The sequence below is a fragment of the Cryptomeria japonica genome, chromosome 11 (assembly GCF_030272615.1).
Source record: "Cryptomeria japonica chromosome 11, Sugi_1.0, whole genome shotgun sequence".
NCBI classification, from domain to species: Eukaryota; Viridiplantae; Streptophyta; class Pinopsida; order Cupressales; family Cupressaceae; genus Cryptomeria; species Cryptomeria japonica.
The window spans coordinates 99993575-100065663 of record NC_081415.1 but is presented as its reverse complement, the minus strand read 5'-3'; the positions used below and the strand labels follow the sequence as shown (position 1 = coordinate 100065663).

The window sequence follows — 72089 nt, the reverse complement described above, 5'->3', positions numbered from 1 at the left end:
TGCTTTTGTAACCTGAAACAGTTAAATCTAAAATCGGTAAAATAAATTATGATGCACTTGTTCAATCAGAACATATAAATTCAGAAGAAAAAGATGATGAAGAAGATGAACCTGAAGATAATAATCATGTTATTCCTAGATGTGTGAGACTGAATCACAGTCCTAAATAGATTACTGGGGATAAGGATGCTGGAGTACTAATTAGAAGGAGAATAAGAGAGAACTCTTGCATGATCTCCACTATTGAACCAAGAAATGCTAAGGAGGCATTTTGTGATGATCATTGGGTTAAAGCTATGGAGGACGAATTGGATCAAATTGAGAAGAACAACACTTGGACTCTGGTAACCCAATCGGTAAATAAGAATGTTATAGGTAGTAAATGGGTATTCAGAAACAAGTTGAATGAAGATGGTGTTGTAATTCGCAATAAGGCTAGGTTGGTTTGCAAGGGTTATGCACAAGAAGGAGAAGATTATGGTGAAACTTTTGCACCTGTAGCAAGATGGGAAGGTGTCAGAATTTTGCTTGCATTTGCAGCCCATAAGAAGTTCAAGGTATACCAAATGGATGTTAAGTTTGCATTTTTGAATGGGATATTGGAAGAAGAGGTATACATAGAGCAACCAGATGATTATGTTTTGATTGATAAGAAAGATATGGTATGCAAATTGCATAAGGCTTTATATGGATTAAAGCAGGCACCTAGAGCATGGTATGAAAGGATTCATACATATTTGATGAAGATAGGCTTTGTAAGAACCAATGATGATAGTAAAATTTATCTCAAGTCTGAAGGAGATGAAATACTGGTTAGTGAAGTATTTCTTGATGACATTATATTCGGAGGCAATGATGTCATGAGCAACAGTTTTGCAGAAGAAATGAAAAATGAATTTGAAATGTCTTTAGTAGGGGAAATAACAAATTTCATAGGCTTGCAGATATAGCAAATGAAGAATGGAATTTTCATTACACAATCTAAGTATGTGAAGGAGGTTTTGAAGACATTTGGCATAAGTGACTGTAAACTAGTTGGAACACCAATGGTTACAGGTTGTAAATTGTCCAAGAAAGATGAATCTAAGTCTATTGATGAAAAGGAATGCAGGTCAATGATTGGTAAATTACACTATGTTGTTCACAGTAGACTGCATATAGCCCATGCAGTTGGCATAGTTGTTAGATTCCAAAAGAATCCAAAGAAAACAAATCTGACAGCAACCAAGAGAATTTTTAGGTATCTGAAAGGTACAGTTGACTATAGATTATGGTATCCATATGGAGGAAATTTTGATTTAAAGGTGTACACAGATGCTGATTGGGCAGGAAATGTTGATGACCGGAAAAACACTACCGATGGGGCATTCTTTCTAGGACGAAAGCTTGTTTCATGGAGTAGTAAGAAGCAAAGTTGTACTTCACAATCTACTACTGAAGATGAGTATGTTGCAACTTATATGAATTACACACAGTCTATTTGGATAAGGCACATTTTGGAAGGTTTTAAGATGAAGATCTTAGAACCTATAAAGATCTTATGTGATAATACAAGTGCCATAAATATTTATAAGAATCTTGTTTTACATGCACGAACCAAGCACATTGAATTGAAGTATCATTTCTTGAGGGAAAAAGTTCAAAGCAAAAATGTTATCTTAGAGCATGTTTCTACCAAGGAGCATCTGGCAGATATTTTTACCAAACCTCTACCTAAGACTACATTTGAGTGTCTTAGAAGTCAACTGGGGGTTGTATCCCTTCATGAGGTCAGTTGAACAGGATGTTGATTGCATCAGTCCCTAAATTACTTACATAATTTCACATGGATTGATGTAGAAGTGGATGTATTCCACAGGGGGAGCATCAAGTTGCAGTATGTTGTTGATGCACAATGAAAATTTGACACTACATGTTTTACTTTCAATTTGGCATTGTTGTCAAAGGGGGAGAAGAATTATGTGATTAGTAAAGGGGAACCAGTATCAAGATATTGACAGATAGAGCATGGTGAATACTTGGTATGTAAACCAGGATTTCTATTCACTAATCACAGCAGCAATCAGAAGCAATGATATTTGTATTGCCATCAATGCCAAAGGGGGAGATTGTTGGCATTTTCATTTGGATTTCATTAATGATATGTTATGTTGTCATTGATGTCAATTGAACCAGTAATGGTATTTGTGATAATGTTGATATTATTGTTGTTATTGATATTGTCTTGTAACCGGTAGGAAGAAGTTTGTGGAAGATGTTGTAAACCGGTATGTTAGTATGTGAGTTGAACTGGTAACCGGTGTATGAAGATAAACCCTATCTAACCGGTAAACCCTACCAATTGTTTTTGTCAAACCCTAACTGATTAAGTATGTTGAGCGGTAATGATGGTGACATGTGTGGTCATTGTATGAAGACAAGTTCAAATTGTTTTGGCGCATTTTGTTGTTTCTTTGATTGTCTAGGGAATGAGAATAGTGGATTGCATCTAATGCAAAATGTGTGATGAGTTACAAAGACCAATGAAGCGGTGATCAAGGAGCGGTTGGAATTTTCTTGAATAATGTGTACAAATTGCTATGTAAATCCAACAGTCACTCTTGAACCAATTTATTTGTAATCTCTATGAGAGAATTAGGTTTTTGTTGTGTTACCGACGTAATTGATTTGTATTTAAGATCGATGAAGTTGTTTTATAAAGAGTGTTGGCAGAAATCTGGTTGAGTGTGTGGTTGTTAATCTGGAGAATGAATCTGCAGTTTGTGTAAAGGCAAATTGAAGCTTGAAAGGATCTGATCAAACAAATGTAGTGCTATTCAGACAGATAAAAAAAAACCTATTGTCTTCTAACAATTATAGCAGAATTGAAATCCCCTAACCGGGTAAGCTCTAACAAGCCTGTTACTTCTTAAATCTTCTAACAAGGTGGTCCATTAGCTTGGATTCTTAAATCCTCTACCGAGGTTACTCCTAACAGGTTATTTTCTTATTATCAAGGCATTTTGTAAATCCCTTAACCGGGTGATTCCAAATAGGATCAGTTCTTAACATGACTTATTGTAAAAGCTTTAACAAGCTTGGCTCCTAATAGGGTGAACTTCAGAAGAGTTCAGATAGCTATCTTATGAGTCTCATCTCACCATGGTTTTTACCTATTTGGGTTTTCCACGTATAAATATTTGTGTCATATGGTGAATTTTTTTGTGGTTATGATCTTATTTGTTGATTTGATTAACTACTTAATTATTCTGATAAGGCATGATAACTACTTAACTATCGTACTTTTTCATATTCACAAACTTACTCTTATCACCTATCATGTGATGAAAGTAACCACTGTCAATTACCCATTCATGTTTCTCTTCAACTTTAGCAGCTAAGGCTTTCTCCTCATTAATGCAGCTTGTAGAATTTGTAATTATCGGATCATCTTCCTTGATAGCAATGAACACAATTTCATCTCTTGAATTTCCTTTATCAGATTCATCGTCTATCACACCTTCATTAAAAACATAGTAACAATTCTTCTGATATATAGGTTTATAAGGCATAAATGGCTTCTTAGGATTTTTATCTCTTTCCAGACACCTTGATGCAAAATGTCCTATCTTATTACATGAAAAAAAATTATGGGACAACTTTTTTTTCTTATTGACACCTTTAGGAAATATTCTGGCAATAAGTGTTTCATGCTTCCCAAGCTCTCTTTCTTCATCTTCCATCTCTTTCATCTCTTTCTCATATCTAGATATTCTGGTAGAACTTTCTCCTCAATCATATCTCTATTTCCCAAATACAGTAGCTTTGAATGCAGATTCAATTTTAAGAAGAGAACTTCACCAAACTCACTCAACTCAAAAGTAGCAAGTTTACCAACCAACGTATCTCTTCTCACATTTATCATAGTTTGCATCTCATTAATAGCAGTAGCTTTATGTTTGTAAGAAGGAGAAAAGGATCTCAACACTCTAGTAATAATCTTAGAATCTTCAAGAACTCCACCGGCACATCCGATTCATCATACAAGCTCATTCACTTTTTATATAAAATAAGTAATGTTCTCATCTTCACTCATCTTTAGGTTCTCATATTTACCCTTCAATCTTTGCAACTTAGCAACTTTCACATGACTATCACCTTCATACAAGATCTCCCATTTATTCCAAATTTTATGAGAAATCTCTAAATCCATCACATTAGTCATCTTAGAATTAGTCAAGGCACTCAACAATGCTTCCTCGGCTCTAATATTGTATTTTACTTCCTTATCTCATTCGGAGTAGTAGGACCATTTTGAGGAACATCATATAAATTCTTAGTAATATTTTGGTACTCTTCTCCAATGTATTTCAAATGACATTGCATCTGGCTCTTCCAGAGAGTGTAGTTCATTCCATCAAATCTTGAACTATCCTTCTTGAAAGAAAAGGTTGCCACCCCAAATCTCCTCAAGTGGTCAAGCTTCTTCTGGAGGATCTAGCTCTGATATCAAATATTGTTAGCAACGCAACAAACTTAGAGGGGGGAGGGGGCCTGAATCAATTTGCACACAAACTTTGTGCAACTTAAACCACAAATCAAATTTGATAATTAACCATTAAAGCATGAAACAAATCCACATAAATAACACACATAGCACCAATATTTTTGATGTGGAAAACCCAATTAAGGGGAAAACCATGGTGGGAACCCACCTAGAATGAGATAATACCCTGTTAGGAGTAAATGAAATATTACAATGGGGAATGCACATGCATTCAAGTACACTGCCTAGAACTTGCTGCTCAAAATACAGAACCCAGAAAGGCTACAACCTTTACAGAAGGTTCACTACCTTAGAAGAAGTCTCATTGACTTACAAAAGCATTCAGATTACATCCGGAGAATCATGAACTGATGAAATATCATCTTCACATGCCTGAGTACAGTTCTGGTTAAGCTCACTATCAAATCTACTCCACAACACTTTTCACAAATTCGCACAACTTCTCATAATATCTGTGCTACTAAATGATTAGTCCAATATTCGCACATAGCATTTTCTCTTTCAATGATTATTACATACATTTATACAAGTCATCAACCTCTATTTCAAGGTCGGCTCACCACATGTTATATATTACAAAAATATAATCTCACACACTACAATAATGCATGTGGACGAAAACAATGTCGACTAAGAAATAGTTTGGACCTAAACAACCATCGCAAATATTCAAAACACCTCCAAGGATTTTTCCTTGATCATCCGCAACACATTATATCATCGTGAATGTCGCATAACACGAAGAACATCACCGAACAAGGAAAATATTCAATAATGCGCACAATAATCAATGAGGACCACCAATATGCATAGCACATGATCCAAGAACATCCATATGTTGGCAACAACAATGAAGAAAAATTAGAGGGGGGTGAATCAGTTTTCACCGGATTAACAAACTTAACCACAAATACAATTCTGATAAATTACAACAACAACAAAGATAAGAAAATTAATGGCACAACACACAGCACCAATATTTTGATGTGGAAAATCCACTTAAGAGAAAAACCACGAACCTACCCATAATAAGACAATACTCTGCAGTAGTATGTGAAAATAATTACAATGGGGAGTACGTGAAAGTTAATGGGTCACAAATTGGCTGAAGTCCATGCGTTGGAAAACACGCTCTTAGAAACGGGGGCCCATTTTTGCTTCGGTCCCCCGAGGCAAAAAGTAACAGGGGCCCGAGGGAAAACTAAACAGACCCCTGTTTTGTTCTCAAATAGGGGCCCGCTTGAAAATGAAACGGGGTCCCGTTTTTAAATCCCATTTTACTCAAAAAAATTTGGGCGCATTTGTCATTTTTGGACAATAACAGTAATTTTAGGAACGGGCCCCCGTTTCATAAATGAGACCCCGTTTTCAAAACGAGGGCCCGTTCTGTGGAAGTTGATTTCACAATCCGCCACTTGCCTTGAGATTAGGTCCGAGATAGGCCTAGGATGACAACACCTGAGACATGGACCTGCAAATTCAAATCTTCATGAATGAAAGCATAAATATGAACTTCTGAAATAATTTACGTGCCTCTAATTAGAGAATTTTTATACGAAATTAAAACTCATTTCAGATTATACTGTCTAGATTCTAAATATGTAAATTTTATTAAAAATGATTATTTTAACTATTTTTCATTTAATTTATACTAAATCGGGTCCGTAAACTTGAAGTATTAACTAATTTTGTTAATTTAATAACTTTTTATTTTAATGAATTTTCCAAAAAAAATTATGTCATCAGTCTACCAAAATTCTTTTCTCTGTACAAAAAAATAAAAAAAAATGTTAAGTTTACATCAAATTATGTGGGTCGTACACGTCAAATTTTTAAAAAGATAATTACAATCATTAAAAAATTAATTAAAAAAATCAAAAAAATATGCTCATCAATCTTTCGTGTTACAAATCATTTTCCAAAACGGTTTGAGATAGTAATTTTAATTGTGTCAAAAAGTGTGGGTCGTACACATGCATGGTATGGTCCTAAAACAATTATTTTTAAAACATAGTCTTTAGAACTCCATTCAAAAAGTTATTTTTTATTATGTGGGTATTAAAATAAATTACATATTTGGAAAATAGACTCGGAGGGCTATCTTTTATATTACTGACTTTTTCCAAGATTCAATATCCAAGTGTTTCAAAATTTAAGCTCAAATGAGACAAAACCTGAAAATCAGGGAAAACACTTCCACTTTTTGGCAAAAAAGTGGACTCATCTTCTTGCATTAACCTTGGGGAATGCACCAGCATTCAAGCACACTGCCTCAAGATACAATAACCCAAAAGGCTACAACCGTCAGGGAAATATTGCTGACTTACAACAACATTCAGACTACAATCTGAATGGAATGATTTGCAATAATAACATCTGCTAATGCCTGATGACAGTTTCGGTTAAGCACATTTGTCTGCGCTATACGAATCTCTGCTCAATACACCACACCAAAAGATGAATCATTTTATTTGCACATAAACCACTCTCTGATAATGAAAACACAACAACAACACATAAATTACATGTTTATATCACCTATTTATACAATTCATCGACCTTGATAACAACATTGGCCAAACTCTCAACTCACAATTACAAAATTACATCACACGATACAAAGATTGACCATCGGACCAATATAATGTTATACATGATATAACATGGAGCTAAATCAAATGCTCAAACACACAACACCACCAAAAATCATGCCAAGGTCAACCGCAACACGCTACACCACCAAGAATAGTGCATAACACAAAGAATATCACTAGTTTGATAAAATCACCAAAAAATTGCACAACAATCAATTCAGATCATAAAAAAATAGAAAACGGTTAGGAAACACCTACAAGCACGTTAGAATCATCTACAAAAGTTGCATCAACACCACTTATTAAATCTTCATCGATCAACATCTAATCCTCAAGAACACTCAAATAGCAACAACTATCATGAAGAAAGATAACTTGCGGAGCACCAAATCACAAACAATTTGAAATGAAGATACAACAGACCATCCTAAAATATATCCCAAAATCTTATCTCAAGACCCAATCACACCAAAATATACCAAAGGAAATACCGAACTCTGCAAAACACTGATGAGAAAAAACCAAACTGCAAACCGGATCATACGATATGATCAATTAAGCTTCATGGATCATTGAAACCAATATAGAAAGATATAATTGTGAGATTTTGCCAAGATCAAGAGCTCAATGAAATGTACAAAATAGAGAGACAAAATATAGGACAAGAATAAACTGTATTCTCATCAATAGATAAATGATCAATAGTTGTTCATACAATGAAATGAGCTTGCATATATAGGCAAGGCAATATGGATATGTGAGCACACAAACATGACATGTGGCTCAATAAGAAACAACCGTAGGTAAGAAATAGGTGTGGTAGGTAGGAGAAACAATAAATATTCCATATGAGGTGGATCACCCACCGAAGGTGGAATTATCACTCCACAATAAGTGGATATGATAGAGTAGTAACAAGATCAACACCATAAAATGTGAAAATTCTCTTACACACACTATCCCAATGTAGCACAAACACCCAAGTGTCTCATATCCAAACTACTATGAAATGCATGTAACTAAATAAACTTAAGTAAGGTGTAAAAATATCCAACATGAATAATTATTTAGACCAACAATAATGATACTAGAAATACTCCACACACCAAACCATTAAGGGAAAAGGTAGAGGTGAGAGAGTTAGAGGGGGGAGAGAGGTTGTTAATGAGATGGGAAGGGAGAGACCTGGAGATGAGGAGAGAGAGGGTGGGAGGGATAGGTGATCAAGAGAATGGAGATAGAGGGGAGATAAATAATAATAGAGAGAGAAGAAGAAGAGAGAGGGATGGAGCCAAGGATAGAGATGGGTGTAAGGAGGGAAGGCAAGGCAGAGAGGGTGGGCTAGACATGGAGAGAGAGAGAGAGAGAGAGAGAGAGAGAGAGAGAGAGATCGATCTAAGGTTTGTGGCAAATAAAGAGAGTGAGAGAAAGCTTCTAGAAGCATATTGGTTACTAAAATTTAACTTAGTTTGAAAATGTATATGATTTTGTAAAACCTAGAAGCTACATTATAATTTCTATAGAGTTGAAACCACTCCCAAGAATCATGCCAGTATATACATGAAATATAACAAATTATACTTAAACGTCATATTTCATTTATATATTCTTGTTGGGATATTGAGTTTGACTTGAGTCTTAAACATTTAATTGGAGTGGGAAAGAGAGAATTTTCTAATGCAAAATACTTGGCAAGCACCAAATGATTTTTGAATTGGGAAATACCAACCCTTTTGGTTGTATTTACCTTGTGCATCTAACACAAAGAGTTAGATGACCATTTCATGCCAAATATTTTTTTGGGAAAGAAAAACAAATTCACATATTTTTGGTCATGCTCTTGATTAGGTTTGCAGGTGTTTCAATAAAAAATAAAAAACACCATGATCACATTAATCTCTCTCTTAGCTATCTAACCATATTTTTTTTCACAGTGTGATTATGTTAAGGATTTAATCTTCAATTTATTTTTTATTGTGTCATTTTTTTGTCAAAAAACAACTTGTGCTATTTTAGATATAGTATTTTACTCATTCATCAAATTTTGAAACAAATTACGTTTTTAGAAACTATATTTTAATTCTAAAAGTTGAATTTTTTCTTTATTTTTTATTAGATTTCTAAAAAAATAGGTTGGAGCATGCTCAAATTTTATTTTTTTTAGACGTGCCCACTTCAAAAATCAGTAAAAAATTATATATTCATTAAAAAATATGGCATAATCTACATGGTGTTAGCTAATTTCCCATTAAAGTGAGTTTTTAAATATAAAAAGAGTTAGCATTTTAGGGGAGCCAAAACAAAAACTATATTATGTTTTTTTGATAAAAAAAAAAAGGATCACTTTGTGTGGCCCCACCTTTTGAAACTCATAAACTCCACTTTTTCAAAAATTGATATTAGTTTAAAAAGTAAACTTAGAGAACTATAACTCTTGTTTTCATTGCAAAATTCAAATTTTGAGTGTAACTATCTTTAATTTTTTGTCAAAGTTAAGACTTCCTTAATTTTAAAAAAAAGGCGGCATCTTAAAATCCTCTTTTGGTCCCCCATGTTGGTGCACTTAACCATTACCTTAGTACCTTATACGTTGGTGCATAATGTCAAATATAATATGAAATCAAAATATTGTTTATACCACTATAATATACCTATCATGAATCTTATCTATCCATCTATCCATCATCCTTATCTCCTTCCATCTATCTTCTCTCATGTCTTTTTACCCTTCGTTCTTCAATCCTCCCATTCATTTTCAGAGCACATTTATTTTCTTTAAACCCACTTATCCTCCTAATGGGGCATTCCAAACTCCCTCCACATTATCATTTCTCACCCTTATAGTGACTAGGGCATCATGCCATTAATACTCATTCTTTTACATCTACTATATTTTATTCTTCTTTGATACAATAGCATATTTTATATAGTCATCATGCATATCATAGAGAAGCAAAATGTAGACACCTAAATTTTTACATGTCTGACAACAATTCACTTCATCTAGTCCTAGTCAATTAAATAAATTATTATTATTATTTATTGAATTAATTGACTCATTCATTACCTTTACCCCCCTTAAATAAATCTATATTTATTTAATTAACATCTGGCCTTATCTCATCAAATCTTGGACAACTAAATCAATTAACTAATACCCTGTTAATTAATGATTTAGGCTAATTAATCCATAATCATGTGCATATGTGATAAGAATTCCCTTTTCAATAATCTTAATTTCACATTCTCCACCTCCTTGGGAATGTGCAACAAGATTTTTTTTAAATCTTGTCTCCCAAGATTTTAAACATCTCACCAAATATTATCGATCCACTATTTCCTATGTCCATTCCCCATCATTGATCTTGTAACCACCCTTTCTAATTAATCCCCTTTTGACATTTGTCCAATCCATTGCTTTAGAGTTTTCAACAAATATAAGCCCTCCATTCCTTAAATCTATCTCTTACACCTTATAGGACACTTGTCACATGACCACAAGTTCAATCCATGTTTTCATCTTTCTCAAATCCTAACCATCCACAAACCAACACATCTTGGTCCTTGATTACCCTCTTCAAAATTTTATTAATGGAGGTCTCTCACCCCATTTGACCACCACTTTATCATACCCTAGTTTTATCTCATTTTCTATTTAATCTACCTTCATCATGCCTTTGTGCTATCTATTTTTTTAGTCAATCATCCTTTTCCTATCACCATGTTGTTGGTTTACTAAGCAACCATACTCCACCCATGATCACACATCAAAAGAGAACATCAAGAGAGTATTGGGTGTAAGTCTCTCTATCTCAATCAAAGAAGGAAGAGAAAAAACGTAAAAGGTTCTTCATTTATTTGAATCTTTATGTTATTACCTTTGTTCATTTTTTTGCCTTCAAAATTTTGATTGGATTTACACAATAGGATTCATTTGTTAGCTCATTGGCCTTGACATCAGTTTGATTCATACTTATGACAATTATGACTAACATAATTGAAATTTATTTTATTCCTTAAATAAAATATTTGTTGAATATTGATGAACAAAAGATTAAATTATTTAGTTAAATTGGAATTTTTGAGTTTTTAATAATTTAAACTTTTTCTTGACTAATATATTAATTTAATTAAATATATAGTATAGTTATAAATAATAGTAAAATAAAAGAACCAAATAAATTAAATTAAGAAAAAATAAATCTTATAATTTACTTGATAGTACAAAACTCAAGTACGAATAAATAGGTTTTGTTGTCATAATATTTGCATATGGTTATTACATTCATAATCAAATCAAGGATTAATGCAATATCTCAAAGAAAGTTAATGGCAATCATAATTAAACCAATAATCAATGTCAAGAATCATATTGTGTTGATAAAGAAGGTTATATCATTCATAATTAAACTGATAATGGAAATTTAAGACTTGTGTAATGGCCATCATCTTCAAAGATCAGCTTCTTCGAACAAAAAATGCAATCTTTGACCAATAAATGTATTTCGTCTCTATTAAATAATTGATACAACTAGCAAGAAAGTCTTTATACAAGATGAAACAAACTTGTTTTAGACACACAAACTTGCATATTTATTATCAATGTCAACACACCCTTCATACCTATATGTAGACTCATATGTGCATATTAAATAATTGATAAACCTAGTGGTGAAGCTTCTATGCAAGACTAAACAAAACTAACTTGTTTTGATTATGTATATCAACTTACATATTTATTATTAATGTCAACATACCCCTCGTGTGTATATGTAGACTCATATTTATGTGTATATGTTCTCTCGACTTGCAACTTTTTTTTCAATTCCAATATTCTTCAACTATCAAAGTGAATGGATACAATGACCTTTAAAAGGAGATTTTGAATAATAACAAAAGAATCAAAATTATTTCATTTTATTTTTATAATAAAAAAATCCAATGTCTCAAAGAATTATACGTTACAATAGAAACTAGATTATTGTTTCAACCCATCCACAAGGCAATAATCTAATTGTTTAATTATATTATTTATTTGATTTACATATAAATATGATTACAATTGTTATAGTTGATCTTGATTTCTAATATATTTCATATCTTCTAGAATTGTGACTAACATAATTGAAATTAAATTTGAGTTTACTTTTTAAAATAAATATTTGTTGAATATTGATGAATGGATAATTTAATTGTTTAATTAAATAGAAATTATAATAAATTTAGTTTTTTATTAATTAATGTATATGATTTTAAATAAGCATAAAATCAAAAAATAACAAAATGAAATAAGTAAAAAACAAAACTTTTAATTCATTTGAAAATACAATTTTTTTTAAGCAAAAGTGGCAAGCCACTATAATTTTATATATTTAATAGTAGATAAAACAAAAACCTGGTTCCGACAAGCATAGCGACAAGAAAGAACAGAAAGAAAACTTCTGGTTATAACTCGATGAAGTACAAAAGTTCTTACAAAATACCCCTAACTGACTCACTAGATCCCATTACATTTACAATAGATAGACCCCTTTTACAATTTCAATAGATAGAATCCATTTCCAATTGGATAGAAAGATCCCCTTTACAATTTCAAGAGACAGACCCCGTTTACATTTTCAATATACAAATCCCTACACATTTGAACTATAGCCCTTAAGCCATTATCAGGACGAAAGGAATATTATACATAATTACACCAATAATTAATGTCAACACCCATATAATGGTCATCTCTCAAGGACCTTTGTTTCCATCGAAAATATATCCTTCGACCTATATATGCAACTAAACCCACTATTACCCATATTATGGCTCTTCCATAGTAATTAAAAGTGTTACTGAAGCATGGAAACAAAAGGTGATTTGTTAATGTATGCACTTTATGGTAAACAAGAAGGCCCCCTTCTCCTTGATACCTCTCTCACTGCATTATGGATAGCTTTAATATCTTTGTTGGTAGCATTTGGAGGAGGCATTTGTGTGGCGATGGCACCAACCAGACAACAACCATTGTTTTGAATATGGTGATAGTTGTTCTAATTTGGATAAAAATAATGATTCTTCCAAGAAATACATCTTCAAAGAAGACAAAAACTACCTTTGGACTTTCGTAATGCTTGTCATTGAAATCACAGTTTTATTTTATTGCACGACTACTGCATTTTTTATAATTTTAATAGTGGTGATAGTGCAGCTTGGATTCCTCATTGGGCGGAATAGATATTTGCATTAAAAAAAAAATTTCAAAGGTGATGGGCATTACATATACACCAAACCATACATATGTAATGCCATCATGGAGATTTTTTTTGAATGCAAGTATCTCCTCCGCCTAATGAAGAATCATAAGTTGCACTATCACCACTATCAGAACCATCAAAAATGTAATATCGTCCAATAAAATAAAAGTGTGATTTCAACTACAACAAGTATTACGAGAGTCTAAAGGTAATTTTCGTCTTCTTTTCAAGATGTATTTCTTGGAACAAAGAGTCATTATTCTTATCCAGATTAGAACAATTATCACCATATTCAAAACAATGGTTGTTGCAACTATCAGGTCTGGTGCCACAGCCACAAAGATTCCTCCTCCAAATGCTAACAACAAAGATATTAAAGAGCTACATAATGTTAATGCATCACAAATAGTTGTAAATTGCACGAAAACAACATAATATTCTTTGTGTTCCTTTGGGAAAGTGAAAGTTGCATGAAAAGGTGTCGCTACAATCAACACTGCATTTATTGAAATAATTTGGGCTTTCCACGTTGATTTTTCAAGTCATCAATGAGTCCTTACTTATGTCATGTGTCTCTTTTGAAGTCCTCCGTGCACCATTTATTTCTAGCAACCATATAATCTACCCAAAAAAAAAGCCACATCTTTTAAATCAAAAAGAATTTATTTCCATTCAAGATCTCTATATAAATGAGGAAGACTGTAAAATTGTTTTTTAAATGTAAATCATTTTATGTTTAAATTAAAGTAAATGCTTGGAAATTGATATTTTCTACACATAATTTTTAAAGGAAATGAACTTTTATAATCGCAATATAAGATGTTAACAATATTTGAATCTCTCAATTAAATTAAATTTAAATCCGAAACATTCATATGGAATCATTGGCAGTTTAATTTAGTGTCTAGTTCATTGCATGAGATTGGTGAAGTAGGTTAAGGTTTAAGAAGAGCAATTTATGAATGTGAACTTTTATGTTTCAAATAATTATTAGTCTATGTATAGGTGGAGACTTACGTTTTCCCCTCAACAAAATGCAATTTAACTGATCTCGAAAACCCACGAAATTTTCTATAAAAAAAAAAATCAGTCTTAATGTTTTCTGTTAATGACATCTATATTAGTTTGCTTTCAAACTCACATTACAAAATATAGCCAGTTTTCAAGAGAACGAAATTACTGGAATGTAGTTACAACAGTCAAAAACATGCACTTTGATGTGGCTTTCTACAGAATAGCTCTTATGCCCTGTCTGTGCGTCTGCATCTGAATACATGCATTAAAATTGAGGGTTTTGAATCTAATCTCCATCTTTTATGCTTTTGAAGATGACCATTCCTAGTTGAAAGAAAAAAACAAATTTTAACATGAAGGACAAAGGAGCAGAGAGAAAGGACGTTGTTCTATTTGAGGAAAATGATAGTTATATACTAGTTTTCATTGTTTTCTACAACCCTGCTCCACGTGTCTCCAAACTCACTAGAGGCTCAAATCTTTAACAACACTGATACTTCTTTTATGCTTGTGAAATTTTGATGTCTTTAAATTCTAACTTCTGGTAAGATCTAGTTTCAAAATACAATTGGCTAACACTACAAGAAATCTTGTGTCCTATCACATGAAGTTCATCCTTAGTAACCTAAACAAATTTCAATATAACCACCACATACTTGTTCTCCTTGACATGTGTGTGAGAAAAGTGGTACATTGAATGGCTAAAGCTGTAGTAAATTCTACAACAAAGCCAAATAAGTAATACTGTGTCAAAGTGACCCTAACAAATATTAGTATCAATATTTATTTATTTATTTCAATAAAAGTAGATTATTCCACTAAACCTTTTTATTAATATTTTTTATTTTTTACACGAGATTCAAAGAGCATACCAGAGGAAAGAACCCTAGAAGAAAACCTCCAATCGCAACTCATAAAATAAACCTATAGTATCTAATTGATCAGTTTATACACCCTGCCCAAAACCACATACAAAGTGCGGTCACAACACATATAATATCAGTTTTACATAGACCCAATATGACAATTTGTCAAAAAAACCCATCGGATAATTTTCAAATGTAGACTCCACAGCTGCTATCAATGGAAGAAGACAAAATTTTCCAAAGCCCTGTGCCAAATCCCATGAGCCAAAAACCTTCCTGCCAAAAAAGAAAGTATCAAAAAACCTTTGGAAAAACACTATTGTACAAAATACCATGAGCTCGAACTCTCCTCCAGACAACGAACGTGAATACTTGAAATGAAAGGGGAAAGCGGGAATAATTATCATCATAAAATTTTACATCAATATTACTCAAGAAAATCACATAACTATTGTTGCAAACCTTCCCATACCCTAGAAAGAATTTCCTCAAAACCCACCTCTCGCTGATTAGCATTGCTATCAATGGCTAAATTTGCCAAATAATCTGCAATCTTATTAACTTCTCTATAACAATGGGATAATAAAAAAGGTTCAAACAATTCTAATTTTTGTAAAATGAGATCAAGTATACACTGCAAATTCCAACAATTCGATTTCTTTTTCATAACACATTGAATAATCACCATAGAATCACCTTCAATTATTAAGTTCTTAATTCCCAAAGAGATTGTCATATCCAATCCAAAAGACAAAGCATGAAATTTCGCATAATTGATAGTTTTAAAACTAATAGCATGACACTTAGCTCGAATAAAATGTGCATTGTGATCATAAATTACCATGCCTACCCCAGCCGGCCCAAGGTTACCACGAGAGGCCCCATCAAAATTCAGTTTAAAGTGGGCCTGTGGAGGAGGTTTCCATCCAGAAGAGCATCTCTTACCTATTGCATCATTCTTTTTTAAAATTGAACCATGAGAGGGTAAAACTGACAGAATCTTCCAAACTCTAGTAACTCTACTATCCCAATGCGAAAAATAAGTAAGATTTTCCAAATTCTTATAAATAAACGACAAAGAAACCTCGGAGATTGAAGACTCGATTTTTAATAGAACCTCAGACACAAGAGAACTTGTTTTTTTAAATATCATGTTGTTTCTCTCTAGCCAAATATTCCAAATCATAATAGATGGAGATATGATCCAAAGGCATGCATAAAAAGATGAGGCAAACATAAAGGGCCAAGATCTAAAATGGGAAATCAGATCCTTACCAATAACAAAGGATATATTTAACTTCTCAAACAACCACTGCCAACATTCATAAGCATAATCACAAGAAAATTCCAAATTTTTGTTACAAAGGACACAAGGGAAAACAACAGTAATACCGAGCCTGTCTAGTCTCATACCTGTAAGGACTCTGTCTTGAACTGCCAACCAAGCAAAGGCTCTAGCTTTAGGAAGACAAGACGATGCCAAAACAACTTATAAGGCCAAGATGATAAATCTTTAGCAACCATAAGAGAGTTATAACCATCTTTAACAGTGTACTTACCAGAAATATTCTTTGTCCAAATAAGTTCATCCTTAGAATCATAAAGCAATACAATTCTATCCCCAAAAAATTTCTCAAAATCTAATTTCATACTTGGATCAACAACTAAGAAATCAATCGACTTCCATCTAGCTAGCTTAAGGGGTCCACTAGTCACAATTTCAAAATAATCTGCTACAAAAACACCCCAAAGGGCAGAAAGAACAGTAATCAGAGGAGACCAATCCCTAATGTTCACCAAAGGTGTGTGTCCATTCCATACTTCATCCCAGAATCTGACCTTTCTACCACTATGAACAATCCATGAGAGATGAGGCAAAATAACTGATCTACATTTACAAAGGAAATTCCAAATAGTAGAACCCGAAGGCAAATTTGAGACTTTAAAAAAGTACTTTCTCGGTCCATTATTTAAATATTTGGCAAACATAATCTATGCTCATAAGGAGCTAGGTTTGTCATATAATTTACAAACCAACTTAGCACCTAAGGCTAAATTCTGATTCTCCAGACTCCGAATTCATGTTCCCCCAAGTTCCTTAGGCAAACATACCTTATCCCATGCAACTAAAGGGAGTTTCTTTTTGCCATCTTTATTATTGTTCCAAAGAAAATTGCTAAGAGTATCCTGTAAACTAACAATAACTGCTTTTGGAGACTTCAAGACAGAAATGGGATATATGGGAACAACATTCAAAATAGACTTGATGAGAACAATTTTACCCGCCAAAGTTAACCATCTATGATTCCATGAGAGAATTCTTTTAGAAATGACCAAAATCATCTTATCCCATTTAACAAAGAAAGGAATCCCAAGGTAAGGACATGGAAGATTTCCAGTTTCAAATCCCCAAAGGGATTGCAACCTATGTTGAACCAGTTGTGATGTATTAAGGAAAAAAATCTTTGATTTATCACCATTCATTTTCTGACCAGAAAACGATGCATAATTTTGTATTATTCCTTTAATCACTTTTGCCTCAACTAACAAAGCATGTCCAAATAATAGAGTATCATTTGCAAAGAGACAATGAGAAATACTTTGGGGAATATTCTGAATCCTTATACCTTTCCAAAGCCCCCCAACTTTAGCAGCCCTAATAGCCCAACTAAAGGTTTTAGCTAGGAGAATAAACAAAAAGGGAGAAAGGGGATCTCCTTGTCTCAAACCCCTAGAGGAAGTGAAAAAACCACAAGAAGAACCATTAATTAAAACCAAGAATCTTGCAGAAGAAATTTATGCACAAATCCATTTGACCCAGGCCTTAGAAAAACCTAACTTTTCAAGAACAACACATAAAACCCCCCACTCTACTCTATCATAAGCCTTCATCATGTCTAGTTTAAGTATCATGGTTGGGGTTCTTTGGGTGGAAATAGAATGCAACACCTCATGTGCTACAATTGCACCCTCTGTCGTCTCCCTTCCGGGAACAAAACCATCTTGTTCCAATGAAATGATCCTAAGTAGAATTTTTGCCAACCTCAGGGAAATTGCCTTCGTAAATATCTTATAAAAAGTGTCACATAAAGCAATGGGACGAAAGTCAACAAAAGTCTTAGTATCCTCTTTTTTAGGAATAATTGCAATCATTGTAGTATTAAATTCTTTTAAAATAGTCCTATTTCTCCTAGCTTCCTCAAGAGCCAATAAAACATCATTTCCCACAAAATCCCAACATTTCTGAAAAAATAAAGGAGTAAAACCATCTGGTCCCGGAGCTTTATCCGAATTCATGGCAAAGACAACACTCTTAACTTTTTCTGAGGAAAAGGGAGACAACATCTTATTGTCTTCCAAAGATACTAAAGGAGGAATATTAGATATAATATCATTGCTGAGATTTCCATTTTCCGAAGATAATAATGACTTAAAAAACCTAACTACCTTTGAAGCAATGTTCTCTAGCTCTGTCAATAAATTCTCATTCTAACACTGAATACGGGATATCCTATTCTTACATCTTTTAATCTTAGTTGAAGAATGAAAAAATTTTGTGTTCCTGTCACCATCTGAAAGCCATAACTCTCTAGAATTTTGTCTCCAATAGATTTCCTTTCTAGCTAACACCTCTTCAAGTTGTAATTTTAGTCACTTCAGTTCATCAAAAACTTGTGTCACCATACCATGTTGAAGCACATGAGTATTAAGACACTCAATCATATCTTGAATCCTTTGTTTCTCCTGAAAAATGTTCTTAAAATGCGAAATATTCCATTCCCTAATATTCAATTTCAAATAACTTAACTTCTTAGCAATCTGAAACATACGAGACCCATAACAAAATGGAGCAAAATATATTAGTATCCATATTATTACTATGAACTTTTAAGCATTGTAACATAAATTTGAAAATCAATTAAAAGGGATCTAGAAGTTACTTTGAACATTGGAACCGGTGACAATCCAGTGAAATCCATATATATTATGCAGATTATAACCTAGGTCATGTAATATTAGAATAACATACTGTAGCGTCGTAAATTGTACACACTTGCTAGGGTGGTACAATTTCACACCTAGTTTAGCACCCGCCTTGGTGCATTTTATATTTTGCATTGCATTTCTCCTTTAGCACTTAATTAATCAGATTAATTAGGTCTAAGGTCCTATTTCATCGTCCTCTATATCATAAAATTGGGCCCTTTCGTTAAAGTGTGCCCTTTTCATTTTATTCCTCCAATACATCATTCAATCAAAAACCCTAATTAAGTCCTATTTTGAACTTGGGGGCTTGGTTTCGGGGGTCAAAACATCTCGAAATCACCTGTAACTTCGGAATTCTCTCTAAAATCATCATATTCGACGGCCCTGAAAATTTGGTGAAAAGTTGTCGGGACCGTGGCGCTCGGAGTGCACATGGTCCCGGACATTTTTCCCTAAATTTTAGGAGCACAATCCAATCATAAAATAAAGATTAACCCCAAAAAATTGGCGGGAAATTCAATCTCTAGGTCGGCCAAAAGACGGAATTACGACCTAGGGTTTCATACATAAGAGCTCTCTTTCTTCATTTGAAGGGATCCGATTTTTGTTTTCAGGAGCCTCATATGCAGAGAAAGAGCAGATCTTTGAAGACTTCAACAACATTCAACATCCCTCTATCAAACATTTATCAATTTCATTCAATCATTTAGGGCTTGGAAGACATTGAAGAACAATAGGAGATTACCGACTGAGGATTGGCTTGTACCCCTCCCTTGGGGGTTGGGTATGATTTCATGTTGTTTTCATGTCTTTGCATAAGCTTCAATACATTACTTATTCATGTTTTAGATCACTTTGCATCTTGATTTAGAGCATTTACATTATCATTTACAAGCAATTAGGGTTTACTTTCTAGGTTGCTCAAGTTTGCTTACTTGCATTTTAGGATCTTGCACACACACAAGGTCTGCACACACAATACATTTTACAATACAACTTGGCTATTCGTGGAGGTGGAAATCACCGAAGTGGGGGTTTGACTAAGGCAAAACCCTATATAGCCGCCCACACCCTTTTCAGATATAAGTGCAGGTTTCAGGACTCGGACGACGCCGCAGGTTATAGATCCGGGAAAAGCAGGTCGAGACAGCACTCCACACCAAATTGCAAAGCAAAAGACCTGGACAGGGGCGTGGGGCGCCCTGGTCCTGCCAGGACAGGGGCGCTGGGCGCCCTGGTCCCTGGGACAGAGGCGTTGGGCGCCCTGGTCCTCCTGACAGACAGCATTTCCGACAATTTTCCAGAGTGCAAGACAGCAGTTTCAGGTGCAGTTTCCGGCACAGTATCAAGACAGTGGCTCCCGCGCCCCCGTCCCGAACATTTTCAATCAAATTTTGACTCCGGGTACGCATCTGCATTCTTGTTTTATCCTTGTGTTTACAGTTGTTCATTGTTTAATCTCAATTCTGCAATCTTGTTATTAGTTCATACATGCATTTTGGGATTAGGACTTGAACTTGTATCATTTTATCTTTCAATTTCAACAAAGGAATAGAAATCCTAATAGGTAGCCCGTGGCTCTCTCTTTCACAAAAAGAAGTAGCCAATTGTGTGATACCTCTAGGCTCTTTCGTATTCCGTAATGTGTGTCAAAAGGTAGGATTAGGGCATGTTAACCTAGTCTCGCTTTTTCCCCTACACATTTTGGTGAACGCGACGTGAATCTATCATTGCTTCCTCTTGCATTGCATTTGTTAGATCTAGATCTAGATTTAGTGTGTTTTCATTTCATTTTCATTAAAAAGAAAAGAAAAAAAAAAGAGTGTGTTTCTTTGCATTGTGTGTTTAAATTTTATGCAACCTTTATTTCAAAATGTCAGATTTTTATTTGCAAAATGTTCGTGCTTATGATGATTATTATGAGTATAGCCAAGATGAATTAGATGAAGCTTTAGATGAGTTTTTGAACCCTAAAGATGCCAAACCTTCATTTTACCAAAGACTCATAAACCTTGTTACAATGCCATTTAGGTGTGATGAGAAAGATAAGTCGAATGGTTCCTCTCAAGGGTACATTCCTATCAACTCTTCCACTAAATCTAGTAACATGGTTGTTTTCAATAATCCCCTCTATGAGGAGATGTCTCCTTTTGAATCAAAAGATAAACCTTTTAATCGATATGATCATGCTTTGTTGGATGATGCTCTTGATGACTTTGTGGCTTTATCGAAATCTTTAAACAAGAACAAGACTTCTAAATTGGTTAACATGATAAACTTGAATGAGCATAACAAGCCTCTCTTTGAAGTCCAAGGTGCTTATCCTTCTCCCACCTTTCAAGTTCCTAAATCACCTCTCCTTACTGTCCAGGGAGGGTATGATCATGATTCCTTTCGTACTCCGAATAAACCAATCATCACTGTGCAAGGAAGAAAACCTATAAGTCCTTATAGTTATGCCAAGCAATTAACTAGAGAGAGTTATCATGCGGTTGCCCATACTTATCACACCAGAAATAATAGGCAGCCTAATCCTCCTCCTGTTATTCCAGTTTCTCTTCCTAATCCTCAACCAATTCTTCCACAAGCTCCCCGTATTTCGCAAGTTATGGGTAAGGAATATGATCTCATAGAACAACTTAAAGCTACCCCTGCTAAGATATCCCTCTGGGATTTGATTCAAACTTCTTCCGCTCATCATGGAATGTTACAAGATGCCTTGAAAGATTTGAATGTTCCTCCACCGAATACATCTAGTAATATAGCATCTTTGGTTAACTTTGTGATGAATCCTAAGGCTCAAATCGTGTTTACCCAAGATGAGTTGCCTACTAGTGAAATTCAACATCAATATGATCCCTTGATGATTGTGGTTATCATGAAAGACACTGCTATAAGACGAACACTAGTAGATAATGGCTCTGGCCTTAATGTGTGTAGCATTAATCTATTGCATAAAATGAATGTGGATACATCCCTCATTGAGCCTGACTCTCGTCCCATTCGAGGCTTTGACAATGTGGCTAAGACTTCATTAGGTATTATCACCTTACCTCTCACAGTGGGACCTGTTACTTTGCCTACTCCTATCCATGTTATGTCGCGAAATTTAACATACAACTTGTTATTAGGGAGACCTTGGATTCACAGTATGCAAGCTGTCCCCTCTACATTGCATAGACAAGTTAAATTTATTTATAACAATAAGACATATACCTTGATAGGTGATACTAATTTCCAAGCTTGTCTACAAACATCTACTTCCAAAGGGGGTTCTTCTAAGCCATCCTCGTCTAGTGATGACTCTTTAAACAAGATACCTATCGATGAATCCTCGCTCTCTGATGATCAAAATTCTTTGGATGAGTCTGGAGCTCCTGAAGAAGATTCTTCTCGACTTGAATCTACACATAAGAAGGATTTTGATCCTGAGAAGGTTCTCGCAGAAGACGATTGGGGATCTCTTGATTTCAATCCCACCTTTGTAGGTGAATATAAGGTTCCTTCTAGAGAGCTTAAAGTTGAAAAGAAGGAAGAAGCTAAAAATAAGTCAATCTTACCTGAACCTATGAGTAATAATTTTGTGGCCGCTTCTCAAACTTCTTCTCCTCACACCTCTAATTCTGAAGAGTTTGATTCTTTGTCTTATGAAAAACCACCTTCTCTTTCTGAAATGGCTGATCATTATGGTCATGGTTTTCGCATTTTTGCTAAGCATGAGTATCATGGAAATGGTTGTGGCGCTCACGAACAAGGGATAAAGGTTCCTCTAAAGAATAATTTTCACAATTATGCCTTTGGACTTGGCTATAATCCCTGCAAACGCACTAAAGCTTCTAAAAGACCATGCATTAGTGTTAATGCTATTTCTACATCTCTATCAATGCAACACCCCGAGTATATTGATGGGGATCCTTCGTGTGCCTATGCTTTGGATGTCTTCCCTACCGATGATGCTTTAGCTGAATTCTTGGGAGCCTATGACACTCTTCCTCGTTATCATCACAATAGGGGACTTCCTTATTGTTTGAACACTGAAGCCTATTTTGGAAAAGAGATCGATAATGATGAGATTGTGAAAGAATTCCCTCAGTTAAAAGATACTCCTCAACAAAGTAATCTTCTTATAAGTGACACCACTGATGTTAAGATGGATCCTTGCAATAAAGAAAAAGTCATTAAAATTGGAAAATGTTTGGATGAAGAGGAACAAAAACAATATGAAGATTTATTGCACGAATTCCCTGAGATCTTTGCTTGGACATACTCTGACATGCCTGGTATAGATCCTAAGATTGTCACTCATAATATTGTCTTAGTTCCTGATGCTAAGCCCGTGAAACAAAAGATTCGAAAAATGAATCCTAAGGTGGCTCTGCTTGTTAAGGCTGAGATTGAAAAGTTATTGGAGGCTGGATTTATCCGCCCTATTGACTATTCCCCATGGATTTCAAATATTGTAGTTGTGGCTAAACCAGATAATAAAATAAGAATGTGTACCGATTTTCGAGATTTAAATAGGGCTTCTTTAAAAGATGATTTCCCTCTTCCAAACATTGACATGATAGTTGATCCTACGGCAGGACATGCCTTGTTATCCTTCATGGATGGTTTTTCAGCATACAATCAAATTTTCATTAACCCTCAAGATCAATTCAAAACCGCTTTCACCACTCCTTGGGGTACGTTTTGTTGGATAATGATGCCGTTTGGACTTAAAAATGCTGGTGCAACTTATCAACGAGCGATGACCCTTATCTTTCATGATTATATGCATAAGATTTTAGAGGACTATGTTGATGATATTTTAGCCAAATCCATTCTTCGCATAGATCATATTAAAATCCTTCGTCAAATCTTTGAAAGAGTTCGTAAATATCACATGCGCTTGAATCCCCGAAAATGTGTTTTTGGTGTGGATAGTGGAAAACTATTAGGGTTCATAGTTTCGCATCGTGGGATTGAGGTGGACACTAAGAAAATAGATGTTATTGTCAACATGCCACCTCCTAGAAATGTGTCTCAACTTAAAAGCTTACAAGGAAAGATTCAAGCTATTCGTAGGTTTGTATCTCAACTTGCGGATTGTACCTTTCCTTTTACTCAACTTCTCAAAAAGAATATCACTTTTCAATGGAATGAAGATTGTCAGCAAGCATTTGAAGATTTAAAAGTGTATTTGGCTAGTCCTCCTATTCTTCAACCTGTCGAACCTTCTAAACCCCTCCTTCTGTATACAACTGCTTCCTCTCATGCTCTTGCAGCATTGTTGGCACAACATGATAAAGATGGTAAGGAATGTCCGGTTTATTACATAAGTCGTACCTTACTCGATTATGAGACCCAATATTCTGCGATAGAAAGACAATGCTTGGCCTTGGTGTTTGCGACTCAGAAATTGAGACATTATCTTTTAAATTCAGAAGTCCACGTCATGGTAAAGTTTGATCTTTTGAAGCATCTTTTCTCTAAAACTGATTTATCAAGACGCCTAGCTAAGTGGGTTATGATGTTAACTGAATTTGACCTTAAATTTGTTTCACAAAAAGCAATTAAAGGGCAAGCATTGACCGACCACTTAGTTGAGGCCCCTTCACCTTTCTCCTTCCCTAATTCTGAGTCTTTCCCCGATGACTTCATTTTTTCTATAGAAAAATATGAAACTTGGGAATTATATTTTGATGGTTTTAAGTGTCGTACGGGATCGGGGGCAGGTGTTGTTCTGATTTCTCCTACAAGGAAATCTATTCCCTTATCCTATCGTCTAAATTTCCTGTGTACCAATAACATTGCTGAGTATGAGGCTCTTATAGCGGAAATAAAAGCAGCCTTAGCTCTGAATATAAAGCACATACATATTTATGGAGATTCTCAATTGATTATAAGACAAGTAACAGGACTGTATCAAGCAAAACAAGACAAATTATCACAATAGAAAGATCTTGCTATCTTTTTATTACAAAAATTCGATTCTTATACCATGGAACCTGTTCCTCGAAAAGATAATCGACATGCGGACGCAATGGCATGTGTGGCTTCTCTTGTATCTTTACAGGACGCCTGTGGTTGATCTTAAATTTGTTATTCACAACCTTATTTCTCCAGCTATCGTAGATGATTCTAGCTTGGTAACATGTTGTGACTTTATAGACTCAGATGAATGGTATTCACATATCGTAAGATATTTGACCGATGGTACCTTTCCTGATTCCGCCAATAGGAACACTAGGGCTAGAATCTGCAAGTTGTCTGCTAGATATATCATTCTTTCTAATGTCCTTTACCGAAGGGGTTATGATAGTCTTCTCCTTCGCTGTCTTAACAAATCGGAAATCCCCGTTGCTCTTGAAGAGGCACATTCAGGTGCCTGTGGGGGGCATTTCGAAGGCAAATCCTTGGTTCAAAGATTGTTTCGTATGGGATACTATTGGCAAACTATGCAGAAGAATTCTTTTTCATTTGTTAAGAAATGTCATCAATGTCAACAACACAATAATCTGATTCATGCTCCTGCCCAAGAACTTCGTTCTCAAGTAGCTTCTTGGCCTTTCTCCGCATGGGGTTTGGATCTCATTGGTAAAATCTCTCCTCCTTCATCTCAAGGACACACCTTCATTATAACTGCAACAGATTACTTTACGAAGTAGGTAGAAGCTATTCCCCTTCGCTCTACTACTGCTGAAGTGATTTGTCAATTTCTTCTAGAAAACATCATTTCTCGATTCGGGATACCTTCCACTATAATCTCAGATAATGGGACATCATTTAAGAACAAGGACGTGAAGAAATTCCTCGAGAAGTATCATATCAAACATCGATTTTCTACACCATACTATCCTCAATCAAATGGTCAAGCCGAATCATCCAATAAGATAATTGAACAAATTCTTCGCAAAACCATGAATAAGCATGGTAAGGATTGGAGTAATCAGCTAATCTATGCTCTTTGGGCCTACCGAACGAGTGTACGAATTGCTACAGGAACTACTCCTTATAATCTTGTTTACGGTGCTTACGCTATTATGCCTTTAGAGTTAGAGATTCCATCACTTAGGGTTTCTCTCAAAGGTATAGTAGATGGTGACTCTTATAGAGAACGACGACTTCAACAGCTTGAGATGCTTGATGAACAGCGTATAAACGCTCTTGAGCATATTCAAGTGTATCACAAAACTCTACAACGAAGCTATAATGATAAGGTTATTCAACGTTCCTTCTCAGTAGGTGACTTAGTCTTCTCTGAGAATCAGCGCAATGTGAATGCCTTACCTGCAGAAAAGGGAAAATTTAGTCCTAATTGACTTGGACCATATATCGTTATTGAAGATTATGGATCAGGTGCTTACAAAATAGCGGATGTAGACGGTACACCTCTTAAAGAACCTATCAATGCTATGCACTTGCGTAGATATTATGCTTAATTCTTCATTCCTTATTTATCTTCTTTTCAGTTCTTCAACATTGGATAATATGTTAGTATCTCCTAATTAGAGCAAAATAGAATTAAATGTTATGGTGTTTAATCTATATTGCTTCGTTCTTGACAAGCGTGTTTCTTTACTATATAGTTTGTCTTGAATTCATTTATGTAAATTGTAAAAGATTTACATTTCCATTATGCTAGCATATTTCGCAATTTCTTATGCGTTAAGTAGAATCGTATCATGTTGTGTTTAAGTTCAAAATTAAATCACATTAGTTATATGATTCTTAGACTTAATGCATATTTCTTCCCTATCATCAATGTAGTACTTGATTAAATATTTTAATTAAGTCACACATGTATCAATTTAATCATGGAGCATTAAGAAATCAATCACATGGAAATTAAATCCTGAACATACATGTACACCTACCAAATGTATTAGATTTAATCAAAGCAAAATATACATTGTTTTAAGCATTAAAGATAACACATTTGAGACAAAAGAGAAGCATATATATATATATATATGTGGATCGTATACAAATATAGGTCACTGTACATCCAAAATATGACCCATCCTACATCATAAAATCATCTCCTATCCCTAGGGCTGGTGGCTGGAGAGTGACGACTAGATGCTCCCTCCTGATCCGGCCGTGCAGGTGGACCCATAGGTGTGTAGCGCGATATAGATCACGAGTGACTCCGAGAGGAACTCCTACGATCCCTATCCATAAGGATTGCGCGATAGGAGGTAGCCTCAGCCTGAGCTGCTGCTAGATCTCGCTGTGTCGGCTGAAGGTTCTCTGATAGAACTCTCTCTCTCTCCCTCCATATATCCACCTGTACTCGGAATGGGGAAAACAAGTCCTCATGCCGATCCGCGTTCCCCTGAGGCCTATAAGCAATCTGTGAGGAACTAGGGATCTATGCCATCGTGGAAATGTCTGTCACTGCTTGCTGAATCAGGGAACGCCACTCCTGCACATTAGCTGTAGCAGTTGAACAGATTTTTGTATTAGTACCATTCTATATCATCAAAACATTAATCAATCAATATAAACCTACTATACCTGGATCTCCCTCACGCCAGTAGAGATCATGATATGGTAGCATCTGTGACTGGGAACTACTAGACTCTCCACGCTCAAATAATCTATGCACGATGGGTGTAGGCTGGCCCGTACTAGAAACAGGTCTCTGTATCGCCTCGTGTTCCCCCTTTTGGGGAATAAGAGGAGGATCCAAGGCTATGGTATCATCTCCTGAATGGTGGGGAGCTGCATCTAACCCCTCCTCATCATCTCTATTCTCCTCCTCGTCCTCGTCCTCATCCTCGTCCTCGTCCGCATCCTCACCTGCATCCTCATTCTCCTCATCCCTATCTGTGTCATCCTCCTCTCTCTCCTCCTCCTCGGCACTAGGCTAATCTCCTGTGGGTGGATCAAGATCTCCTGCCTCCTCATGACCCTCTCCCTCCTCTGGCTCCTCCGACCTGGATCCCTGGTCCTCATCTCGGTCTCCATGGGTCTGGATGGTCTGTCAGATGTTCTGGTGGAAAGATAGGCCCTGGGTATGATCTCATAAACCATGAGACATACCTGCACTGTGCTCCAGGCTCTGCAGAATAATCAGTAACCACATCCTGATCGGATCCCTCTATATCTGTAGTCTCGATGTCATCTATCGTTGATCTCGCTACTGCTCTAGGTCTAGGAAGGACTCGTGAGTGTCGAGTATAGATGGGTACATCGGCTGGAACGCATTGCTCTAGCCCAAACTGCCTCCGTACTCAGTCGAAGTAGAATGGGACTATGATATGTGAATATCGTCCCCGCAATAGGCGGTTCCTCTGTAAGCATGCTAACTATCTCTCCATCCCATCCCATCTGTGCATCCGCAAATAGGGTCTCCATACGATCACCTCGGCTGTCAATCTATCAAAAATTACTCTCCAATATAGCAGATCTCCAAATCTCCACTCGCTGGTAAGTGGATTTGGATAAGCAAACACCCTAGGTCGCTCGCTAGCTGTACTCATCGGAAAGTCGACAGGCCTGGTGCATGTGAAGTGCTCAAATATCCACACCTGCAGAAGTGTGCATGTCATCAAGCTGCAACCCTGTCCAAACACATACTCCTCAAAGTCGTGATAGAGATGTGCAAGCATACTCCGACCCCAAGCATATACTTTCTTGTGTCTCTCCATAGCTCTGATGCACCATGTGAGACCCCCATGCATGTGCATACCTCGCCCATTAAGGCAGACGGCTAGTGCTATGATGGTGATCATAAGACGTCTCATAAGGGGCACCTCTCCTGTAGGATGTAAGAGCCAGCTGACCATGATGCGACCTCATGTCTCGCTCAGCATGACTCTCCCTATGCAATATACCTGCTCCCTCTGATGGTCCTCCGCAGACCGATCGGTCGCGTATGTCACAGTAGCTCCTCTGATAGGAAGACGAAGTATGCGGTACACATCCTCAAGTGTAACCGTCAGCTCTCCTATTGGGAGATGGAATGTGCATGTGTCAGGATCCCATCGCTCCATCAGTGCCATCAGCATCGCAGGATGGAACCGAATGGCTGGCATGAGGATCGCATACCATAAACCCACGATCGACAATGTGTCTCTCTCTGCCTGAGTCAGCCGGGGATTCTGATCTCGCAAACTGCGAAGAATCTGTCCCGTCGTATGCTCTCTCATGTATGGGAGACCCTGCAACACAAAAACATAACTATAATCAGTACTCAATCATCAAAATCATTCATGCAAACTGTCGAACATCGTATGCTAACCCTGACATCTCTTGCCAAGTCCTGATTGGGACCATGGCACCCCACAAGGACCATGGTGCCCTGGGTGGGACCCAGGGTCAGATTCCAGGGCCCGCAAACGATCACAGAAAGTCAAATGCAGAAAATCAAAAGTCAATGCTCAGTCAACTCAGCTCGTCTAATGGCTCGTCGTCGATCACGGCCTGTCGCAGGATCTCAATCCTCGTGGAACGCTCCGGTCGTCGTGAAAGCATGATGATGGCTATGTGGGCTCCGCTGCAATGAATAGTATTCCGAAATCAACAAAGTGACAAATACAAATGTCACTTTCAAGGTATATACTTTCATTCCTTTACCTTTACTTTCAAAACCCTAATTTTCCTCTATCACTCATTTCATCATAACTTGAGTTTGGGAGATGCGATTTTCGAACTGTTTGTTGCGTAGGAATCGTATTTTCATTCCCCTACTCTCGGGATGTTCCAAAAAGTGCTCTGATGAAGCCTATTCAGTGAACATCCCTCATCAATACTCTCTTACACAATTTGTCGTAAGTAAACATGCTACCCTGTTTCACCTCCCTAATAAGCAAGTCGAATCAGGGGGGCATATAGCTACTCACAAATTTCATCACTTTCCTTAGTAAGCATTAGGTGATTTTGTGATCTAACGTGTGTTTTGTAGGGTGCGGTTCCTAACTGTGTACTGCAGATACCGTTGGGGGCTTCGTCCGACAACTTATGGATATATCATTTTTCAAATAATGTTTACTTTTCTGTACTTTAACTTGCATATGCACGTAATACTCATATGACCGCTAAAGTGGGGGCTAAATGTAGCGTCGTAAATTGTACGCACTTGCTAGGGTGGTACAATTTCACACCTAGTTTAGCACCCGCCTTGGTGCATTTTACATTTTGCATTGTATTTCTCCTTTAGCACTTAATTAATCAAATTAATTAGGTCTAAGGTCCTATTTCATCGTCCTCTACATCATAAAGTTGGGCCCTTTCGTTAAAGTGTGCCCTTTTCATTTTATTCCTCCAATACATCATTCAATCAAAAACCCTAATTAAGTCCTATTTTGAACTTGGGGGCTTGGTTTCGGGGGTCAAAACATCTCGAAATCACCTGTAACTTCGGGATTCTCTCTAAAATCATCATATCCGACGGCCTTGAAAATTTGGTGAAAAGTTGTCGGGACCGTGGCGCCCGGAGTGCACATGGTCCCGAACATTTTTCCCTAAATTTTAGGAGCACAATCCAATTATAAAATAAAGCTTAACCCCAAGAAATTGGCGGGAAATTCAATCTCTAGGTCGGCCAAAAGACGAAATTATGACCTAGGGTTTCATACATAAGAGCTCTCTTTCTTCATTTGAAGGGATCCGATTTTTGTTTTCAGGAACCTCATATGCAGCGAAAGAGCAGATCTTTGAAGACTTCAACAACATTCAACATCCCTCTATCAAGCATTTATCAATTTCATTCATCCATTTAGGACTTGGAAGACATTGAAGAACAATAGGAGATTACCGACTGAGGATTGGCTTGAACCCCTCCCTTGGGGGTTGGGTATGATTTCATGTTGTTTTCATGTCTTTGCATAAGCTTCAATACATTACTTATTCATGCTTTAGATCACTTTGCATCTTGATTTAGAGCATTTACATTATCATTTACAAGCAATTAGGGTTTACTTTCTAGGTTGCTCTAGTTTGCTTACTTGCATTTTAGGATCTTGCACACACACAAGGTTTGCACACACAATACATTTTACAATACAACTTGGCTATTCGTGGAGGTGGAAATCATTGAAGCGGGGGTTTGACTAAGGCAAAACCCTATATAGCTGCCCACACCCTTTTCAGATATAAGTGCAGGTTTTGGGACTCGGACGACACCGCAGGTTACAGATCCGGGAAAAGCAGGTCGAGACAGCACTCCACACCAAATTGCAAAGCAAAAGACCAGGACAGGGGCGTGGGGCGCCCTGGTCCTGCCAGGACAGGGGCGTTGGGCGCCCTGGTCCCTGGGACAGAGGCGGTGGGCGCCCTGGTCCTCCTAACAGACAGCATTTCCGACAGTTTTTCAGAGTGCAAGACAACAGTTTCAGGTGCAGTTTCCGGCACAATATCGGAACAATGGCGCCCGCGCCCCCGTCCCGAACATTTTCAATCAGATTTTGACTCCGGGTACGCATCTGTATTCTTGTTTTATCCTTGTGTTTATAGTTGTTCATTGTTTAATCTCAATTATGCAATCTTGTTATTAGTTCATACATGCATTTTGGGATTAGGACTTGAACTTGTATCATTTTATCTTTCAATTTCAAAAAAGGAATAGAAATCCTAATAGATAGCCTGTGGCTCTCTCTTTCACAAAAAGAAGTAGCCAATTGTGTGATACCTCTAGGCTCTTTCGTATTCCGTAATGTGTGTCAAAAGGTAGGATTAGGGCATGTTAACCTAGTCTCGCTTTTTCCCCTACACACATACAAACATATTAAAGTTCACAAGATTTCAGTCAATGAAATATATGTAAAGTCTTTGGAATAAAACAGTACAGAAAATTTTTCATCAATCTTTTGGATTAAAGTTTCTGATTCATCATAAAATGGATTGTGATTCACAAATTATAAACTTTTTAACATAATTCCTTTCAAAATTTGTAACATATATAAATATGTTATTTTGTCACTTACATATAATATCTTTACTTGTTCTATCTGAAAATTTTGTTGGCTCTATCACTGTGTCTAGTATATTTTTTTCGATTTTTTATTTCAACTATTTCTATCCGTAGTCCTAAATAGTTGTTGTTGAATATTAAAATCTAAATTAGCTTGGATGACTAAAGGGTAATATTTTGGTATTCTTCAAGTTCTGCTCTTCTGCCTGTAAGATCAAAGAGCAGTTTAATCAGAAGTGTTAACAAAATATATCAACCAAGATATATCAGCATGGGGTCTGCGCAGGAAGAAGCTAATGGCTTTGCACAGAGTTACAAAATGATCATTTAAAGATTCAGAAGCAAAAGGTGCAGTAAATTTGGTTTTGTGCAATCCAAATCTTTCAGATTTTAAAAGTGCTCTGCATGGACAAATCTTGGGTTATTAGCGCGTGGGCTGATGTGGGCTAGGAAGATTAGCCGCATGCCCCACAGCTAGTCTTCATGAAGGGCAAATGGGTAGATATGGCAGCGCAGAATTGGTTGAAGGCAGACTTACGAAATTTCAGACCGGTCTCTAAGTATTTTCGAGGTTTTTTAAGAGGTCCAAGCAGTGGAAATTGGCGAAGTATGGACAAATCTGGTGAAGGGAATCAACGCTTTTTGGATCGTAGGTATTTTGGTCAGGGTCCGCGGCAAAATTTTATCCCAAATCATTTAAAGGGGCTTTCGGGTAAACGATCTACAGAGATGGGAGGAAAACCATCCTATGCGAAAGTTGTGAAATTTTCATCTGTAAATGAGACAATTAGGGCTTCTCGGCTGAATACTGGTGAAAAGATGATGGACAAACAATCTAACAGTAACCGGCTTGAGTTATCTTTGTCACATCAAAGGGGGAATAAGGTAAGAGAAACTTCGACATCAGAAAAAGATGATAAGGTAAGTGAAAATCAAACTGGCTCTGATTTAGGAGGTGGGTCTTCATAGGTATGGGCTCCTGTTCCATGCATTGATTTACTTGATTCTGTTGTGGATTTGAAAGCTCGTTGTTTGCATACACATGCTATTTTTGGAGAAATATGGGGGGATGCAACTAGTTTATCTAAATTTCATCATAAATTGCAGAAAAAGTGGTCTGATTGCGTTATTTTCAATTACTCTCTGCAAATGCATTTATTATTGTTTTCAACTCTTCTTCTGTTAGGGATGAAGTTTTAAAATCTTCACATTACTGGTTTGGTAAAAATTTAGTGTTTGTTTCAGCTTGGAAACCATTTTATGTCCCTGCTTGGTCAAGTTTTAAATTAGTTTCTTTCTGGTTTGGCTTGCCCAAATTACCGTTTGAATTTATGGACCCAGAGGTTTTGGAACAAATTGGTAATACTTGTGGTTCTTTCTTATCATCAAGATTTGATTTTGTGGAGGGGGAGGTTTTGGTAAAAATTTGTGTCTTGACTAACCCTAATATTGTTTGCCCTCGATCTTGTATCATTAAATCTCATGAGGGTATCTGGAAACAACCAATTAATAAGTTGGAGAAAGAATTTGGTAAAACTTCCTTGCAATTGGATGCTCCTTTGCTTATGGATTTTTTGAAATCCTCTGTTTTGAATAAGGCAGAAAATTGCTTGTGTAGTAACGATAATCCATTTCTGGATAAACTATTAGTTAATGGTTCCACTTGGAAACCTCCCGCTACTTTTAAGGTTAACCAGGCTATGAGGGATGTTGGGAAGCGAGAGGTTTATGTTGTGTCTCACGATCCGAAGTTTGTAGGGTTTTTTACAAGTAAGGATAAGACAGTAGCTCACCAGAATATTATGGTTTCGGGGGACAACAATGTGGATGATCTGCTTCCAAATCTCACTACCTCGAATTCCTTAGATAAGTCACTAAATGATGGTGGTGGGAATCCTATCTGCCCTGTGAAGTCAAAAGAATACTTAGAAAGTTGTCAGGGGATTGGTCAGATTTTTGTGAAGAATGATGGGGTTGTTTCAGAGTCTAATGTTGGGGTTTCTTCTCTAGGGTTTCCTGATGATGCTATCCTTGCTCAACAAGTCAAAGAATTGGTGTATAATTCTTCGTAGCATGTTGATGTGGATGTGGATAATAATGCCACCTTAGGAAATAATATTCAGTTGGGGGACATTCCTATTATTGTGCCAGATGAAAATCTGGTTCACCAGGTAAATGATCTTTTTAAAGATCATGAGCATCTGATGGATGAGGACATTACGAATAGGGTTATTTGTTCCATTGAGAATGACTTGGGGGGAATTAAATCGAACCTTCCTATTTCTGCATCTGCTAACCCTTTTGAGATTTTGGCCTCATCACAAGTGGGCATCATAGATAATTTAGCCATGACTTCTCCTAAGTCAAGTAAGAGTTTACCAATTGTTCAAACTACTCTAATTAGGGCTTCATCTGTGGTTTCTCCTGGTAGGGGTAGGCCTCCAAAGAATTGAAAGACTCAATTGGAAATTGATGTTGGGATTCAGCAGACTTTGTCTCTTTCTCCTGGTGTTGGGAAAGGGAAGCATTTGGTTTCTCTTGGTGATGCTATGAAAGGAAGCGGTACTCCTAAGGGCAAGAGGAGTAAGAGGAATATTATAAGTCCTTCTGTGACTAGGTTGGGGGCTGTGAATCGTAATCTTCAAAGTAGTTTTGGAGAAGGAAAGTCTTCTCCATATAAAGGAAAGAGGGAAGCCTCAAGGGAGCCTCGGTCTCCCCTCGAGAACAATGAGAATTATATCTTGGAATGTTAGGGGCTTAAATGCCCCTAACAAGAGGCGCTTAATTAAGTCCCAGATGGACTTAGTTAAGTGTGATATTTTCATGTTGCAAGAGACTCTTAGTTAAGTGTGATATTTTCATGTTGCAAGAGACAAAATTGTCAAAGGAGTTTGCTGATTTGGTTTTTTCTTCTTGAAGAAAGTGGGAATTCCTCTCCTCTCCGGCTTGTGGTGCGTCAAGGGGTTTGGCATTGCTTTGGAATAACTTTAACATTGAGGTTGAGCTAGTTGCTTCTACTGTAAACTGGATGTTGGCCTTAGTTAAAAGCAAGCTTTCGAAGGTTAAGTTTTGGCTTTTTAATATTTATGCTCCTTGTCGTATTCAAAGGAAGATTAAATTATGGGGAGAACTTAAGAGGATTTCCTCCCCTTTGAGGCATGGTCCCTTTATAATCTTTGGGGGGGATTTTAATGCTATCACTGACTTGGGAGAAAAGAAAGGAGGTATTCTTCCTAATAAAAAAATTATGGAAGACTTTGGGATGTTCATTAAGAACATGCGTCTTTTTGATTGTCAGTTTCAGAATGGGATTTTCACATGGACAAATATGCAAAGAGATTCTTCTCAGATTGCGGAAAGGTTAGACTAGTTTTTGTTATCAGATGTATGGATTAATTCAGAGTTCGAATTTTTTTCTTCTATTCTTCCAGTTTCGGGGTCAGATCATTTTCCAATTTCCCTATCAATTCTGGAAGATAAAGCTCCTTTTAAGTCACCTTTTAAATTTGAACCTATGTGGTTTAGAGATTCTTCCTTTTTGCCTTTGCTCAAAAAATGGTGGAATTTTGCTCCTTATTTCTCTGGATCTCGAATGTTTCAGATTGCTAAGAAGTTGAGATTTTTGAAATTTAATATTAGAGAATGGAATATCTTGCATTTTAAGAACATCTTTCAGGAAAAACAGAGGATTCAAGATATGATTGAATGTCTTAATTCACATGTGATTCAACATGGTATGGTGCCTCTTGTTTTTGATGAACTAAAATTGCTAAAAGCAAAGCTTGAAGAAGTTTTGTCCAAAGAAGAAATCTATTGGAGACAGAAATCGAGGGAGATCTGGCTTTCAGATGGTGATAGAAATACAAAAAAATTTCACTCTTCAACAAAAATTAAGAGAAGTAGAAATAGGATATCTTGTATTGAGTGTCCAAATGGCAAACTTTTAACAGAACATGAGGATATTGCTTTAGAGGCAGTTAGGTTTTTTAAGTCACTATTGTTTTCGGAGCATGGAGATCTTCATAATAACATTTCTTCTAATATTCCTTCTTTGGTATCTTCAGAAAATAATAAAATGTTGATGTCTCTTTTTTCTTTTGATGAAGTTAAGAATGTTGTTTTTGCAATGAACCCTAATAAGGCTCTGGGACCGGATGGATTTACTCCTTTATTTTTTCAGAAATGTTGGGATTTTGTGGGGAATGATGTTTTATTGGCCCTTGAGGAAGCTAGAAGGAACAGGTCTGTTTTGAAAGAGCTTAATACTACAATGATTGCAATTATTCCTAAAAAAGAGGTTACCAAGACATTTGCTGATTTTCGCCCTATTGCTTTATGTAATACTTTGTATAAGATTTTTACCAAGACTATTTCTTTAAGGTTGGCTAAAATTCTGCCTAAGATCATTTCTTTAGAACAAGGAGGTTTTGTTCCAGGAAGAGAGACAACAAAGGGAGCTATAGTGGCGCATGAGGTTTTGCATTCTATTTCTACTCAGAGAATCTCGACCATGATCCTCAAATTAGATATGATGAAAGCATATGATAGAGTAGAATGGGGGGCATTGTGTGTTTTTTACTTAAATTGGGTTTTTCCAAGGCATGGATCAAATGGATTCGTGCTTGTATTTCTTCTGCAAGGTTCTCGGTTCTAATTAATGGCTCCCCTTGTGGTTTTTTCTCCTCTTCTAGGGGTTTGAGGCAGGGATAGCCCCTGTCTCCTTTCTTGTTCATTCTTCTAGCTGAAACGTTCAGTTGGGCTATAAGAGCCGCTAAGCTGGGAGGGCTTTGGAAGGGAATTAAGATTCATAATGTTCCACAAAGCATTCGCATTGCTTATTTGTAGATGATACCTTGTTATTTGGTTAGGCCTCTTTGGGTGAGGCAAGAGTGATAAAGGGGATAATACAAAATTATGCATCCTTTTCTGGTCAGAGAGTCAATGTTGATAAGTCAAAGATTTTTTTCCTTCATGCTTCACAATTGGTTCAGGATAGATTGAAGATTTTTTGGGGATTTGCATCTGGAAATCTTCCTTGTTCTTATCTTGGTATACCTTTCTTCATTAAGAAGGATAGAGTTGAGTTTTGGGATAAGATCATTTCAGTTATCTCTAGAAGGATCCTATCTTGGAATCATAGATGGTTATCTTTGGTTGATAAGATTGTTCTTATTAAGTCTATCCTAAATGTATCTTTGGCTAATAAGATTGTTATTATTAAGTCTATCCTAAATGTTGTTCCTATTTATCTCATGTCTATTTTGCAGTCTCCGAAAGCGATTCTTGTTAGTTTGCAAGATACTCTTAGGTCCTTCCTTTGGAGTAATAATAAAGAACGTAAGAAGAAACTCCCTCTAGTAGCATGGGATAAAGTTTGTTTGCCTAAAAACCTTGGGAGCATAGGTATTAGGAGTCTGGAAAGTCAGAATTTAGCCTTAGGTGCTAAGTTGGTTTGAAAATTGTATGAGAGACCATTCTCCTTTTGGGCACAAATTATGTTTGCTAAATATTTAAATAACGGACCAAAAGAGTATGTTTTTCAAGTTTCTAATTTATCGTCTGGTTCAGCTATTTGGAATTTTCTATGTAAATGTAGATCAGTGATTTTGCCTCATCTCTCATTGATTGTTCATAATGGTAGAAAGGTCAGGTTTTGGAAGGAAGTTTGGAATGGACATCCCCCTTTGGTGAACTCGAGGGATTGGTCTCCTTTAATTTCCACTCTTTCTTCCCTTTGGGGTGTCTTTGTGGCTGATTATTTTGAAATTGAGTATAGTGGGAATCTTAAGGTGGCAAAATGGAAATGAATTGAATTTTTAGATATTGATCAAAATGTGAAATTGGAATATGAAAAGATGTTGGGGGAGAGAGTAATAATTCTTTCCAATGCTGACGATGAGCTTATCTAAACAAGGAATATCTCTGGTAAGTACACAGTTAAGGATGGCTATAATTCTCTCTTGGTTGCTAAAGATTTATCTACTTGGCCATACAAGTTGTTTTGGCATATGGCTTGCCTCCCAAAGGCGGGTGCTTTTTCTTGGTTAGCAGTGCAGGACAGGGTCCTTCCAAGAATGAGGTTGGACAGGTTGGGTATTACTGCAGTATTTTCTTGTGTCTTTTGTAATAAAAATTTAGAATCCTCTGCACACTTGTTTCTTCACTGTGATTTTGCCTATGCTTACTGGCAGTGGTTGTTTGAAAAGCTTAATCTATCCTTTTTTATTGGTAAGGATCTCCTTTCCCACTTTAGAGCATGGCCTCTCCAGTTTGCCTCATCTTTCTATGCATGTCTTTGGATTATTTCTCCATCTATTGTGATTTGGAATATTTGGTTAGAGCGTAATAATAAGATTTTTAAACAAACAAGTTCTTCCTTGGCTGAGGTTTTATTGAGGATTGAATCTTCCATCTCTAAAGTTGTTGTGTCTTTTATCTATAAGAATTTGGAAACCCTTACCTCTTTTTCTCATTGGGATGGTAGGGTAACTCGAGTTTGGAGAATTTTATCAGTCTTACCTTCTCATGGATCTATTTTAAATAAGACTAATGCTATAAGTAAGAGAAATTTTTCTTGCTGGAAACCTCCTCCGCAAGGGCACTTTAAATTGAATTTTGATGGTGCTTCTTGTGGGAACCCTGGCCTGGCAGGGGCAGGTATGGTAATTTATGATCATAAGGTATGATTTGTTTAGGCTCGTTGTCATGCGATTGGTTTCAAGTCTAACAATTGTGCAGAATTCTTTGCTCTGTCCTTTGGTTTGGATATGGCTATATCTTTGAGAATTAAGGACTTGATAATTGAGGGTGATTCTATTGTTATTATTCAAAGTGTCATGAAAAAGAAGTCAAATTGTTGGCAATTACAATATATACTTGATCATATTTTGCAAAAATTAGATTTTTTTGATTCCTTTTTGATTTCCCACTATTATAGGGAAGTGAATAAGATTGCAGATTTCTTGGCTAACTTAGCCATTGACAGTGAAGCTAACATGCGGGAGGTAAGTGTGGATGAGATCCCTTCCTCAGTTTTGGAATATTTGAAGTAAAGAAGGGCATAGTTTTAGTCTTCATCAACCTCCTTATTTGGTGTAAATTTTCTTTGGTGTGGGTTCTGCTATGCTTGATCACAATGTTTATTTTGACAGGGTCTCTGATTATGGTTTCATTTCTGCTATGTGGTATCATTCTAACCAGCGGTTTGGAGAATTGTGTTTCATAGATAGGGGTGGTTTAGACTGGTGTTTTTTGGCAGCAATGGATATGCATCCTTCGGTGATCATACTTTAATCTTCCTTCTATATGCTTTTGTTGGCGGCTTCCTTTATATCTAACGCGGCTTATGTAATTGGGATGGGTTTTTTGATGTACTATGCCAATGGGCATTTGGTATTGGGTAGAATAGGCTTGTGTTACTTAAGCAATATTGAAGGGTTTTCTTACTGGTTCTTTCCCTTCAGTGCTTTTTGAACCAGACACTGTAAAAAACTTTTAAAATTTAATATAGTTCAGTGTTCTATCCACTTTTATCAAAAAAAAAAAAAACTTTGGGTAATGTAATAATTTTTTGTCATTAGAAACAGAAATGTGTCTAGGGGATGGGGTTGTAGGGGTTTTGATCGGTGTTTGATTTTGTATTCATGGTGTTTGAGGGTTTGTGATAATGGGGTTTCAATCTTCTTCTAAATTGCAATTTTCTGGCGCTTTGGGTGCATGAGCAACTATCAGAATCATTTTATGTGGGTGGGGCTCATGCTCTGAATATTTTTTGTGTTCAAGAAACTAAGCTTTAAGTGGATGGCATGCTACAACGTACTCCTCATATTAGATGGTTTGGCTAGTGTCAGTGCATTGGAGCCTTCGATAGCTCTGAGGCCTTTCTCTTTTTTGGGACCTAAGCAAGATTATCCCACTCTGGTGGCTTTCTAGTCATTCCACTCTTTCCATGGCAGTCTCTAGCCTAGACTATGGAGAAACTATTCTAATTACTAATGTTTATTCTTCGACTGACCTCTGGGAGAAAACTCTGCTTTGGGCTCATATTAGGTATGTTTTGCCCTTTGCTCCTTATCTTCCTTGGGTTTTGCCTGGCGATTTTAATTTGATGCTAAGTTTGGAAGAGAAAAGGGGAGGCATGGCTCAGTTGGATCACTTTTCTGTTTTTTTGCGGCAAAATATGGACCTTCTCAATTTAGTTCACCTCAAACCGTTTAATGGGGTTTATACTTGACCTTAATAGACATTGTGGCGATGAAGCTATTCCTGATTGGTCATATTTTGGGTGGGAGATAGTTTGGTCATTAGTTCTAAGATCCTTGATTGCAGAGTTTTTGATCACTGGCCTAAATTAAATTTTCTGCCACTTCTTTTTCAGCTTTTTAACAGGGAAGGAATAAATCCCAGAAATGCTATGACTGACATTTAAAAAAACAAACAGAAATAAAAGCTTCAGCTTGACTATTCTGAAGCTTATGTGGGGACAAAGCTCTTGCGCACTATTTTGATTTATAACTTCAAAAATAATTGTTTGGATTTTACTATCGTATTTATCATGGAAAAAAGGGCTCAAAAGGAAAGCAGGGGAATGCTTCATAAACAAAGAAAGGTGCATTAAATTAACATAGTAGAGGAACTATGCAAAATAAATGAATCACTTACTCCTTCGAAAAGGCGTTCGTCTGTGTCCATGATGTCCAGCGCTATGTCCAATGGCATCTTGCCTCGGTTGTCAGCTTCATTGATCAGCCTCTTTGATATCACCAAGAACATCAAGGTTTTTATGCGTCTCCCGATTTTGTCAAAAAATTGTACTGCATTTTCAATCACCACGTGAAAACCATATCTTTCCTCGTTGTCTCCAATTACTATGCAGTCTTTGGCATATTTTAATCTCTCTCACTAAATCGATGTTGCCTTCTTTGACCACTATATGAAGCGCTGATTGGTGATTGCTGTCCACTGTATAACAGTAAGACGTATCTTTCTCTAAAAGAATTTTTGCAATATGTGATATTCCTTTAAGACAGGCATCATAATCTAGGGGTGTTCTGCGTAAATAATCAGCTTGTTTAAGAAGGTCCATCTTAGCAGCGATGAGCTTCTTGAGCACTTCTGCACAATTAGAAAGATACCCATTATAAAGGAGATACAAAGATACCCATTATAGAGGAGATAGCGTTTCTAGGATTGTATAAAAATTAAATGATGCTTTAAGGATACCTTTGCACCGCACAGTGCACAAGCGTTTGGCCATCTGTCCTCCAGTAGTGTTGTGGAAGTGTTAAAAGGCAAAAGTTCTGCAACGATTTTCTCATGACCTAACTCAACAGCTTTGAACAATGCAGTTTCACCGACAACATTGGCAATATTTGGCAGATCAGTTTCAGCGGCATCACTGATGATATTTTGTGGGTCAGCTTCACCAGCATCAGTGATTTCACCGCATCATTGATTATTTTTTGCGGATCGGTATCACCGATATCGCATCAACAAAACTAAAAAGAACGTAACCTTAATCAGGGAAAAAAAAACCAGAAATCATAAGTTTTATTATTAAAATGTCAAGAAAAGAGTGAAAATGTTTTTTTTCCTGTTACTTACTCTTTAGTGTCAAACCTGCCTCACGCCTGAAAACATGCATAATTCACCGTCCAACAGTTTTGCAATTGCCAGAATTGCTGAAAAGCAATTTAGTGATTACTTAAATGGCTGAAAACATTCCTTACACCTATAAACCAAAAAAAATTAAACTCTCTTTATTCGGCTATTTATGTTCTTTGTTTTATTCGGCGGAACTACAAAGAAATCCGTCCAGCCGTAAATGCTCTACCCTTAAGTATAGCTAACTGAATGCATTGATTCCATCCGCCTCCTTTAGACAAATTATGAAAATCTGAAAAATTGGGCCGACGACCATAGGCAAAAAATAAATCAGGGCTACGAACAAGAGGAACGGGAATGGTATCAATCATTTAGGCAATATATTACCTCTAATACTGGTTGCCTTTCAGTAACAAAACCTTAGGCTAGCAATATTTCCTTGGTAATTGTATAGGTTTCGACTGCAATGGGGTATGACTTAAGGCCCATAAAAGAGTCATAAAGAAAGCAATATAAAAAATTCAAAGTCAGGTACATATTTTAGTTGATACACATCTTAGATGATCACAATCATCTCCACAGCAGATAACTCTTGGTAGTGCTTCCATTGCAACCAAATAAGCTTCTTAATGCCTCTGTGAAGCTTTCTGCACTGTTCACTCCATTAGAATTCTGAACAAATAAAAGCAGCCCTAGGGTATAATCTCCAGTATTTTTACCATATTTTCAAGTTAAAACATACAAATTGAAAATAATAAGATAAAAATTAAAAGAGATTGTTCACTTGAAAGTTCGTCTGCAAACCACCCCTCTCCTACTCTGGATCACATGTTTGAAACAAATGGGTAAATAGACTGAGCCGTGGACACACTGATTGGTAGCACTTTATACACACAATGGATGTTACCCTATATTGCTACAAAGGACACACTTCCGTCTATCCAACAGCAAATAGCACTTGCAACATTCGTAAGTGAAAATTTTAATTCTCAAGCTAATGGATTGAAGTTGGTATCATATTAACATAGGTCAATTTCGAGATCAAACATGTCTACTTTTATTACATTGCGATCCAATACAATTTGATGACGAGGTAACTGAATAAAAATATCAACCATCATGTTATTCTATGAGGAAAAAAAATATACAACTGTGAAGAAAGGGTTTACCCTTATTTAAGGCTAAAAATTGATTGGTGTTATATGAGTTTTTATTTCCTGTTACTAAATCCAGTTCACTTAGAGCAATAACTCTGAATCACAATATCAGTTCACATCATGTGTGGCCCATTTTAAGGCTGAAAACATTCTGAAGAATCGATGCACTTACATCAAGATATTTACAACTAACTGACAGAAAATTTCTCGGTAGTGAACTCAACTGTGATTTATGTGGTTATTGAGCTCTGTAGAAAAAGTAGTAAAAATATGAATAAACGCAATTTCAGAAGATCAGTATTTTCTAGATTTTTCAATTTGAACATCAAGAGAAAACCAATTATTGAAATATGTAATGACTTTTTCTCAAAAAAGGGTCAATTTTGAATTAATGAATGTATGGCATAATACAAGACACCTGAATCTATATTCCATAGTCTAGAATTGGAAGAGGCAGAGAAGAGTTTCAAGATAATATAATAGACCTAATTTTACGGCAACTGTATAGCTTGAGAAAAAATGTTTACATAAAAATATCAGAACTACCATCACTCTTTTAAACTACCTTAATAGATAAAGAAATAAAAACTATATCTTAATATCATCAGTGTTAATGAAGTTCCAGCAAGAACTAATAATTCTTAACAATGAATGGCTTGATTTACTTATATAACCAATGGAATTTAATGTAAAGAGGGGATAAAATTAGGATGCAAATGTGCCGAGATTCGAGATAATAGGCCTTTATTATTATCTAGTTTATTCTAGTTAGGTTTTGTATTTGACCACTATGATTGCCCTTTCAACTTCATAGTTTGACAGCCCAGGTCTTGTTCAGAGGGTTACCATATTGAGTTGTTTTGCTTGTTTAAAATGTTCGTAGTTAATCCCATTGTACTGTACCAACAGCCTTGCAATAAGTCAAAACAAGAATGCATTAGCACTTCATAGTGAAAGTTGCGGGTTAAAATGTAACGATTTAGCAGTACTCAAAGGTCTAAGCAAGTTTGAACAATATGATCAGTCAAAGAAGCATAAAGAGAAACAAAATATTGAATCATTAGACAATCAAATCAATCAAAATTTTAAAAGAATGCCTGATAGGATACATGTACTCTTCTAGTGTTTAAATGTGAGTGTTCTTTCCACGACTTCACAATTTATTTTCCTATTTCTAAGGTATTCACATCCTAGATGTGAAACATAATCATCCAAGTATTTCAAACTTTTCATCTAGAGAGAAGACAGTGAAAACCTAGGTTGAATTTGCATAACACCAAGTTAGATAAAAAGCAATAAACCATCCTAGATGTCAAACATAATCATCCAAGTATTTCAAACTTTTAATCTAGAGAGAAGACAGTGAAAACCTAGGTTGAATTTGCATAACACCAAGTTAGATAAAAAGCAATAAACCATCACCATAATGCCAAAAAAACTTGAATGCTATGTACACACTAATAAAGTTAGATATTTTTTCTGCAAACATGTAAGTGAGTAGTTAAGACGAAGAGGTGCATTTATAGCAACTTTACATATATAAGATAAGAGCTTACTAGGATAGCTTAAACATACTTTGTAAAAGTATTCTGAAGCATTTGACCATTCACTAATCATCATCTCTTCCTTGTACCGGATGACACAGTTTTAGGGGCCGAAACATGAAGAAAAGGAAAGGCCTTACAATATCTTTTGATATCAATTCTACACTCAAAGGACCATCATCAAACGGAGCTACATATGCATACCCTTCTGTCCGAAACCTTTCTACTATGCATGCAGCAGCATAAATGTCCTCTCCAAACTCCCTAAGAATGTTGAAAATTAAGTGTTTTGTTAATAATTATCATCATTGTAAAATAAAAACTCTATTAAAATATTAAAATATAAATAACTTGTTAGGACCAAAAAAAAAGGATTTTGTGCCTTCACCGAGAACAGTATGATGAAATAGTACAATAGTTCCAGTAACTGTTGTCAATATATCTTTAATGCTGAGTCTCTCCAATCAATAGAAGATAAGAATGTGATTTATCATCAGCTAGAATAGTAAACATGGGCTTCAAAAGCGGCATATCGCAAACATGAAATTGATGCAATTACTAATGCCATTTATTTTCAGACAAGGATTTGATAATGTTGCTGACATATGGTTTAAGAAAATGTATCTCAATATCTATTATATTTATATCATAAAATTGTATGTTTATCATTTCTATTCTCCTCAATTCAGGTGCATTGGTAAGCTGCAATATTGATGTTATTGGATGTTTGTTGTTGAGGTTTTGATTCGACAACTTTGTTGACCACAATATGTTCAAATGCAAATTCACATTAGTACACCTTTTGATTATTTGGTTGCCATTGTTACCTTGACCTCCTATTGATGTCACCATACAGGTCATCCCACTAGGAGTGAAGTTCATGGACTTGCCTAATTTCCTTGTACCAGAATAAGAGACTGAGCCCCTAGAAAAGAGGCATCATTTTGATTTTTTTTAATCTTGAGATAGTTTCTTGAGAATGATTTTAAGTCTCCTTCATGGTGATTCTTCAGCAGCTAAATCATGTTTTAAATTAGATTTAATAGATGACTTTTTTTAGATCATTTAATAAAAATATTTCAGTTAATGTAGTTGTGGATCAGTGTTCCACGGGCGTTGGGGACAGGGGGATGCGGGGACGTGTTTTGGGGATGGGGGACCAAGGGTCTAAGTTTGGGGATAGCGGGGGACGGCCGTGGGGGGTGGCAGGGTGGTGGTGCTGATATAATTATATATATACATATATTACTTGAAAAACTAGTTTTGAAAAGATGTATGACAGTATTACAGTATAAGAATTACATTTCAAATGAGACTCTAGGAAATTTGAAATACTAAATCTAAATACCAAGATTTTTAAGTCATGTTGTTATATGGAGCCTAATCAGACTCGGAGGTTCGATTTTCCCTACTTCTATCAGCGCGGTTTCCCCCTATATTTTTCAACGGGGGTTTGGAGGCAGCGCCCCAAATTGGGGTCAAGGGGCAGCACCCCTTGTGGGGTCCAAAAATACTTTTATTATTTTCTAAAGGCGTCGGGTGTTATTTTTCTATTGGCCCACGTCCAATTAGAGTTACCCCTTAACCCCCAAAAAACTTAAAAAGTCACTTTTTTTTTTAATTTTAATTTTAAACATTGCATATGCATGGGAGCGACAAGAGACGTCTGGGCATCTCCCCGTCCCTTGAGAGATGTCTGCACATCTCTCGAAGGACAGGGAGATGCCCAAATGTCTCCCAAGGAGACGTGGAGGCATCTCCATGTCTCTCTAAGAGACGCGGAGATGTCTCCCCGTCTCCGACGAGACGACGGGAAAAAAAGGGGGTGACGCATCCCAGTGGAACACTGTTGTGGATCCACTCTGAGTACTCAATTATATTATTTCCTTTGATATCTGAAGTCCCACCTCCATGGGGAGCTCTGGGTTTATTCCATGTATCCATATTGACAACAAACTGAGATACTTCTTGTTGCAGATTAATAAAAATTTCTAGAGAAGCCTTGGTATCTTTAGGTTTTCCTGAGAAACAGAGTTCGGCAAGTTCCCTGCATTGTATTCAGAAAGGTTTCAGCAATCTCTTCACAAACATTTTTCAGGAAATAGACATGAAGTGCACAAGTTATCACTACAATCTACAGATATATTTTCCACATGAGATAAAGTCAACAAAAAGGAAACAGTGTCTTAGTATTTAAATATGGAATTCTCTTAGAATGTATCCAATTTATTTAATAATTAACACACTCTGTGTTACCCAGAAAACTGTGGTTACACAAATCTGGCCATCTAGAAATGTAAATGAAGAAATCCACATCTTCTATACTATTCAAGGAGCTCCTCACACTTTAAAAATAAAGTTCCTATGGAACCATATCAATTTTTTAATTTAATATCCTAGGGTGATTAACTTTTGTTATTTTATTTTCTTTTAACCTGACTACAGAGATATTACTGCTGTGAATAATAAAACTATTATTAACCTATAGGTTTTGTTTATTGTGAACATGTCTGTCCACATTTTGTGTCAAACCTGTCTCATACCTGAAAACATGCATAATTCACCGTCCAACAGTTTTGCAATTGCGAAAATTGCTGAAAACAATTCAGTGATTACTGAAAGGACTGAAAACATTCCTTACACCTGTAAAACAAAAAAAATTAAACTCTCTTTATTCGGCTATTTATGATCTTTGTTTTATTCGGCGGAACTACAAATAAATCCGTCCACCCGTAAATGCTCTACCCCTAAGTATAGATAACCGAATGCATAATTTTCTGAATGCATTGATTCCATCCACCTCCTTTAGACAAATTATGAAAATCTTAAAAATTTGGCCGACGACCATGGGCAAAAATAAATTAGGGCTATGAAAAAGAGGAACAAGAATGGCATCAATCATTTAGGCAATATATTACCTCTAATACTGGTTACCTTTCAGTAACAAAACCTTAGTGCTAGCAGTATTTCCTTGTTAATTATATAGGTTTCTACTGCAATGGGGTATGACTTAATGCCCATAAAAGAGTCATAAAGCAAGCAATATAAAAAATTCAAAGACTGGTACATATTTTAGTTGATACACACCTTAGATGCTAACAATCATCTCCATAGCCGATACCTCCTGTAGTGCTTCCATTGTAACCAAATAAACTTCCTAATGCCTCTGTGAAGCTTTCTGCACTATTCACTGCATAAGAATTCTGAACAAATAAAAGCAGCCCTAGGGTCTAATCTCCAGTATTTTTAACCATATTTTTAAGTTGAAACATACAAATTGAAAATAATAAAATAAAAATTAAAAGGATTGTTCACTTGAAAGTTCGTCTGCAAACGACCCCTGTCCTACTCTGGATCACCTGTTTAAAACAAATGGGTAAATAGACTGAGCCATGGATACACTGATTGGTAGCGCTTTATACACACAATGGATGTTACCCTATATTGCTACAAAGGACACACTTCCGTCTGTCCAATAGGAAAATTTTTAATTAAATCAACAAAACTTAAAAAACGTAACCTTAATCAGGGCAAAAAAACTAGAAATCATAAGTTTTATCATTAAAATTTCAAGAAAAGAGTGAAGATGTTTTTTTTCCTGTAACTTACTCTTTAGGTTTCAGTTTGTGCTTTTTGTGAGAATGTTCTTCATCCGCCTGTCTATTACAATGTCTGCACAGAAGAACGAGAATTCAGAGCCCTAAAACTCTGCAAGACATGCACGCAATAAAAGAAGAAAAGAAATATGAAAATTTTCAGGGAATGACATTTGTTAGCCTCAAGCAGGAACCATGCAGTCGATGAATACAGTTACAACTTGCAACAAAAGGTTTTCTGAATGCAACTTGCAACAAAGGGCGTGTGTCGCACATATTACGCTTAAAATTATCCACTTTTTGTTAGTTCCACACCGTTTGAGTTGTTGTTTTGTACCATTTTTGTTAGTTTCAATAGTACAAAACAACAACTCAAACGGCGACATATAAATTTGAGATTTCTGTGTATTCAAAAATCTCCAAAATCTCCTTACGGGGATAATTTTAAGTGTAATATTTGTGATTTGACAAGAAAACCATCGTTCCATTTCTTTAATATACGTTACATCTTTTGGAGAAGCCTATTATTCCATTCCTTTTATAATATTCAATGAAGTTATACGTTACATCATTTTTGCATGTCTGCTCACACTAAACGCGTACATTGTTTTTAATGTATTTTGGTAACTCTATAACCACCATCACTCCCTTCATGTTCTGCAAGTTACACAAAACGTGACAGAAGTATTCGAAAATGCAGGCTGGTCTTTAGAAGTATTCGAAAATGCAGGCTGGTCTGTGAAGGACTATGCAGAGCTTCAAGAAATGACCATGGGCTGAGCATAATCAAGAATGAGGGATAACAAAAATGAGTGTGAAATTATAGAGGAATACAATTTATGAAACTACAAATAGTTACAAAATAATATCATTATTGCAATCTTTTTTATATAAGGTCTAGAAAAGTTTGAAGAAGTATATATATTAGAGAGTAAAATGTGATATGGAACAATAATTTTTGGAAGGAAAACTAGAAAAGAAAAATGAGTTGAATTAAGGGGGGCAACATGAGCCGAAGGTAGTGAAGGTGAGGCTAAACTAATACTAGTGTGAGTGGGAGGTTCTTTAATTTTTTGTGACTTGGAGTGGTAATCATTTATCTATCCTCAAATTCTCAATAAAAAGAAATATAATAATTCTAATAACCCAAATTCTACCTTTAATGAGATGGATGCCCAATTTTTACCCGAGAGTGATTCTCATGAACAAGTCTTACATGAAACCCGCGCTAGACAAACTTCTGAAAACATGTTGGCTACCCTTGCAAGATTGCAGAGGAGTCTGTGGCTCCCATTTGAGCACCCTCAAATGAAAATGAGAGAAAAAATGATCACATGGAAGGGTGACTAATGAGATAAATTCTTCTAAAAACTTTAATAATGAAGATTGTACCAAATAAAGCAGCAAAGTTGAACTACCCCTCAAGAAAAGTGCCCAATAGATCTAGTCCTAGAAAAACTAAAATTACTAAATAAGGCTAGAAAAAGAAGTAAATATTCTTTCCCATAGTTTTCAAATGTTTTGAACATATTGGTTAATGATGAGATAGAATTTGGGATAGATATAGAGAGGACAAAGCAGTTAGTAGAGGTGAATATGGTCACTAATACTAAGGATTCACTTAAAGAGACTAATAGAAACCTAACCACAATTGAATAGGTAAAGTCTTCCTCATTCGTAAATCATAACGATGAGCCCAACAATGATACTTCATTTCCCTCAGATTTAATAGACTCCACCTATCCTAGGGAAATTGAGGATGGAATAATAGATAGTGAGGAAAAAGACATGATGATTGATTTAGAATGCCCTAACCCTTGACAAAGGAGAAGGGGGGAAGGGAAAAAAATATCTCTAGTAAGGGAATGAGAAAAAGGAAAGTAGTAAGTAGAACCAATAGTGATATTAAAGAAGGAAAGAGAGGGAAAGAACAAGATATTCCTCAACGCTTCAATAATTTGTGTAAAAATAGTAAAGAGGACCCCCCTTGAAATGTCAAACATGATTAGATTTATCAGTTGGAATAATATGGGATTGCAATCCCCTAATAGAAAATATGTAGTTAGATCTCTTTGTAATATTTAGAACAAGTAGATGGACTTTCTTCTTCTCTAGGAAGTAAAGTTTGTAGGTTTTCAACTATTCAACAATTCAAAGTCAATTTGGAAAGAGACTATGAGTTCCATACTACTCATGAGAAAGGAAGGGGGGGGATTGCTATCCTAGTAAGCCAAGCTTGGGTCAAATACATTAGAAAGCATGGATTTTGTCCTTGCAATATATGTCTATGGGTGGAAGTTGCTAAAGATAATTTTAAATTTGGCATATACTTTATATTTACTTCAAATGAACATAATGATAGAATTTCCCTTTAGAAATGGATAGCCAGTACCCTGCCAAAGATACCATGGGTGTTTGGGGGGAATTTCAACAAGATAGAGATTAGGGAGGATAAAAAAGGTGGAAATCCATGGGGATGAAAAGGTAGTGAAGATTATTTTTTAGTGATGAATTCCACTAGAAGGATAAAGAAAAGGTGGCAATCCATGGGGATGAAAAGGTAGTGAAGATTATTTTTTGGTGATGAATTCCACTGGAAGGATAAAGAAAGGAGAGAAAGGGGATTTGGTACACCTAGCACAACAACCAAGGAAATGAGAGGAGGGTGTATTGCATATTGGACAGATTTTATATTCATAAAGATACCTTTTATTTTAATAGTAGTAATAAAAACAATAGTGTTCAAGTGAAACTCAAAGCACTTTGAGACCATCACATTATCATCCCAAAATTTGACTAGGTGGTAGAGGATTTATTTGAGGTTATCAAAAATCCATCAATGAATTATCTTTGGAAGATGAGATTAATAGAGGCATAGTCAAGATGATACCTAAGGATGGGGATAGAAGAAATGTTAAGTACTAGAGACTTATAATACTTTTGAATATGTCTTATAATTTTTTTTAATGTTTCTTTATAGAAGGCTTATTGATATCTTGCCAGAGATTATAAACCAAACATATTCAATGTTCATCAAGAAAAGATATGTTCTTGAGAACCTACTTACTAGTTGGGAAAGCCTTGATTGGGCTAAGAGGAATGGGTAGGAAGTGGGCATGTTGCTCCTTGATTTTGAAAAAGCATATGATAGGGTAGTGGTCCTTCATTAAAACAATCATGGAAGCTATGGGTTTTCTAGATGCTTATTTTAAGATGGTGTATTTACTTTTCAAATATTCTGATGCACAAATTGACATTAATAGGGAACTCTATGAGGCCTTCCAACTATATCTAGGTCCATTAGGCAAGGTTGTCCACTGGAACCAACCTTATTTGTTATTGCCTTTGAAGGTCTATATTATATTCTCATAACTGAATTAGTTCAAGTGAAGGTATAAGGTATTAAAATTTGCAACTTTGCATCTATCCTCAACGTATGGTCAAATGACACCGCATTATTCCTATTCTTAATAAGGACAATGTAAGCAATATGGTAACTAGACTTGAACTATTCTATAAAGCATCTAGATCTAAATTTTTTGAAACTAAATATATCCTCCTTGGGTGGCCTGATAAGAAGCTAGAATGGGTAAACACTTTTGGGTGGCAATGGGAAGGCCTAGATAAGATTGTTAGGTACTTAGGAATCCCATTTTTTATCTCTACCTCATTTCCAAAAATGTGGTACTATATGTATTCAAAAATTGAGAAGAAATTGGATAACTGGAAAAGGAATTACTTATCATTGGCCAAAAGACTTCAGGTGTACCAAAAGATCCTCTCATCGTATTCAATAAACTATACCTCAACTTAGTATTTTGTAGGCTATCATGTTAAGAAAATTTAGAAAGTGATTAGACAATTCTTATGGTTAGATGGTAGAGGAAAGAAAAGGAAGCATGTTGTGTGTTGGTATCAGTGTTGCAGGAACAGGTAGTTGGGAGGCCTAGGACTAAAGGACCTTCGAAATCAAGGGGTGGTTTGGTGACTAAGTGGATCATTAAGCCTCTTGAGGAGAAGGAACCTTACAAAATATTAATCAAAAGAACATACAGGATACTAATCTCAAAGGTACCAAAAAATGGAAAGGGTTGCATATGCATGACATTTTGTTTAGTAACCTAAGTGTTATCCTTGTAGGATCCAATGTGTTTTTCAACATATGGAGGGCGAGAGAAATGTGTAAAATCTACATTAATCATGTTGAAGAAATTAAATATGAGAAACATGAAGTTTTTGGTTATAGATCTGTTTGGTGTAAGATTGAACATAAAGATAAAATACTAGCTCTCTTGTAATATTTATCAGCTAGGAAATTAAACCTGGCAAGTTTGATTGGTATTGGGAACTTGTTTAATAATAAGTGGTTTAAGGATCTAGAATTGCTAGAGAAAAAATTTATACTCCCCAATAGTAACAAAAGGGTATACTCTATTAGTGTTGAGCTCCTTATTCCTCTAGAACAACCTATCAAAGAACTCAAATAAATTGATCTCATCACTAAGGTAAAATGGGTTGATGGGACCCCTCTTCTCACCATCAAGGCTAGTTGTTTGTATAGGATCTTTACTCAAACATGGAGCATTATTGAGCATGTTAATATGAAATAGAATCTTAATATAAATAATAAAATTTAGAAGAAAACAATTGAAGCCTATTGATCTAATGTACTTGAACCCAAGAAGAATTTTGTTTTAGATGATAACTTATTATTCAAAAGTTTGTTCTCAAACCGAGACCTGTCTATTATCTTTTTTGTGGTGATATAGAAAGTTTCTTTCACATATTTTTTCAATGTCATTATGCTAATGATGTTCAATCTCTATTTATGGGTAAGATACTAGGGATTACGATATCAAGAATGAGTCTTGCTGGTTAGAGGTCCTTATGGGTTTTGTACTAGGTTTAGTTAAAAATTCTAATCTTTTTTGGCTTGTTTTATCCACTAATATCCTTTGGATTTTGTGGAAGAGAAGAAATGATCATATGTACCAAGAGAAAGAGAGGACTCTTATTCAGTCCAGTTGTAAAATTATTGTGCTTGTAATTGTTGAATAGGTCACATTCGCACTAAAGTTACCATCAAGAAGATTTACTAGACCTGATAGAGGGAGGTACTCCAATCTATAAAGAAGACATACAAGTAGATGTTTTTTGGCCACACGAATTTCTTGGAGTACATTGACTTTGAAAAAAAATATTGAAAACTACACCAATATGAAAAGATGAGAGATGAAGTTATCAAAGATCTTGAAGTTACCCACCAGAACTATGATACCTCCAGCTAGTAGAAAATATATCCACCACTTGACCAAGCCTTTGACTCCTTCTAGATCAATAAGACCAATCTGAGGGTGTTCGACAAAGAAAAGGGTAAAGTAAAGGTAAAATGATGCAGGAGAATCCTCGGTTGATGAGAAATCTTGCATCAACCAAAAATATTTATTTTCATTTTTGTTCCTATTCACTTCAATGTTGCAATTTTTGTGTTTCTCTCAACATTTTTCGATAGTTGTTCATTTTTCATTGTGAAATAGATTTTTGGCTTCCATAATTGTTCTTTTTGTTTGTTCTAGATTTTTTATTTTATTTGGACCCTTTTCTGACAAGTTATCGCTTCTGGAGTATTTGTTTCTTAGTTCCCAGAGCAACTTGAGCTTATCGGCTAGTTGGAGATTTCTTCTCTTGTAGAGTATTTTATTGACTTGCAGATATAATCGGATGTTCACAAGCCCTTGGATGACCTTCCTTGGTGGTCCACACTTCATTCTTGTCCTTGGTGGAGGATATCTTCACACTTTGGGTTCGACCTATTTTACACATTTCATTTTTTTGTCTTGGAGAATGTGATCTTTTGTGGCCGACCTGGATGTGTTTTGAATGTTATATATATTATTTTATTTGATTTTTGAGGGATAGAAAAGAGATACGAGGATATCAATTCATGATCTATAATTAGGAAACCTCTTGGGGGTCCAGATGGATTGTAATATGGAATGTATTCTGTAGTTAGGCTTATAAGCTTGTATGTTGCCTGAATGATGTCGGCTAATTCGTGATGAATCTATGATATTATGGATGTTTTATCTTGCTATTCCATTCTGTGTTGTTTCTTCTATTGTGTTACTCTTTCTACATGATTTGGATTGTTCTCCTTGGGGACCCTTTATATCATGCCTATGTTAGATGGTATCAAAGCAAGTTGCAAACCTTGAGGCATTCCTTTGGGTGAACAGATCGTTGATTTGAGGCAATCTGTAAGTGTGTCTAATAGATCGCTAACTATGAGGAAAATGAAACCTTGTAGTCAAACCGCCTAGTTGAGGCAGTTGCATTGGATCAAAGGAGGAGATGCCACCTATAAGGAAGAAACCTCAAAGGGTAGAGAAGATGATGGAGAATTTAAAAAATGAGATGAGGATGTTGGGATATTGTTGGACATGTTTGTTGATATATTATCATTGATGCCAATATATTCATGTGTGGAGTTTGTTCATGTGGAGATTGCAGAAGTTCTTATGTGTTTCTATGTTGCAGTCAGTTTGGTTGAGTTGGTTGAGCCTGTGTAATGCAGATGAGCTGATGTGCTATAATGGGTTTTATCTTAAGTATCTATAGTTGATTCAACATAAGTTTTAGAGGTCCGCATGTTGATTTGAGCAAGTTATAAAATCCGGTATTGTGGTTGATATTTCAGTTGTTCAACATTGTAGGTTGTGGTAAATCCATATATTGTGCTCCAGAATTATAACATCTTCATTTGTGGATGTGTGGGATGTGTTTGGGAGGTTAATGTGTGTCCTCAGTTTGATTGGTTCATGATTTGGAAGTCCGTAAGCAAATATTTTAGTTTGACAATCAGTTTTGAGTATGTTCTTGTGCTCTGATATAATAATGATGATGATTCTTATATATCCAGTTGTTGCACTTGTTGCGGTGTAATTCATGCTGCCTAATGATGTTTATAGATTGTGTACTATGCATATTGATGGTCCACATTGATATTTGTGTGCATTTTAAATATTTTTTTGATCTAGCGGCGTTCTTCGTGTTATGCGACATTCATGATGGTGTATTGTGTTGTAGATGATCGGGGCATAATTCTTGGAGGTGTTTCATATTTGCGATGATTGTTTAGGTCCAACCTATGTCTTACCTGACATTGTTTTGGTCCACATGCATTATTGAGGTGTGTGTGATTATATTTCTATATGTGTAACATGTGGTGAAGCTGACCTATAATTCATGGGTTGATGATGTGTATAAATAAGCATTGTAATCATTATGTAAGGTATCTGATCATGGAAAAAGGTATTTGTGTGTGAGAATAATGATCTAATTAATATAGCAAATTTATGGAGAAGTGTTATGGAGAAGATCAGACAATGAGCTTAACCAGAACTGTACTCAAGCATGTTGAGATACTATTTCATCAGTTCATGATTCTCCGAATGTAATCCAAATGTCTTTAAAAGTTAGTGGGACTCCTTGTAAGGTAGTGAACCTTCCCTAAAGGTTGTATCCTTTTTGGGTCTCTTATTTTGAGCAGTGAGCTCTAAATAATGTGCCTGGATGCATGTGCATTCCCCATCATAATATTTCACTTACTCCTAATAGGGTATTATCTCATTGTGCGTAGGTTCCCACTATGGTTTTTCCCTTGATCGGGTTTTACACGTCAAAAATCTTGGTGTTATGTGTGTTATTGATATGATGTTCTTTCATGCTTTAGCTGTTAATTATCAAATCAAATTTATGAATTAAGTTGCAGAAAGTTTTGTGTTTGTGAGCAAACTGATTCGCCCCCCCCCCCTCTCAGTTTTTTGCACTGTTGCCAATAATTGGCATCAAAGATAGATCCTCTGGAAGAAGCTTGACTGCTTGGGGAGATCTGGGATGGCAACCTTTTCTTTTAATAAGGATAGTCCAATATTTGACAGAACAAACTACACTCCCTCGAAGAGCTAGATGCAATGTCATTTGAGATGCATTGGAGAAGAATATTGGAAGATCACTAAGAATGTCTGCAACGTTCCTAAGAATGGTCCTACTGCTCCGGATGAGATGAAGGAAGAAAAATACAATATTAGAGCCAACGAAGCTTTGCTGAGTGCCTTGACAAATTCTAAAATGACTAATGTGATGGATCTTGAGACCGCTCATGAGATTTGGGTAAAGTTGGAAACCTTGAATGAAGGTGATAGTCATGTGAAATTTTCTAAGTTGCAGAGCTTGCAAGGAAAATATGAGAACCCAAAGATAAGTGAAGATGATAATATTACTTCTTTTATGCAAAAAGTGAATGAGCTTGTATGTGGTATCAAATGTATCACTGGAGTCCTTGAAGAATCTGAGATCATTGCTAAAGTATTGAGATCCTTACCTCTTGCTTACAAACATAAAGTTGCTACTATTGATGATATTTGGACTGTGACAAGTGTGACCAGAGACATGTTGGTTGGAAAAATTGCTTCTTTTGAGTTGAGTGAGTTTGGTGACTCTCTTCCTAAGACTGAATTTGCATTCAAAGCTACTATTTCTAGGAAGCAGAGATATGATTTGAGAGAATGTTCTACAAGAGAATCTAGATATGAGAAATAGATAAAAGAGATGGAAGGTGAAGAAAGAGAGCTTGAAGAGATGGAAGCACTTATTGTTGGTAAGTATGAAGGAAAGTTACCTCTTAAATGCTTTTCATGTAATAACATAGGATATTTTGTATCAAGGTGTTCGAAAAGGGATATAAATCCTAAGAAGCCATTTAAGCCATATAAGTCTAAATATCAAAAGAAATGTTATTATGTTGTTGATGAAGGTGTGACAAATGATGAATTTAATAAAGTAAACTCTGGAGATGAATTTGTGTTCTTTGCTATCAAGGAAGATGATCCAGTAACTACAGATTCTGCAAGCTGCATTAATGAGTAAAAATTCCTAGTTGTGAAAGTTGAAGAGAAAAATGAATGGGTTATTGAAAGTGGTTGCGCTCATCATATGACAGGTGATAAGAGTAAGTTTGTGAATATGGAAAAGTATGATGGTGGTATGGTAAGATTTGGTGATAACAAAGCTTATGTAATCCATTGTAGAGATTCTATTTCTCTTGATGGTAAGAATAACATTGATGATGCCCTATATGTTGAAGACTTGAAGGATAATATTTTGAGTGTTAGCCAGATGGTTGATAAGGGATAAAACTTGCAATTAAAGAATGGAAGATGTAAGATCTTGTGTAGCTCTGGAACTAAAATTGCATTAGGTACAAAGACTAAAGGTAATATCTTTCACTTGAATGTTGGTCGTAAAAGTTGTTTGATTTCTCAAATTGATGAAAGTTGGTTATGGCATAGACGGATGTGTCATGTAAATTTTGATAGTATGGTTAAGATACGTTTCACTCAAGCAATGAGATATTTTCCTAAGTCGATGAAACCTTTTAATCTGGTATGTAAAAAATCTCAATTAGGGAAGCAAACAAGAATTACATATAAGAGAAAATAGTATAATTCTAATGGACTGTTGGATCTTGTGCATACTAATTTGTGTGGTCCTTCTAGAGTGAGAAGTTTGTAGGATGACATAAATTTCATATTGCTAATTGATGATTATTCAAGTATGATGTGGGTTACCTTCTTAAGGGAGAAATTTGAAGCATTAGAAAAGTTCAAGATTTTCAAAGCTATGGTTGAGACTGGACTGAAGCTGAAATGTCTCAGATGTGACAAAGGTGGAGAATTAACTTTTGGTGAGTTTAATGCATACTGTGAAGAGCATGGTGTTAAGAGACAGTAAGCTACTCCTAGGAAACCCCAATAGAATGGCATTGTGGAGAGGAAGAATAGAATAGTTCAAGAAGTTGCTAGAACCATGATGATTGAAGGAAATGTTCCGCATGTATATTGGAGAGCAGCTGTGAGTACTGCAGTATACACACTTAACCAAGTAAATATCAAATGTGATACTAGTAAGACTCCTTATGAGTTATGGATTGGTCATGCTCCTATTGTTAGATATTTTAGAATTTTTGGAAGTAAATGTTACATTAGAAGAGATGAAGATCTTGGAAAATATGATGCTAGATTTGATGAAGGATTTTTTTTGGTTATTCTACTAGAAGTAAAGCATACCGGTGATAACAAAATACTGAGAAAAATTGTTGAAAGTGCTAATGTGAAGGTTGATGAAGGAAATATGAAACAGGTGAGACCTTGTGGATGTGATTCAGATGATGAAGATGTCAGTACAAATAAATGAAAGCAAGTGCAGAACCAGAATCAAGTTCAGACTGATCCAGAAAATGTAGAAGATGAAGGAGAAGGTGTAGGTGAGCTAATACTAATCAAAGAGTTCAAGAGTCTGAAAATCAAGGAAATCCTAAGACTCCCAGGTATGTGAGCTTGAATCATTCAGAGAATCAAATTATTGGTGACAAGAATAGAGGTGTGATGACTAGGAAAATACTTGTAGAATAAATTTGTTTGATTTCTAAAATTGAGCCTAAAAATGTTGATGAAGCATGTAAATATGAGAATTAGATTAAAGCTATGGAAGAAGAACTTAATCGGATTAAGAAGAATGAGACATGGGAACTTATTCCTAAACCTTAGGATAGAAAAGTGATTGGTGAAATGAAATTATTTTTGGGTTTGAAAATTACTCAGTTGGATAAAGGTATTTTCATATCTCAAAGAAAGTATGTAAAGGAATTACAGAAGAAATTTGGTTTGGATGACTCAAATCCTGTTGGTACACCTATAGTGACTGGATGCAAGCCAACAAAAGAAGATGACTCTCTAAAAGCTAATCAAACTAGATATAGATCTATGATTAATGGTTTGTTGTATCTGACATAGATTAGAACTAATATTATGAATGTTAATTCCATTAGATTTCCACAATCCATATTATAATTGATGTTAAAAATTTGGCACATAATCTAATCTAGAAGCTCTAAAAGAATTATGTTCATGTTGTATGTATTTTTGCTAGATTTCAAGTTGATCCTAAGGAATCTCATGTAATTTATATGAAAAGGATATCCATATATTTGAAAGGAACAATTGATTTTGGTTTATGGTATCCTAAGCATCATAACTTCATCTTGAGTGATTTTATGGATGTTGATTAGGCAAGTTATCTTGATAGCTGGAAAAGTACTACAGGTGATGCATTCTTTTGGGGTAAGAAGTTGGTCTCTTGGGCAAGTAAGAAGCAGAATGCTATATCACTATCTATTCAATAAGCTAAATACATTGTTGTTGGGTGAACCCACAATAGTGGGTTACACTTTTTTGCCAACTTTGACACTGTAATATTCATTTTCAGAAAAAACTTCAGATTCAAACACCTATTACTTCTAAACTGTAATGGATTTTTAGATGATGTGAACTACTGATTTATGTCATTTTGTATTTATATTCTAAAAATATTTTTTGATAATTTTTGGAATCAATTTTCTTCCATTTTTCTATCTCCCTCGAAAACTAGTTTTTTTCAAAAAATAACATTTTTAAATAGTGATACTCACTTTGTATAGCATAATGTTTTTGTTATAATAGATATGAATGTGATTCTTTCGAATTTGGTTTTGTAACATCCATATCTAGTGTTTGCAATTAGTTTTTTAACATTATCTTTAATATTTCATATTTTATTAGGATTTGAAGTGGAGTTAACTATACTTTTTACATATGTCCATTTGATATTACATAACTTGTTGTATATGTAACAAAAATTAATTATTATTTTTTTGTTAGAAAGAGGACTTCAATACCTAGTGCATAAATATTTTTCAGAATTTTTTGGGTGACGTTTACTATTTTTCCATAAGCATTGAACAAAGAAGTCATGTTCAATGAAAACCCTAAATTCATAAGAAATAAAATTAAAATATATTAATGAAATTAGATATATTAACAATTATACTATTTGGAAATCTTATAATAAGGGATAAAGAATTAAAATAATAAAAATTCTAAATGAATTCATTTGACGCCCCAAAAGCTAATGTAAAATTGAATTTTTATCAGCATTTGATAGATGCAAAGGAGACTATTGCAAGTATGATTTAGAAGTATAGAGGTTCTATCCAAGAAATTTTGATCTAAGAGCCTTTGATCTAACTCTCTTAAATTAATTACTTCAAATGGGACCTCTTAAACCTTAAATCATTATATTTTCTAAAAAATGTATGATTTTAGCAAAAATCAGGATGTACAAAAAAGTGGGAACCAACTTTGTGAGTTCACCTTGCTACTAGCAAGTGTACTCAAGTAATTTGGATGAAGCAAATGTTGAAGGATATAGGAGTTATTTATGTTGAAGGCATACCAAAAAATCTTGAAGTTGGTTAAGCTCCCGTGAAATTAACAGTATTCATTTATTCTTTTGTTCTGAAATTCTTTCAATTCTTTCACCGGTCTTTGGCATCCATGTCAAAGGGGGAGTATGTATATATGTGAAAAATATCAGAAAATACCAGAAATGAGAACATGGGAAGGTTACCAGGATATCAGAAGGAATGTATTGCTCAGGGGGAGCATATTTTAGTTGAACCCGTAGGGAATCCATTTTTCACATGAATGTTGCCATCAATGCCAAAGGGGAAGATTGCTGGCAATTGACACTCATTGGATCCATTTAATTGTCATTGATGGCAACAAGATTAGATCGAATTCATATACTAGCACTAGGAGGCATATACCGGTAGACATCGACTTCAGAGCATTCAGGGCTACACCAGCACCGACACCGATACCGACATCAATACTTCAAGGAAGCCAACATCAAGGAAGATTTATTTAGTAAATCATTTTTTAATTATTGTCGAGGCCGACATTGAATATCTATCAATAATGTATTGTAAGCCGACATAAGGCATATTGATTGTAATGGGTATATAGGTCAGTTTGCTAGTTCATTTTGATATGGAGTGACTTGATATGGATATAGGAGTATATAACAGAACTGTATAATGTGAAGTATATGTATGAGAATCATTTTGTATATGAATGTTATATCATGCAATGATCTATAGATAGCTTGGAAAGCATTCTTGGAGGAGAAGAGATACTGGTAGTAGTGTTCAGGGTTTATGAACTGGTACAGAGTAGAGGTAGAACTGGAACTCTATTTGGCATAGAAGATGCATTCTTGAGTTCATTTTCAGTGTTTTACTTAAGCGGAAAGCTTGTAGTCAGTGAGGCTCTTTAGTGATGAGCTATATGCTCTAGGCAGTGTGCCTTCCTGCATGTGCAGGCCCCCATTATATGTAATATCTTTTCATATGGCCAGTGAACTGATATTGTGGGTCACAAATCCCACTGTGGTTTTTCATCTTTGAGGTTTTCCACGTATAAATAATGTGTGTTATGGTGTTCATTTATGTGGATGGTTTATTTTCTTCTTGTTATATGTTTATTTGTTTACCGGTTTATATGTGTATGGTATAAAAGGATAAAATCTTATCATACCGGTAGAATACCGATTCACCCTCCCCCCCTCTCAGTGTTCTTGGATCCCAATAGTTTTGGCTTCTAGGAGCAAAGAAAATGTTCTCATCACATTTCAATCTCCAATAGATTCTTGTCTCTAGTCTTTCAAGATGATAAATATTTTTTAATTTTATTTTCTAGACATGGAGGAGAATAATTATTAGAAGAAGAAGGATTATTATCCACAATATTAATTTTGCCACTGTCTATGCCATCTTGAATATAATTTTTAAAATGAGGGCAATCATTGGTATTATGATCATGGGTTTGATGAAATGAGATAAAAGGACGTTTTGAAGAAAAAACATTCTTGCAGGCTCTTTTGATTTGATGTCTTTGGAGATGGTTTTTAAAATTTTGGAGCCTAAGGAGCTCATCTATAGAGAGAGGAGTGTCATTTCCTAGGCCTTTTGTAGTAGCTTGTGTAGGATGGTTTATAGGGACATGAATTCCTTGTTCAATTTTCCCAAGTCCTTGTCCTCTAAAACCTTGTTTTGTTATTATATGAATGCCACGACTATAAGAATGTTGCAAATGAGTAGGTGGGGGAATAGGATCATGAATTTCTTTGAAATATGATGTGTAAGGGGGAATAAAAGGATTTGTATATGAAAAAGGAATATAATGTAAGAGGATAATCTTCTTTTCTTTATTAGGCTTATCCTTTTTGGGAGATTGGGAATGAACATCTTCATCATCTAAAGGCTCATTTTTACTTATTTATATGTGAGGGGAAAGATCATGAATAAAATGCATAACATCATCCTCTCTACATATATTTTGATGTTTAAGATAAGTTCTAGGAGAATAAGGAGGGTCTAATGATGAAAGAATGTTAATATTTTGATTTTGCCCCCCTTGTTCAAGGGTATGTGTGTGAGAAGAAGATGGGCCCATATTGTTTTCAAATGCTTAATTTTTCTCAAAAGATCATTGGTTGATGTATTATCTCTCATCTTATTCACACAAGATACCCTAGGAGAGCTACAAGGATTAGGATATCTAAGATTAGGATCTACAAAACCCTTTTAAGGTGATTAACATATGAGACACATTTTGTTAATAACATCACCATAATGGAACAAAAATGATACATGAAATCTTTGAGATCAAATGGAAAAAGAAATGACTTTGAAATCCTAGCAACACAATATGACCAAGTGCTATGAATGAAAAGAAGCAACATGAAATTAAATAAGCCATTATCCAACGCATGATTGGAATAAATATATGTTAAAAACAATGTAATCATATGTAAAATGGCAAATAAATCTAATCCATTGATTTCCATTGAAAGTCTCTTAATCAAAAATCTTAATTCACTTGAAAAAGAAGATCTAAAATTAGGACCTTTTATGAAAATTAATTTAAAAGTTAAGAGTGTTGAAATTTGAAATTTTTTTCGATCTTAAGGGGTTTAAAAATTGATAAAGTATGCCAATTTCCTAGATTTAAGTAGAAAAATACAGTCAATTCTGACTCCCGAAATTTTGGGAAAAAAGGTAAGGACCAAGTGCAAAGTGTACCTGGTCTAACCAACTTTCTCCAAAATTTCCAAGGATTATAGAAATTATGATTTTATTGCAGAATCCAAAAAATAGCTGATTTGGAGATGTCTAGATCAGTCAAATTATCAGTCAAAGGTTGAAATAGGAGGTTCTTAAAAATTAAGGTTTTTCTTTTTAACCACTTAATTTTTAGAATGAAAAGACAAATTTGAATTGCAAGTTTGAAATAGAAATCAGATCCGAAACAAGCAACTAAAATGCTACACTTCACAAGCTTAATTTTGTCAAAATGAAAATTTAGGGTTTTTATGCAATTAACCTCTAAAATTTGCAAAAAGATCAAACATGGAAATGAAAATTTGAAATTCAAATTGAAATTATTCAGATCTATCAAAAAAATTAGAATTAAAGTGTTAGACGTTGGGTTCACCAAAATGTAATGTGGAAAATTAACCCTAGTGGTTCCCCACCTAGGAGAGAGAAAGGAAACCACTAGGATGATTTTCGCTTGGGAGATACTTTACATTGAAAAGAGGGGCTTGAATCCACTAGATCCAAATCCAAAGGAAATAAGAATGTGAATACCAAGTGGATTGCAAGGGTTGGAATCCAATTTTCCCTCTTTTGTAAATAGATATGTTGACATGTTTACTATGCAGAAAAGGGAGACAAAATGGATGAAATAAGGAGCTACCAGTTCAGGACCGTGATGTAACTTCAAATCTGAGATATTTAGACTGATACGGATCTACCCTGCAAATTTGGAGAAAAGTCATCAGGACCAGGTTGAAAGTGTACTTGGTCCTCCAAAAAATCCATGTGCCGAAAAGGGTTTTTCTGTCTCTAAAAATGAAGCCCAAACCTACAATTACAGTCACGCACCTACAACCTACACACAAAAAAGAAGGGAAGAAGGATTGTGGATAGGGGTTTGCCTTAGTCAAACCTCGATTGAGGAATCAACCTTGAAAGAAAGTAATTGAAAATGCTTAAATGTGAATAATGGAAATTTATACCTTGTAGATCTGCAATTTGTTGATGATGGTCACTTTGCTTCTTGAATATAATCACAAATGTTGTATGAAATGGTATGTAACATGACAAAATCCTAAAATACACACATGCTTGCAAATTAATGTTGTAATGTTGCTCCAATGGAAGAATGAAGAAGACCTGTGAAGAAGAGGACTTGATGGATGCTTGAAGACTTCAATGTTGAATGACAATAATGAAGATCTTCTAGTTAAACTTCGCTTATCTTTCTGTATATGCAAATTAGGGGATTAAATCCCTTTTATACTTGCCTAGTAGAATTAATTCATCTCACGAAAGGATGACATTGGGGATATTAAATCCCAAAAAGGAAATTGGGTTCAAGGGTCGGATGGGCCCATTTTAGGGCCACCTCAAGAGGGGGAAAGGGGTGCTACGCCTCTGTACTACCCTATTTTGGGGTCTCGATAGGGTCCTGAGGTGATATCAAGGTTGAAACAGGAGGATATTTGTAATAAAGGTGTAGAGAAGGGTCTCAATTGAGTGGGGAGATGCAGTCACAAAGGTGAGGACCTAAAATTGCAAGGGTTGCAATTTTATGATGCTATAGGAATTATCCTTCATGGGAGTACATGTTTGTTCCTTGGTTAGGACCTATTTCTTTCTTGAAACAGTACATCAATTATGAACGATCTCTTGTTAGAGAGGTTTTTGTGATCTCTCTTCAATCTCTCTCTTTCATTTTGAAGATATTACCTCTTCTTTTGTGTTGCATTATTCATATCATGATGTTCTTTCTTGCATCTGGGTTATCCTTAATGCGACCACATGAGTGTTCCTTAGTCAGGATCTATTCCTTGTTTGAAATGACATGTCTCTTATAAATAACCTCTCTTTAGAAGATGTCTAGTTATTCTCCTTGTTCTCTTTCTTGGGGGACAAGGATGGCTTTTTCTATATCTCTCTTTCTATCTAATGTATCATTATTCCCTTTAGGGGTTGGATTTTTCATATGTCAATATCCTTTATTGAAATTCTATGTCTCTTATGATAAATCCCTCCTTAGCGGAATATGTGATCTCTCTCTCTCTCTCTCTCTCTCTCTCTCTCTCTCTCTCTCTCTTTGAAGATTACCTCTTCTTTTGAGTAGCATTTTACATATACTAATGTCTTGAGAATTTGCGTATCCCTAATATCTCCTTAAAGGATTGTGATTCTTCTCATTTCCCTTACACGGGGGGAAATTATTCTTATTTCTCTCTCTCTTACCCTCTCTAAGGATCTACTTTTCCTTTGTTGAGTGGTGCATGTTTTATGATTTGGTGTCATTTCCTTATGAGAAGTTGTTATTTACTCAAGGATTTTCTCTTATGCAAGAGGTGTATGTCCTTGGCTACAACCTCTTTTTCACTTGGTGATGTGAACCTATCATAACATTTCGCTCCTCACATTGGTTTAAAAATGTGTCATCCTTCATCAACATTCTCTTTCACCTAGAAATAGGGGGAAGGCATGAATTCTTGTTCACCTTCCCTTCTTTTGGTAGAAGACGCTATATTTGTTCAAGAAACTCTTCTTGGAGGTATGCATTTTGAGAAAAGATCTCTTCTCCTCCAAGGATCTTCTTTACACTTGTTGCAATATATCTCTTTTTCAACTATCTCATCCTTGATTGAAGAGTATTCCCTCTCTAGCATGGATTTATGAAATTGTTGCCTTAAGGATATCTCCTTGGTGTTGAAGGTTGGTATCCTTGTTTCTAGCTTCCTTAAGACATCAACATATCACTATGTTGACATCTTAAGTGGGGGGCACCCATATCATTCCCTTTGTATCATATTGTATTATACCTTTTTGCATATCATTCTTGCATGTCTTAAATGAGGTTTTCATTCTTGAAACTAGGGAAAAACTCTTATATGAGATGCTTCACGCTTGAAACCAGATGCAATATTTGATATATGTCTTAGATGGGGAAACATCATTGAAACTAGAGCGAAACTCTTACATGGGTTGTCCTCAAAACTAGGCATGTATCTGTTTCAATTAGGGAAACACATCACCAAAAACAAAGCAAAACTCTTACATGGGATGTCCTCAAAACCAAAGATATATCTATTTCAATTGAGAAAATAAATCACCAAAACTAGAGAAAAACTCTTACATGGGATGTCCTCAAAACCATGCATGTATTTGTTTCAATCAGGATTACACATTCTCAAAACCAGAGAAAAAATTTTAAATGATATTTTCTTGAATTTGCAGATTTTCCCCTTGGCATCAACACATATTTGCACACACAATTGCCCCTTGGTATTTTAATTTACATTACATTTCCTAAATAGGTCGAATCACACTCCAAACGAAAGGAAATAAACTCTTAAACGGGATGTTATACACTTGAAATAAGAAATAACTTGCACACATGCACGAGGATGAGTGGAACTAGCAGAATAGGGCTAGCTAATTCCTACTCTCCTCCCCAACATAGATCACCTAGATGGAAACATCTAGGAGAAAGACATCTATGTTTTCCTCTTTTTCATTATTCTTCTCATGGATCACCCAGATAGATACATATAGTGTGTATCCGTGCTCTCTCTCTTCTTCCTCTCATGAACTCGTAGATTTGATATTGATAGTTCATGGATGATGGTTTCTTTTCACTTTTATGTGATCACTTGTGTTCATGAGAGGGCATTTTTCAAGAATTATATTAGTTGTTGAGATATTTTGATATTGAGGTCTCTTCAGCTAGTTGACTTGAGGTCTTGTTTTTGGTTCTTTGCTTTTCTTGTGTGTCTTTTTGTGTCTTTTTCCTTTGTTTGTCCTTTTCTCTTTGTTTGCCTTTTTTCTTGTCTTTTTTGTGTGTCATTGCATATGTTTGAGTGAGTTGAGATCCTAATATTTGGTGCCTGGTTACTCAAAATTAGTGGCATCTTATACTCAATGTGATTTTTCTCTGCATTCCTCACCTTCTTTATCTCTCTTTCTTTAACATTATCGTGAGTATGTGTGTAATCTCATACTCTTGATAAAGTGGGGGCTACATGTAGCATCCAAAAATTTCACCCTTTCCAATTTTGATCACATTTTGGGCCCTCAACTTAGTGTTCTCATCCTCACACTTGATCGATACCTATTTATGCCTTTGCCATACAATAAACATCATACTTTCATCCTACCCTAGCCCAATTTGGGATAGGACGAGGGAGTGGCACCTTAGTCCTCACTAGGACCATGGTGCCACGACATGGTCCTCCATAATTGAGGCCTAATTTGGACCCTTAGCCCCATCTCATATTTGAACAGTAAAACTTGCTCCATGTCGGCCTATCATTAAATTAATATGTTTGATGATAGGAAAGTATATAAGGAGGTCTTCCCCTCTCATTTTAAGGGAACAAGAATAATACGAATAAGGCAAGGAGACTACATTCAAGCAATCAAGCATCCAAGCATTGAATCATTCATCATCAACCATTTCTAGAGGTCTTCAGGGCTGCATATTCTTCACCTATCCATTGTGGAGCAAGATTATATCAATCATTTTCAAGCCTGTGTGTGTGTTAGAGTTTTTTCATGTTCATTCCATTTAGTAAAAAATATGTGATTACATTCAAGATGTTGTCAATAACAATGCAAGAAAACTAAGAGAGGGCGTGAATCAGTTTTCACCAAACTTAAACAATTTAGCCTCAACCTCAGAAATGATAAAGAACAACAATAACAAAGATAAACACCACATCAAGAACACTCATAACACATCTATTTTTGATGTGGAAAACCCGGTTAAGGGAAGAACCATAGTGAGAACCTACCCACAATACGATGATACTCTACAGTAGTATGTGTAAATATTACAATGAGAAATGCACATGCATTCAGACACACTGCCTAGAGCTCACTGCTCAAAAACAACAAAGGCCTACAACCCTAGGAAGGCTCACTACCTTACAAATATTGGCCACCAATCTGGATTACATGAATTAAAAGAATAGAATCTCCAAATGTCTGATCATAGTTCCAGTTAAGCACACATACTCAATCTTTGTTCTTTACCTTTCTACACACACTTTCACACTTCTTCGCTTTTCTCCTCTACTTCTGAAAGATCAAAACAATATTTGCACATGTAGATGCATCTCCCAAATTAATATTACATATAAATATACAATTCATCAACCTATATTTCAAGGTCCGCTCAACTCACAAGACCTAATTACAAAATTACATCACACAATACATAAATCAATATGCAGACCAATACAATGTCAGCAAGAACATAACATGGACCCAAATCAAATCCTTGAACATGAAACACAATCGAATATCTCACCAAGATCATCCACAACATACAAGAAGCATCGAGTTGGCCATAAAGCCGTATAACACAAAGAATACCATTAGACCAGTAAAATCTTCAATAACATGCACAATGAATAATGTGGACCAGCAATACACAACACACGATTTAGAAACACCAACAAGCAATGTGAATTCCTACACAACAATTGCAATGAATTGGATTACAAGAATCATTATCATTTCCCTTATGGAGCTCAAGAACACCAACATAGAAAACTAAAAGATATGCTTGTGAAGTTTCAAATCATGAACCACTTAAACTGAGGACACACATGAATGTCCCAAACACACTCCAAAATCTGTACAACATAATAAATCAATTCTAGAGCAATACAAACTAGAAATCACAAATTTGTAATACAGAACCAACAAAAAACTCAGTCACCACACCGGATCACTGAACTTGATCAAATCATCTTCCAGAATAGTCAAACTCATGTTGAATTAACTAAAGATAACAATCTGAATCATTAAATCCAGATCAATATATCTTCAATAAATCAACCAAACCAACTCTCCGCAACACTGAAGCACAAGAACATAGGAATATGTTTACATGAATGACAACAAAACATTCCAATAACTTTAATATCCAATAGTCTCCCCTTGCATAGCTCTCTACCTTAGATAGATAAGACAATTTGTCACATGCTTCTCTCCCCCTTTGACATCAATGCAAGAGACACATAAGAAAAACCTTATTCTATCCCTCTTACCAAATAATCTCTCCCCCTTAGAAACACACTCTAACAATTATGAACAATAGAACCACACATTGACTACTCCCTTGAGTAGTAGCACCCACTCATCAATCTGAATAAAGGATCAAATTGTGAATTCCATCGGATTGATGTAACTCAATGCATCTAGTTCGTATCAGGAGTGGAAGTCACCCCTAAGTTCTCTCTCATATATGCAAATGTATCTACAGGTAAAGGCTTCGTGAATATATCTAAAATCTATTCCTTTGTAGATACATACAACAATTTGACTTCTTTCTCATTTACTTTCTCTCTCAAGAAATGAAACCTGATTGATATATGTTTTGTCTTAGAACACAACACTAGATTCTTAGAAATATTGATAGTTCTTGAATTGTCACAATATATAATAGTAGGCTCATTATAAACAACTCTACTATCCTTCAACATATGCTTCATCCAAATTACCCGAGTATAGTTGCTAGCAGAAAAATGTATTCAACTTTTGCAATAGATAGAGAAATAGTATCCTGCTTCTTACTTTCTTAAGAAATCAACTTCTTTCCCAAAATGAAAGCACCACCTGTAGTTCTCTTTTGGTCATCAACATCACCTACCCATAAACATCTATACCAATACTCAAAATCAAATTATCATTAATCAGACAAATCAAACCATAATCAAATTTTTCCTTCAAATATCTAAATATCCCTTTCACAACAATAAATGACTTTCCTTAGGATCAACCTAGAATCCTGCAACAAGACATACTTTGATTGAGATATTAAAATGTCTTTATCAGTCTATGTAATTTTCAATCCCAAAAATAATTGCATCTCACCTATCATAGACATCTCAAACTTTTTTGCATATCATCAACAAACTTCTTACTCAAATCATCATCTCCTCCAAATAGAATATCATCAACAAAAACTTCAATAATCAAAATATTATCATGAATAATCTTGAAGTATAAATTACTATCACTAGTACCTTTATAGAATCCTAACTTCATTAAATACCTGTCCAATTGGGCATACCAAGCTGTAGGGGCTTGTTTAAGTCCATACAATGCTTTCTTCAATCTACATAACATGTTTCCTTCATCTATCAATGAAAATCCATCCAGTTGTTGAATGTAGATTCCTTCCAACTCACCATTCAAAAAGGATGACTTCACTTCCATCTGATATACTTTGAAATTCTTGTAAGAATCAAATGCAATAAATAATCTAAAAGCTTCAATTCTAGCTACTGGAGAAAAAGCCTCCTCACAATCAATACCTTCCATTTGAGAATATCCTTTACATACCAATCTTGCTTTGTTTCTGACAAATCCTCCATCTTCATTTAGTTTATTCCTGAATATCCATTTAGTGCCAATAATATTCTTATCTTTAGGTCTCAGAACAAGTTCCCATGTATTGTTCTTCTTAATTTGATTTAACTCTTGTTCCATATCTTTTACCCAATTTTTATCTTTACAAGCTTTAGCAACATCTTTAGGTTGAATATGAGAAATCAAACATGTCTGTTTAGTAACAATTATTCTCCTAGTCATCACACCTTTATTTTTATCACCAATAATCTTATTCTCTAAAAGATTTAATCTTACATACCTAGGTGTCTTTAGATTGTTCTGATTTTTAGTCTCTTGATCTTCTTCACTACCACTAGCATCTAGATTTACAATCTCTTCTGGGTCACTTTGTTTCATGCTCAGAGTTTGCACTTTCTTTGAATTAGCATCGTGATCATCAAATTCATATCCATATGCTATGATTTGCTTCTCATGACTCTCACCAACCTTCACATTTACACTTTCCACTATTTTTCTCATTCTTTTATTGTAACACTGGTAGGCGTTGCTCTTAGTAGAATATCCGAAAATGATTCCTTCATCACATATTGCATCAAATTTTCTGATATCCTCATCTCTTTCTATATAACACTTACTTCTAGAGATTTTGAAATATCTAACAGTAGGAACAAGACCAAACCATAACTTATAAGGAGTCTTACCAGAATCAACTTGCTAATTGCTTCTCTCCAATAGATATGCAGAACATTTCCTTCAATCAACATAGTTCTAGCAACATTCAAAATAGTTATGTTATTCCTTTCAACAACTTAATTCTACTGAGGGTTTCATAGAGTTGTTAACTGTCTCCTAATTCCATGCTCTTCACAAAAAGAATTAAACTCACTAGAAGCGAATTATTCTCCTTTGTCAGATCTTAGACACTTTAGCTTCAATCTTGTCTCTGTCTCCACTCTATATTTGAATACTTTGAATTTATTTAGTGCTTCAGATTTCTCCCTTAGAAAAGTGACCAACATCATTCTAGAATAGTCATCAATCAACAACATAAAATATCAGTCACCATGCAAGATTTTCACCCTAGAAGGACCACATCGTTGGCAAGAGACACTATTTTCGTGTTGATTGGTGTATGAGAGATGTTTAGGGTTTGTCATTGATGGCAACTCAATCTGTAGATCAAATTTGGTGTGCCTAGAATTTGTTTACCAAAAGTCATATTGTTCATAGGCATAAGTCTGAAAGGTGGAACACATTAATTGGTAGAGCATAAGATCATGGTGTATATCTTCATTTCGGTGATGCATTTTTTATTGCAGTAATCAATGTAGTTGGTTTGAGGTTCGAGATAGATTATCTCATGATCCTGATATCTGGTGTCGGATTGTGTACAATTTTAGAGCTCCAGTATTTGGTAATTCAGTTAGGGCAAAGCTATCTTTTGGTGTAACATGTGTTACAAAATAATTGAGATGAATTCGGTGATCAATTTCATGTTCAAGGTATTTGGGACAACTAATAGGAAGCATATTATCATCTTGTTTGGGTCTATATTTGGATTTGTGATCGGATTGAGCCGACTTAGTGAAACATGTTTCATATTGCATGTTATGCAATTTTTGGAAGCTGACATGGTTATTGATTCTTTTTATTGGTGT

General features: G+C 35.5%; 1 protein-coding gene across 14 annotated transcripts; it reads right to left on the bottom strand.

The window, feature by feature from the left end:
- Window positions 1–15216: 15216 nt before the first annotated feature.
- LOC131066102 (uncharacterized) lies at window positions 15217–48455 on the bottom strand. 14 transcript variants are annotated; one of them, XR_009359428.1, is made up of 9 exons: window positions 48219–48455; window positions 48061–48123; window positions 47767–47810; window positions 47539–47629; window positions 44840–47094; window positions 41751–44715; window positions 41370–41644; window positions 40809–41261; window positions 15217–15538 (listed from the first exon to the last, which is right to left on the bottom strand). XR_009359428.1 is itself a non-coding variant. In XM_059214077.1 (2 exons), the coding sequence occupies exons 1-2, from the start codon at window positions 17249–17251 to the stop codon at window positions 15452–15454; spliced, it is 663 nt and encodes a 220-aa protein (XP_059070060.1). In that variant the 5' UTR covers window positions 17252–19276; the 3' UTR covers window positions 15217–15451. The 14 variants fall into 14 exon arrangements, 2 of the variants coding, with proteins under 2 accessions (XP_059070060.1, XP_059070059.1); XR_009359429.1 differs by having other exon boundaries at window positions 41370–43817; window positions 44483–44715; XR_009359427.1 differs by having other exon boundaries at window positions 41370–41827; window positions 44483–44715.
- Between the last annotated feature and the right edge of the window lie 23634 nt (window positions 48456–72089).

Bases quoted from the DNA above. Each gene is read 5' to 3' on its own strand.
- LOC131066102 (XM_059214076.1), bottom strand. From the start codon at position 17,251: ATGTTTGCCAAATATTTAAATAATGGACCGAGAAAGTACTTTTTTAAA. The intron at 15,535-16,675 runs GTATGAGACTAG...TTTGGCAGGAAG, and splicing joins TCAAGACAGAGTCCTTACAG to GTTTTTGGCTCATGGGATTT.